We start from the raw sequence: 71180 nt of genomic DNA, 5'->3' as shown, positions 1-71180 counted from the left end.
TGTTTTTTTTTTTTGGGGGGGGTCCGATCATGGGGCCTGAACTCTGGGCCTGGGCGCTGTCCCTCAGCTCTTCAGGTCAAGGCTAACGCTCTTCCACTTGAGCCACAGTGCCACTTCCGGTTTTTTTCTTTATGTGGTGCTGAGGAATCAAACCCAGGGCCTCAGGCATGCAAGGCAAGTGCTGTACCACTGAGCCACCTTCCCAGCCCTGGTCTATAGTGTTTTTGTACATGCAGCTTGGTCTATCAAGTCTGTCTACTTGGTTTGGGTTACTGGAGATACCACATAGGAGTCTGTGGATTCTGCAGGAGTCTGTGGATTCTGCCTACATGGCTGGGTTATGTGGAGTTTGTGAGTATCTTGCCAGTGTCTGTGGAGTCCTTGTCTACATGGTCAGCCTCTGTGGGACCTCAGTATGTGGTCAGAGTTTCTGGAGTCCATATCTATGTGGTCAATGATTATAGGGCTTATGTCCATGTGGTTGGGTCTGTGGAGTCTGCATCTATGTGGCCAAGATTTGAGGAGCATTCATTTACATGGCCAGCATCTATGGAGTGTCTACATGGCTGAGTCCCTAGAGTGTGGAGCTATGTGTCCAGAGTTGTGGAGCTTGTCACTAATTGGCCAGGTTCAGAGGAGTGCCTATCTATACCACAGGGCTCTGTGGGTTCCATGTCTATATGGTCAGGGTCTGTGGAGTCCACATCTACATGGCTAGGACCCACATCTACACAGCCAAAATGTGTGGGGCCCATGTCTATGCATCTAGGGTCTGAAATATATGTATCTACACTACTGGGTTCTATGGAATCCTCACCTACTCAGCCAGGGTGAGTAGAAATCCTTTCCATGACCCAAGAATCTGTGGGACCCATAGCTATATGGCCAGGTTCTGTGGGGCCTACATGTATTTTGTTGGAGTCACTGGAGTCCTCATCTATGCAGCCAAGTGTGGTGTGGGTCTGGAGGGCAGGCACCTATGCACGGTCTGTGGTGTCTGTGCCTATACAGACAGGATCAGCAAGGCTGATGTCTACACTGCCAGAGTACTGACAGTCCATGTCTACACACTAGGATTTCATGGGACCCATACCTCTGTGGCTAGGGTGTGTGGTCTCACATCCATTCAGCTGGGGAATATGGGTTTTGTGTCTACCTGGATGCGGTCTGTGTGGTCAGTGTCTACACAGCTGTAGATGCTTTGTCTGTGGGACTCAAGTCTTCACATTCTGAGTCTTTAAGGTTTGCATTTACATGACTGAGGTGTGTGGGTCCCGTGTCTACACAGCAGGGTCTGTGAGGCTTGCATCTACTCAGCCAGGTCTTAGTCCTCATCTACAAGCCTGTGGAGTCCATAACTATGCTGCCAGGGTTTATGGAGCACACATATATAAGGCCAGGGTCTGTGGGGTCCATGTTAGGTGACTGGAGTCTGTGGAGGATAAGTTAATGCTGCCAGGATCTGTATAGTCAGCATCTACATGGCCAGAGTCTGTGTAGTCTGAGTCTAAGCACCCAGATTCTGTGGAGTACATGTCTATGCAATCAGAGTCTCTAGGGTCTGCATCTATGTGACTGAGCTCTCTGGAGTCTGCATCTATATGGACAGGGTTTTTGTCAAAGTATGTGATACTCATGTCTAGGTGGCTAGGGTCTGCCTCATTGGCATCCATAAAGCTTCGGTCTTTCCATTCTGTGACCTCATGGCCAAGGTCTGCAGAATCTGCATCTACCAGTCCAGGGCTCTGGGGCCAATGTACACCTGGTTGGAGTCTCTGGAACCCACATCTGTGACCAAGGTCTATATGTCTGTCTAGTAGTCTATGGGATCGGTGCCTATATAAGCTAGAGTTTGTGGAACCCATGTCTATGTGATCATAGTCTGTGGGGGCCATATGTATGTGGACAGGGTCTGTGGGACCCATGTCTAAGGGGCATGATCTGTGGGACCATGTTTTATTGGCAGGGATTTATGGAGTCTACAAGGCCATTGACTCTATGTCCCTCATCTATGAGACTAGGATCACATTTGCCTAAACTGATTACAAACCTACCCCCAACTCCAACCATATATCTAATCATAACAATAACAAAACACTTAATTACAACACCAACCTTACCCCTTTATCCTAACCTAAAACCTAACAATAAACCTAAATGTAACTTTACTGCTAATCCTAAACCAACTCTAATCCTAAATCAAATCCAAGTCCTAATGCTAACCATAATCGAAACATAATGCTAAACTTAACTTGAAAAGTAATTCAACCTTAAACCTATCCTTTTTTTTTTTTTTGTCAGTCGTGGCACCTGAACTCTGGGCCTGGGAACTGTCCCTCAGCTCTTCAGCTCAAGGCTAGCACTCTACCACTTGAGCTACAGTGCCACTTCCAGCTTTTTCTGCTTATGAGGAATCGAACCCAGGGCCTCATGCATACAGGCAAGCACTCTACCACTGAACTACCTTCCCAGGCCCTAAACCTATCCTTAACACTAACCTCACCCCAACCCTAATCATGACAATATCCTTAAATCTAACCCAAACTCTCACCCTAAATCCACTAATAACCTTTTTAAAAAAAAATTTATATATTTAATTTTGGTTAGAGCTTGACACAATGACTTCATTTTGAATCTGATAATTTTCAAAGCAAAAAACAAAAACAAACAAAAACCATACACTGGAATATAATTTTTCCTTCAAAAAGGAAGGAAATTCTGCTATAACATGGCTGAATCTTGAGAACATTGTGCAACATGAAAAGAGCCAGTTACAGAAAGGTAAAGATGGGCTGGGAATGTGACTTAGTAGTAGAGTGCTTGCCTAGCATGCATAAAGCACTGGGTTTGATTCCTTAGTACCACATAACAGAAAAAGGCAGAAGTGGTGCTGTGGCTCAAGTAGTAGAGTGCTAGCCTTGAGCAAAAGAAGCTCAGGGACAATGCCCAGGCCCTGAGTTCAAGCCCCGGGACTGGCAGAAAAAAGAACTGTGATTTTAGGCTTGGGGATGGCTCAAGAGTTAGACAAAGTACCTAGTGAGAAAAATGAAGACCATCTGTTCCACTTACATGAAGCACCTGGAGTCTGGGGCAAGAAGGTGGCGTGTTAGAGGTACATAGCAAGATCTTTTCGCAAAAACCAAACAAAAAACCAGAACAGAAAGAATTCTACATTTCCAGATGCTTGTGACCAATCTACCCCCCCTCATTAGGGTCACATTCTCTCATTCCTGAATCATCCTGTGGCCAGGAAAGCTATTCTATACTGATTACTTAGGCCTGGGCTCCTCACCCAACCATTGTGACAAAAAGGTTTGAGATTACCAATGTCAGCAATGCTATGTCATATGGGGAAGAGGGGGGAAAGGGGAGGAGTGAGGGGGAGGGCAGATAGATGCCTGGGGTGGGGAATGGAGATGTGAAAGGAGGGAAGGGATGTAGGGGTGGGAGCAAAGACTGTCGCCATCTTCCATTCTCCATTCTCCCTCTTCCTGGACAGACAAACAAGCCATAATTGCTAGGCTCCCGGCCTCTAGGCTTAGCCCTTAAGGAAGTGGGCCTGCCTCCCACATGCTCTTTTTGTTGTTGTCGGGTTTTTTTTTATTTTAATAAGTTTTTTTTTGTGAAAATACTGTACAGAGGGGTTACAATCACATGAGCAAAGTAATGAGTACATTTCTTATCAAGCATTGTTGCCTCCTTGTGTTCCCCCCACCATCCCTTCCCTCCCATCTCCATAACTACATGCCTCCCCCACCTAAATTGTAAAGTTCGTTTTTTTTTGACAAAGCGTCTTATACATCTTATTGTTGCAATGGGTCAACCTGTATCCCTATTTAAACAATTGCCTTCTGCTCCCCAAATTATACCAACACCAAATACAGTGAAAACAGGGGTTATACCATGGGGGAGGGACATACAAAGCAACAAAAAACACACGGTACCATATAAATACGCTAGAAACAATAGCAAGAAGAAAAAAAACACTTGTGTCCTTATCTTGGGGTTCATTTCACTTAACATCAACTTATCTGACCTTTTCTGCTTGTCTCAGATATATACTAGTTATTGCAAATAAGGGAAACCATGGGACCTGTTTCTTTGGGCCTGGCTTACTTCACTTAATAGAATTTTTCCAAGTCTTTCCATTTCCTAACAAATGGGGCAATGTCATCCTTTCTGGTGGAGGCATAGAATTCCATTGTGTATATATACATTTTCTTGATCCATTCATCTACTGAAGGGCATGTGGATTGGTTCCATATCTTAGCTATGGTAAATAATGCTGCAATAAACATAGTTGTGCTGGTAGCTTTAGTATGGTCTTGTTTGTGATCATTTGGGTAAATGCCCAAAAGTGGGATTGCTGGGTCATAGGGGAGCTCTATGTGGAGTCTTTTGAGGAACCTCCACACTACTTTCCAAAGTGGTTGAACAAGTTTACACTCCCACCAACAATGCAGTAGGGTTCCCTTCTGTCCATATCCCCTCCAGCCCAGTAATAATCTTAACAGAAGCTTAACCCTATTCCACTACTAACTCAACATAAATCTAACCCTAACCCTAACCATAAACCTACTGCTCAAATACAACGAACCTCAATGTAACTATACCCCTTAAAATCTGAATTATAACATTAACTCTAATCTTAAGTTAACATCTAAAATTAACTTAACGATAACATTTTTTGATAACATTCCTTAATCTAACCGTAACACTAACCTTAGCCCTAACAATAATCATAACTCAATTCATATTCAAAACTTTAACCTTCTCCAATACAAACTCTAGTCCTAACCTTAAACTTGAACCTGAATATAGTCCTAAACCTGTTTAAATATAATCCTAACACTAACCATAACCATGTCTCTAAATGTAAAAATATTAGGTTTTAAACTCTAAACCTAAATCTAAAAATAACCCTAATCCTAATGCTAACTGTAACCCTAAACCTTCTCTAACCCTAACCCAACAATCACTCTAATCCTAAACCTAGCCCAACCCTAATATTAATATTAAACCAAATACTAACCATATCCTTTACCCTAACCCAAACCATAACACCACAACTTTAATCTTAACTCTAACCATAGTATACCTCTAACCCTAAACTTAACCCCAACTATAACCAACATAACCCTAGCACTAATCATATCTCTAAACTTAACCCTAAAGCAACCATAACCATAACATATCCCTAAAATTAATCCTAACTCCAATACTCTTACCTTAACCATATCACTAACCCTAAAATAACCATATAACCACAACTCTAATGCTAAACATAAGCCTAACAACAAACAATCACTTAAACACTAACCATGACCATAGCAGTAATCCTAACCCAAACCTACCTCTGCTCTAAGATTATCCTGGGACTAAGTTTCCCTAAAACCTAAAACTAATCATAATGAACACCATGATCCTAAAATTAGCCCTAAATTTAACCCTAACCCAACTAATATTTTCCCTGACTGTAACCCTAGCCATACCCCTAAGACTAATCCGAAACCTAATCAAAAAAATAACCATAACTCAGGACATACTGCTAAACCTAACCTAAAACTAGTTGGAAACATAATAATCCCACCCCTAACTACACACTGGACTCTTACCCTGACTAACATCAAATTAACAAAAACTTTTGCCTAAACCTAATCACAAACCTAACCATAAAACCAAGATCTATTTCTAACATATTTGTAAGATTATGTCTTTGTTGCCTTGTATGTCCGTCCCCCATGGTACAACCCCTGCTTTCACTATATATGATGTTGGTATATGTGGAGGGGAAGGGAAAAAAACAAATTATTAAAACAGGGATACAGGAGGACCCATTGCAACAATGAGATGTACAAGTCGTTATGTCAAAAAACGAACTTTACAACTTTGGTGGGGGAAGGGGACGGGGGGGGGGGGGGGGCGGGATACAAAGGAATGGGAAGGGGAAACAAAGCAGGAGGCTACAATGCTTGATAAGAAATGTGCTCATTATCTTACCCATGTAATTGTAACCCCTCTGTACAGTATTTTCACAATAAAAATATATTTTAAAAAAATGGAATCCCTTTCAACAAGAAAAAAAACAAGATCTATTCCTCATCCTAACCCTAACCCAATTTGTAAATCTACCCTTAAACAATTCATCTAACCCTAATCATAATCCTAATACCTTTAACCCTGTTTCTTTAAATGTGACCCTAATCCTAAAATTTAACCAAAACCCTAAAACTAATCCTAAATATGACCTTAACCTAACCTTAACCATAAGGTTAACTCTAACCCAAACCAAAGCCTACTAAGCCTACTAAATGAAGCCTACCCATAAACCAAACTTTAAACCTTCCACAAAACCCCAAAGTAATGATAAAGATACTCCTTCTGGAGTATCCAAGATGGTGACAAAACAGTACAGCAAATAGAGTTCGGGTTCCACACAGTTCCCCCCAAAAGATCCACAACAGCGAAAAAGCCAACAACCAGAGAATCACAGGAACTGAAAAAGAAAAGAAAAAAAACCTCAGAACTTGCACACACACACACACACACACACACACACAGAAAATCTCAAAGACCCCTCCCACCCCTGGCCAGCAGGCAGCTCAGCACTGGTAAGCCTTGAAAGCAGCCTACGGCTGCCTGGGACTTCAGAACCACAGTGGACCGCAGAGCCCAAACGCAGACGACTCCCACCCGAGCAGGACCTGGCCAGTGCAGGGACAGAGACCAGAGGCAAGGAACTGTGAGACCCAAACCTGATGCTGCCATCGCCACCCTACTCAGTGCACAATCATCACAAAGCAGCGTGGTGCCGACCCAGCAACCAGTCAACCAGCGAGCTGCAGCAGAGATACAGAGACCTGCCACAGCACCGCTGGACAGCCCTTAACCAGTTCCAGGATCAGTGAGTACCCCACCGTGGACACCCCACACACATAGGAGGCCAGCGTTGGCGGTGACCCACAGAGCTTGATCTGGACCCCTCTCCCTCCGGCCTAAGAAGGAACACTACACTTGAAGAGGACAAAGAGGCCAGACCCCCTCCCCACTCCCCTCCCCAAACTGCTACTGCGCCCTAAGTGGAAACTACCTGGGCCACTGGTCCCACTGAAATCTGGAATTAATTGCATGCACACCCCAGCAAACAGTGGAACATGCCCCGCCGGCCTAGATCTGCCAAGAGTGTGCCCTGGGTGGGAGATCCAGCCATCTGGGCCACTACTCCCTGACAGAAGCTGCGAATCCCATGCATACTCTGGCAGCTGGTGGAGCATGCCCTGCCAGCCAGGATCTGCCAAGAGTGCGCCCTAGGCGGGAACTCCAGCCAGCGCCCGCTAGCCTCTCTGAAGCAGGGAAATGCCTGAAAGTTCTAGCTGCCCGTGGATCGTCCCCCCACCTGCGTGGAATTGCCAAGTGAGTGCACCCTAGGAACTCGAGGCACCTGGGCCACTAAATTAGCGCTGCAAATTGCATGCACGCTCCAGCAACTGGAGGAGTGTCCCCAGCCTACCGGGAACTCTCAAGCAAGTGCACTCAACCAGGAACTCAAGTTGCCTAGGCCACTAGCCCCTGACCGGAGCTGTGAAGCGCATGCATGCTCCGGCTGCTGGTTAGAGTGACCACCATCACCACCAGTGGGAACGGTCAAGCAGGTACACACATCGACCCTGTTAAGCTACACACTGGGAACCAGCCCAGGCCAAGCAAACACTCCCACCTGTTGGACACCAACAGGCAGAGCTTGAGCATGGACCTAACAATTCTATTAGTGCTGGGAAAACTGGGCAGCCACATGAAGAAAACTAAAAGTAGATCCCAGCCTGTCACCATACACTAACATCAACTCAAAATGGAGTAAAGACCTCAACATCGAGACCTGAAACTCTGAAACTATGGCAAGACAGAATAGGAGTGACACTAGAACTTATAGGCACAGGCAGGAACTTCCTGAACAGAGTCCCAGGGCACAACAAATTGGAGAGGGACTCAACAAAAAGGACAAATGTTTCCACACAGCTAAAGACATAGCTACTAAACCAGAAACACAACCCACCAATTGGGAAAAGATATTTATCAGCACCGGGCACCGGTGGCTCACGCCTGTAATCCTAGCTACTCAGGAGGCTGAGTACTGAGGATCAGTGTTCAAAGCCAGCCCTGGCAGGAAAGTCTGTGAAACTCTTATCTCCAATAAACCACCAGAAAACCAGAAGTGGCACTGTAGCTCAAGTGGTAGAGTGCTAGCCTTGAGCTGCAAAGCTGAGGGATAGTGCCTGGGCCCAGAGTTCAAGCCCCACGAAAAGATATTTATCAGCAATACGTCAAAGGCCTAATATTCATTATATACAGGGAGCTCAAGAAACTAATCCCTCCCAAATCTAATAAACCAATTACTAAATGGGCAAGGGAGCTAGAGAGAGACTTCTTGGAATAAGAGGTAAAAATGGCAAAGAAACAAATGAGGAAATGTTCATCATCCCTAGCTATAAGGAAATGCAAATAAAAACAACCCTTAGATACCACCTCATGCCAGTCAGAATGGCCACATTCTAAATTCAGACAACAAATGCTGGCGGGGATGCAGAGAAAGAGGAACCCTACTGCACTGCTGGTGGGAATGTAAACTAATAACAACTACTCTGGAAAGCAGTCTGGAGGTTCCTCAAAAAACTAAACATAGACATACCCTACCACCCAGCCATATCACTCCTAGGCATCTACCCTGAGCAACAGGAACTAGGATATGACAAGGACACTTGTACTTCCATTTTCATTGCTGTATTGTTCACAACAGCCAAGATATGGAAACAGCCCAGATGCCCCACTGTAGATAAGTGAATCCAAAATATGGGGTACTTATATACAATGGAATTTTACACAGCATTAGAAAGTATAAAATAATGGCATTCACAGGGAAATGGATGGATCTAGAACAAATCCTGCTGAATGAGGTAAGCCAAGATCAGAGAAACAAAAGGCACATGTTTTCCCTGATATGTGGAAGTTAGAATTCAAATACAATGAAATATGACAAAGTAAACAGGACTCAAGATCCCCATATACAGTAAGACCAAAAGAGGATAGTCTTAGGAGAAAAGCACCAAAATATAACACCCAAGCACTTCTTATGTATGTAAAATAATATACAGGCTGGAAAAAAATCCAGAGACAAGGAAACAAAGGACCTCTTCATAATGTGTCTTATTGTTTTTAGACGACTCTGTATTCTTTCTCATGAATGGTAGATACACATGGCACATCTGAGGGAAGGTGGGAGGAAGGCCAGAACCAGTGGAAAGCAGGTGGGAATGAAAAAGGAGGGAACAGCTGATACTAATCAAAAGGAATGAAATGTGCGTATCACACAATATATGTAAAATTAACTTTGCAGTGTATCAGCTCTAAAACAATTTTAAAAATTTCACACCTGGTGGGAATGTAAACTTGTTCAACCACTTTGGAAAGCAGTATGGAGGTTCCTCAAAAGACTTCACATAGAACTCCCCTATGACCCAGCAATCCCACTTTTGGGCATTTACCCAAATGTTTACGAACAAGACCACACTAAAGCTACTAGCACAACTATGTTTATTGCAGCATTATTTACCATAGCTAAGATATGGAACCAACCCAGATGCCCCTCAGTAGATGAATGGATCAAGAAAATGTGGTATATATACACAATGGAATTCTATGCCTCCATCAGAAAGAATGACATTGCCCCATTTGTTAGGAAATGGAAAAACTTGGAAAAAATTATATTAAGTGAAGTAAACCAGGCCCAAAGAAACATAGGTCCCATGGTTTCCCTTATTTGTAATATCTAGTATATGTATGAGTCAAGCGGAAAAGGTCAGATAATGTGATGTCAGGAAAATGAACCCTTAGATGTGTATTTTAATGTTTTTTTCTTTCATGCATGTGTTTCTAATGCATTTATAAGATTATCTCTTTGTTGCTTTGTATGTCCCTCCCCCACAGTATAACCCCTGCTTTCACTATATTTGATGTCAGTATAACTTGTGGAAGGAGATGGGGAAAAACCAGTTGTTTAAGGATACAGGTGGACCTGTTGCAACAATGAGAAGTACAAGTTGTCATGTCCAAAACGAGCTTTATAACGTCGGTGCGGGGGGGGGGGGGAAGGGGGGGAAGGAGAAGGATTGGGATTGGGGGGGAGGGGGGAGGCTGGGAAGGGATGTGAAGGGTAAACACAGGAGGAGGCTGCAATGCTTGGTAAGAAATGTATGCATTATCCTGCCCATGTAATTGTAACTCCTCTGTACAGTATGTTCACAAATAAAATTAAATTAAATTAAAAAAAATTTCACACCTGTAATCCTACTCAGGAGGCTGAGATCTGAGGATAGCAGTTCAAAGCCAGCCTGGGCAGGAAAGTCCATGAGACTCTTACCTCCAATAAACCACCAGAACACCAGACTTGCCTTGAGCTGAAGAGCTGAGAGACAGCACCCAAGCCCAGAGTTCAAGCCCCATGACTGATTAAAAAAAAAAAAAGTGAGGGCTGGGAAGGTGGCTCAGTGGTAGAGCGCTTGCCTTGCATGCCTGAGGCCCTGGGTTCAATTCCTCAGCAACACATAAAAAAAAAAAAAGCTGGAAGTGGCGCTGTGGCTCAAGTGGTAGAGCGCTAGCCTTGAGCTGAAGAGCTGAGGGACAGTGCCCAGGCCCAGAGTTCAGGCCCCACAACCGGACCCCCCCCAGAAAAAAATGGGGGCCGGGAAGGTGGCTCAGTGGTAGAGTGCTTGCCTCGCATGCACGAGGCCCTGGGTTCAATTCCTCAGCACCACATAAGCAGAAAAAGCCGGAAGTGGTGCTGTGGCTCCAGTGGTAGAGAGCTAGCCTTGAGCTGAAGAGCTAAGGGACAGCGCCCAGGCCCAGAGTTCAGGCCCCATGACTGGCAAAAAAAAAAAGAATGAAACACAGCATATCTGGGGTGTAGGTACTAGTGGGAGGGGATACAGGGAGAGGGCAAAAAAGTTGTTGACTATTGTGAAAATAAGGTACTTGTGTGAAAGTGGAACAATGAGCTTGCTGAAATTGAAATGGGAAACAAGGGAGAAGGGTGGAGAGGGTGAGTCTTATCAGATTATATGTACATTTGTACCTGTCAAAATAAAACCCCCCTACATAACTGATGCACATTAAAAAAAAAAAAAAAAAAAACAGTCTCCTGCTATTCTACTTTGTGTGGAAATCACCATGCCAAGTGAGGAATAGTGAGTGCTGATTGATCTTGACTGCTAAGTTCTAGTCACTCCATACTGTGTTGAGAAGTATAAATGGAATGCAAGATATTCTCTAGTGATCCCCTTGACAAAATTAAAGACAGAAAACCTACAGAGTCTAATTCAGCAGCATTGTTAATAGGAAGCCCTACAAGGAAGGAAGGTTGGATCATCCAATCTGTCACAACTAGCTAAAGGACTGATACTACCTCAGGTGTTTGCAGATGGCAAGGTGACTATGGACTGATTAATCAAGGCAGTGCAAAATATTTCTGACCACAGAAATACTGTTTGTGTGAGTAAATACATTTATTTTGAAATGTGTTATCACTACACTTTCATTTCCTATACTTGTTATCTAATGTATGTCAGAGCAGTAAATTTCTACCTATTTTCTCTTGTTTATCAAAGAGGGAGAAAAGTGAACATATTATCTTTGTTATAGCATACATTCTTTTCACAACCATGCATCAATAGCTTCAGAGATTTGTAGGGGTATAAAATGTTAATGAATTAGCTCAAATTGCTAACACAAATGTAAACTGAGAAGAGTAATCCATTAAAAAGAAAAAACTGCAAGAAGTATGTACTATTGAAAAGCTGAGTTTAAACAATTTGTTGCATTAGTATGTTGTCTGAGATGAAATTCTGTAAAAAGTAGCTGCAAGAACTATGATATTTTGATGTTTTCTTTTGACATTTCCACAGAATGTTTCAGGACATATTTAGTAAATTGAGGGTATGGATTTAAAAAACTACTACGGGCTAGGAAGGTGGCTCAGTGGTAGAGCGCTTGCCTTGCAATTCCTGAGGCCCTGGGTTCGATTCCTCAACACCACATAAGCAAAAAGAAAAAAGCCGGAAGTGGTGCTGTGGCTCAAGTGGTAGAGCGCTAGCCTTGAGCTGAAGAGCTGAGGGACAGCGCCCAGGCCCAGAGTTCAGACCCCACGACCGGAGCCAAAAAAATAAAAAATAAAAAATAAATAAAAAAACTACTACCACAGACTTTGTGTCCAGAAACCTAGACTAAATGCTAAAGAGTTGTGTAAATTTGGAAAATAAATTAAATTCTAAAAAACTTAATTTGCTCACCAATAAAGTGGGAGTAATGAAATACTTAAGTTACAGTAGTAGTAAAGATTAAAATAAATAATACTTAGAACAAAAATAAAGTTTCAATAAGTATCTAACAAGAAGAGATATTATTGCATTTGTTGTTATTGACATATTAGAAAAATTACAAAGTGTAATTTTACAATTAACAATGTATATAAATAAAAACAAGTGAATATATTAGAAGACAAAAAGTATCATCTACCTCTTGTAGGGAAAGAGTTTAAGAGTGTGTGGCTGTAGGATAAATTTATACAGTTAGTTGGAACATTGCTATTGGTTTCTACAATTATTTGGAGTTTCTGTGGCTCATGAAGTGAATGAGTTTTATGTTAACAAGGTTGGACTCTAATAGCTGTTTTATTTGGGGGTGGGGGTGGGGGGATCTGGTCGTGGGGCCTGAACTCTGGGCTTGGGCGCTGTCCCTCAGCTCTTCAGCTCAAGGCTAGCGCTCTACCACTTGAGCCACAGCGAAACTTCCGGCTTTTTTCTTTTTGCTTATGTGGTGCTGGGGAATCGAACCCAGGGCCTCAGGCATGCAAGGCAAGCACTCTACCACTGAGCCACCTTCCCAGCCCTCTGATAGCTTTCTTAATGGCATGTATCATCAGGCTGAACTGAGTATTTCTCACAATTGGTTACATTTATTTTTCTGGTGGGAAGGCTGAAAAGAATTATTTTGATCAATTTTCAGGTTTGGGAGTGATTGAGGCAGCTTTCCTTCTGTAGCTCTCACCTGTAAGTGTGGCTCTTCTGGCTGCGCAAGAAGAACTTAGCTCACATGTCCCTGAATCCAGGATGAACTGGACTCTCCAAACTCTCTCGTAACCTAGAGTACATAGAATGTTGGATTCTGTTTTCAGTTTATAACAATTTAAGGAACCATCAGATCTATCTTGGTCACTCCTATATAGAGTGACCTCCCAATTCTTCAGATGGCTTGTGTTAGGGACTGCTGGTTTATTAGGTATCTGAAACAAGAACCTGGATGGAAAACAAATAATAGCAACAAAGGATGGAGCACCAAGCAGGTGACAGAGGCTCAGCTGAGGGCTCAGCACCCTACAAGAAGCTTTGAAGCTGGTGGTCCATCAGGGCATCATACATTGGTGCAAAACTTTTGGGTTCATTCCTTATAAAATCATTAAAGTAAACTTCAAGAAGGATATATATCATGGGGAGTCAGTTTTCTACAAGCAACAGCATTTTTCAGTGAGCCTAATAGTGGAACCATTTTAATGCAATGGAAGCTATATGATTTCTGATATGAAGATTAGTGGAGAGTAGTGCTTACTTCAGTAAGCAGACTTACAAAGATGATTTTTTTATAGTTTTGTTCATTAAAATAATTTCAATACTAGCTTAACATGAAGTTTTTATTTTTTAATCAAATGATGTGCATATAAGTAAGTGGTAGATTATATGTATGTCCATATACAAATATATTTAGGATAACATGCACTTAGATAAATTACAGAATTCTAAAGTTAAGTTCATCCACTTGCTTGATTTCTTGTGTATATACATGTTGTTAAGTTCAAAATAAATTAGAACACAAAACTCTCAGTATAAGTTACTTAAGCTGCAGTACACAATGACATGCCCCTTTAAATTATAAGGAATTGCTTCAAGTAGGATTTATTTGTACTCTTGGTACTTTGGGGTAATTACTGAAATTTCTTTCCTTTACTATAATAAGAAAAAATAGTCACTAGTGATAAATTAGCTTCTTTTTCTGAATAAATGACCTTTTTCCACATTAGCTGTTATGGAATTGTAATGGGTCAAAATGTGTAATTATAGTGTTATAACAAATTAAAAACATCATTTGAAATTACTTGAAGAAATAAAGTTTGAAGTACATATCAAAAATTTCATACAGAAAGTGTACAAAAATGATACTTTATTATACATTTTAAAAATCTTCTAACAGAATATTTCTTGAAGCCTTGTCAGCAAATATCTACTTTGACAAAATGAAAATATAAATGTGCTGCCCTACATGTACATCATGATCACATAAAGATGAATTCTTCAAATCCAATTCTAACAGAAATATTGCATGATTTGTAATTGTGCATTACATGATTAATGTCAGCAAAATTAACCAATTCACTTACATTACAAAGTCACCAAATATAAAAAGCAATTTTACACATTAGTGGCAATTTAATCTTCAGCTCTCATGTTAACTAAAGCAAATTACTGAGGAGTATTGTCACAAGAAACTGCTTAAAATGGCAGGGTTCGAGTTTCAAATCTTTGTATTAATATAAAACAAAAATCTCATAAAATAACCAATCAATCTTGCAAACTTGCTGAAAGAAATGAAAGACATTCTTACTATAATTGTTTAAATGTTTAAATATTTAACATAATTTGAATACTAGGAGATTGTTACCAAAAATCAAGATTGTTTTTTCATTTAACTGAGATGGCAGTAAAAGCAGTCAGATGATTTTACTACACATCCTATTTTCCTTTCCCCAAGAATAAGAGAAACAACTTTATCGCCCCTCAATTTGCAGAGTCTGAGAGTTCCTTTAACATTAAACATGAAATAATTACTAAGCATTTGGCAAGCCAGAAACCAGTGGCTCAAGAATCTGAGATTTGAGGTTCATGATTCAAAGCCAGCCCCAGTAAAAAACTCTAAAACTCTTATCTCCAATTAACCAGCAAAAACCCGGAAGTAGCACTGTGGCTTGAGTAGTAGAGCACTAACTAGTCTTGAGCAAAAAAAGCTAAGGGACAATGCCCAGGCCCTGAGTTCAAGCCCCAGTACTGGAACAAATAAACAAAAAACTTGGCAAAATTGAACTTTAGGGACTCCATTCAAAGTAAAAGATTCAGCCCCTGGTTACCAAGTTTTCAAAATTCTAAAAAAAATGCAGGAATAAATTATTTCCTATCTACTAACTTAATTGCCATACTTAAAGTACTTTCATTAGTGAACACATAGGTAGCAGAATGCATAAATTAAGCAGTCTTAATTTCTTTCCTTTAAGAAAAAGTTTTGGGCCAAGCACTGGTAGTTCATGCCTATAATCCTAGCTACTCAGGAGACTGGGACCTGAACATCATGGTTTGAAGCCAGCCTGAGCAGTGCCTGTGAAATTCTCATCTCCAATAAACTACTCAGTAAAAGCAGAAAGTGGCACTGTGGCTCAACTGGTAGAATAGCCTTGGGCACAAAGAGGCTCAAGGTCAACGCCCAGGCCCTGAGTTCAAGCCCCAGGACTGGCAAAAAAAAGAAAACAAAAACGAAAAAGAAAAAAGTTTTGTTAATTTCAAAAATCTGAGTCAAGGAAAAGATAGTCTCAAATCGAATCCAATTACCATCAAAGCATTCCTGTCAGAGCTAGGATTTCAGAGGAAGGTGTAACAGAAAAAGGTCAATTTAATATTTAAGGAAAAACTCTCTGACTTGCAGCCTTCTTTAAGGAAAAGGGAAATCTTATTAAAGTTGATACTGTTATGTCTGAAGAAATGTAGTAGTTCATACAGTTTAACTGTAATAGAAGTCAGTCAGCTAAAATTGTTAACTCCATTTATGATGTCTATCTGACATCAGAATACATTTTGATCTAACCTATAGATGTAAGTATATTGTTTGGAAATTCTTATGCAATATGACTTAAAAGAACAAGTCTGTACAGCATTCCTGTCTCCCTTGACCCTAGCCTACACAATGACACTTATAAAGCACCAGCCAAATAAAACTCCTTCCTAATGATAATCACTGTCCTTGCAGGCCAATAGATTTCATTTGAACTAAATGAGATGATATATAAAGACAAGACCTACGGAAACAGAAAGCCTCTAATGTGGGGCTGGGAAGGTAGCTCAGTGGTAGAGCACTTGCCTTGCATGCCTGAGGCCCTGGGTTTGATTCCCCAGCACCACATGAGCAAAAAAAAAAGAGAAAAAGCCAGAAGTAGCACTGTGGCTCAAGTGGTAGAGCACTAGCCTTGAGCTGAAGAGCTGAGGGACAGCACCCAGGCCCAGAGTTCAGGCCCCATGACCGGACCCAAAAAAAAAAAAAAAGAAAGAAAGCAAGCCTCTAATGTCTAAGTTGACAAATGTCAACTTCAATAAAAGGAAATATTAAATAGACTACTGCAAAAACATTCCATTTCGGTAAGCACAAAATATGCTTTTAATTAGAAAGTATTTTCTAAATTTCTACTTGTTTGCTATCTGTTAACATAAGGCTTCAAAAATATTTAGTAATCATTACCCCATCTGACACATGGATAAAAATAATACAAGATCCTATATATAATTATCCCTCTCCTACAGAAAACAATATATACACAATGTTAAACAACAAAGATATATTTTGAGAACTAAAATAGATGATGTTTCTAACTCACAACTATGAAGAAAAAACTTCATATCCCTTGTAAAGTTAGTCAGTTATTAGCCTCATGGCTATTTAAAATATTTTGCTCAAAATATTTAATGTGAGTATATATACATATACACACATGTGCTCTCTTTTTCTCATATACTTTTATGTAGAACACATAAACATAATTTCTATCAGCAACATTTAAAATCTGAGTAAAAAATAATGAATCAAGCTTTTACAAACAAGATAGGCAGTAGAGAAATGACATTTTAACCTTGGCACAGGCTAATATCATTTCTTGCTCAACCTATCCTATAATGTATCAGGCATTCAATTTCATTTTACTCTTTCATGGAATTAGACCTTCTTACTCCTTTGAAAATTACATTTACAATAATTAGTGCAAATTATTCTATGCTCATAAATTAGTCATCTGCCTTGTAGATATAAAGTGGTGATTCGATACATTATTAAAACGATATTATGAAAATACTGGAATATCAATTTGAGATTTAAAGGATTACATTTTCTACACTAAACTGCAAATTTTTACCTTTAAGCAGCAAACATGTTAAATGAACTTCATTTGAAATGTCACGTGATTATCAGTAAAATTTTACACAATGCAAAAAATACAAAGTCTCATTCTGTAATGGTATCTTTACATGTCAATCCTAATCTGAACTGTATTTGAATAACAACCCAAAAATCTTTAGTGAATTCTGAAATCTTTTCAAGCCATTACTGCACTGCAGCAATAACTGAAGTCCCAACCTAAGAACTAAGAATATGGTAACAAAATGCCAAGGGCTTTTTTCCTGAAGGCTCTCATGTAGTTCATTAGAAAAATGGGTGTAAATCCAAGAAGGTACTCCGAAATCAATAGTACCACCTGTCTTAACTGAAAATGTACTAAGATTTAAAACTTACTAAAACCTCTGTTCTAATGATTTTATACAAATTCTCCTTCATATTTAATGTAGTTAAAATATCTGCAAATTTATATAATTTTTTATGAAAATGTTTTAAACTTATTGAGTTAAACACTTTCTCACTAATGAAAGGAAAACAGGGAGAAAATAGCCATAAATATCTGAACCTGATACAATCCATTCAAATGCAAGATAAAATACTCACAATTTAAAAGAAAAAATGCCTAAGTGTAATTCCTCAGCAATCTACCTCAGGGATAAAAGCATGTTTTCTGTAGACATGTTGAATTTAATGTTAATGCACAGTGTATTTCTGCAGACAAAACAATGTAAACCTAAGTTATCAAGTTCAATGTTTTTAAAACAAAGCTAAAACAAGCAAATATAAAGCTTAGTCTCCTTGAAATATCAACACAGTTGTTACCTCATGCAATTTCACCACCAAAATTGTCGAATTTGGTGGTGAATCAAAAAGCAAGAACAGGTTTACGCTTCTGACTCTTTCTTCTTTCCTTCTTCTCCCAAATCACTCTCTTCTGACTGGCTACTGCTAAGGACAATAAATTGTCCTTCAGTATTGGCTTGATTTGGTCTACTTGAAGCAGCTATCAACCGACTTTGTTCTTCCAAGTCCTAATGACAGAAAAGAAACTGTTCACTGTCTGCAGCCAAACAGAAAATTATGCAGCTAAAATCCATACTTGAGAGCAACTTTAATCATAAATATGTGTGCATAATTCTGGCAACTTGAACCAAACCAATTTTGATGAATTTGGGTATCATTCTAAAAGTCTTAGAACATTCAGACTAAAACCTTTTTCTTTTTTCCCCAGGCTGTCCTTTTCTCTCCCTATAAGTGAAAGCTTTGTAATGACCTCCAGATACTCTTTCCTATCCTTCTCCAATTCACTTTGCTACATCAGATGTCACCTTTTTTCTCAAGTCAAGCCTATAAAAGAAGCCTGACTTCAGTGTCATCTTTGCCATTTCCCTTTCTTTGTATATATATCCAACCCAATGCCAATTCTTAAAGATATACCATAGCTGTCTCCTCTTTTCTATTCATACTGTCAATATTGCCTCTCATAATCTCAGGGATCACCTAATCAACATTTGGCTCTGAAAATTGTGCAGCTGGTGGCTCACGCTTATAATCCTAGCTACTCAGGAGGCTGAAATCTGAGGATCATGGTTCAAAAAGCCAGCCTGGTCAGGAAAGTCAGTGAGACTCTTATCTCCAATAAACTACTAGAAAATCGGAAGTGGTGCTGTGGCTCAAGCAGTAGAATGCTTAGTTTGAGCTGAAGAGCTCAGGGACAGTGCCCAGGCTCAGAGATCAAGCCTCACGACTGGCCAAAAAAAATAAATAATTGCTTCCTTTTGTAGTTCTGATCTCCATACATGTATACACATATATACAGTACTTTACACTCAGGAAATTTACAAATTAAATATACTTATAAATTATTTTCCCTTTAGACATCAATATGGCTTTTGGCATTAGCAATTAAGTCTACAGAGTCTCTCAAAAGAACTACTTTGGCAAGTACAACCTTCTACAGAAAAGTTCTAGTATATTTGCTTAACAGGAAGTCACACTGTGTCAATACACCTGCCATATAATTCAGGTTTGCTATGCTACAAATCAGTTGGTTATGAAGAGGCTAAGAATGCAGAAAGAACACCTTCATTTGGAACTCAAATCTGAAAGACACAGTGAAATCCTGTCAAATACCACAAACAGAGAAGATCCAGATATTAAGGTATACATACCTTTTCAATCTGTTTTTGTTTACTGAGTTCTTTCTGTTGCTTCTCTTTTACTCTCTCTATTTCTTTTTGTTTTTCTGATGCCCTCCGATCCTAAATAATAACACTAATGAATTCATATAAAAGAACTTTACATTTTTAGTTAAAATTTTTAAATTTTTAATTAATTGTAACCTTTCAATTTTTGACACTTACACATTAAAAGGTTCACCAATAATTTTCATTCTGTGGTAGACATTCCAAGTACCCAAAGGCTGATATAACTAACCTGTAATTCTAGCTACTCAGGAAGATAAGATCTGAAGATTGTGGTTCAAAGCCAGCCTGGGCAGAGAAGCCCATGAGATACTTATCTCCAGATACTACTAAAAAGGCCAGAAGTAAAACTGTGGCTCAAGAGCGCTAGCCTTGAGGGGTTGGGGGAGAACTAGAGAACAGCACTCAGGCCCTGAATTTAAAAGCCCCAGAATCGGCACAAAAAGTTAAATGAATGAATAAAAGCTGATTAAAAAATGCTCCAATCCTAGAAACCAAGCCTCCGTGTATTTACTTCTGAGTCTGTGAACCTGCACTAGTGGGCTTCATGTGTCCTCTTCCTGATGTATAATTCCTCCATGTGCCCTCTTCTCACTATCTCAAATTCACCTCTGAAATAGTAAAGCTTGCAAAGAATGAAGGGAGCAGCTATTGATTCTAAATGCCATATTGTTAATAGCATCTATTTAATCATATATGATTAACCTTGCTTAGAAAAGTAATTTTATTTACTTGCTAATATGAGTTTATACTATTTTAGCTAACATTCTTAGAAGTTTTAAGTATCTCTTGTATTCTTACCAGTTCAGCATGCAAAGCTATCTGTTTTGCCAGTCCAACAGCATCACAAATCTACGGAAGGAAAACAGTATGAAAAACTACATCCAAAAAAAAAACTTCAAGTATCCAGTTATGTTCATAACTGAACATAATACGCTGCTTCAAATAAAAAGCTAACTTGGGGATGCTCCAATCCCAGAAACCAAGCCTCTGTGTATTTTCTTTGGAGTCTGTCGTCTACTACTCTCTCCTTTATATGCCCTATTTCTCATTGTATCATAGTCACTACTAAGATAGATAGTAAGACCTGCCAAGAGTGAAAGAAATTGCTGCTGCTGATGCTGTAAGCTAATGACACCTGAAAATAACTGATTATGGGGATATATTTTATTCCCAGGATAAATTATTCTTACTTCTCTTCACAGAAACATGCTTTGGCCAAGCAGTTCAATGGGACTAGCAGAGACTTTTTCTAGAAATATTAGTAAAATCTGTGACTACAACAATCAGAACATTTTGAAAAATGAGATACCTTTTCTCCCTCGTTGTTTGATTCAAATATATAGCAGACTGAGGACAGATTACTTTCACTCCTCCCTCCTGATGTCCGAAGGACAAATCCAAAAAGCCGCTTATTTTCCTGGTGTGTAGCATACAAAACCACGTAGGGCAATGGAAACTGCCACAAAGAATATTATAAGGTCAAAACAAGATATTCCAAATTAGTACAGTAGCACTATTATATGACATATGCTAAATTCTAAAAGTATCGCAAACAGAATTTTAAAGTCAATTTGTGTGTGTGTGTGTGCTGGTGCAGGGGCTTGAATCAGGATCTGGTCACTGTCCTAAGGTTTTTTGCTCAAGGTTAGTATTCTACCATTTGAGCCACAACTCCACTTCTAGCTTTTTGGTGGCTGAGTGGAGATAGTCTCATAAGCTGGGCGACGGTGGCTCATGCCTGTAATCCTATCTACTCAGGAGGCTGAGATCTGAGGATCTTGGTTCAAAGCCAGCCCGGCAGGAAAGGCAGGAAAGACCGTAAGACTCCTATCTCCAATAAACCACCAGAAAACTGGAAGTGGCGCTGTAGCTCAAGTTCAAGTGGTAGAGCGTTCGAGAGCTGAGGGACAGTGCCCAAGCCCAGAGTCCCCACAACCGACCAAAAAAAAAAAAAAAAAAAGAGTCTCATGAGCCGGGCGCCTCCCGCCTGTAATCCTAGCTACTCAGGAGGCTGAGAATCGCAGTTTAAAGCCAGCCCGGGCAGGAAAGTCCGTGAAACTCTTATCTCCAATGAACCACCAGAAAACCAGAAGCAGCACTGTAGCTCAAGTGGTAGAGCTCAAGCCTTGAGCTGAAGAGCTGAGGGACAGCACTCAGGCCCAGAGTTCAAGGCCCACAATCGACAAAAAAAAAGAGTCTCATGAACCTTCCTCCCACTCTGGCTTTGAATCATGATCCTCAGATCTCACCTTCCTAAGTAGCTAGGATTACAGGTGTAAACTTACCAGCACCTGGCTAAAGCCAATTTTTTTTAAGACTACAAAAACAAATAATGTAATATTTGGTTTGGATTACCAAGGAGCGTAAGAGGCTATCAAATGTTTAACTTTATTAGTCATTAACACATTAACACATTTAGAAAAATCAAATTCAGTAGCATTTTATTTAAAAATGTTATATATTAATGTAATTATTAATCACTGTAAGTAAAACTACACTTTAGTGCAAAAATGCATAATAGTAAAATAAAAACCATACTCACTTTTTAATTCTATATCTAAGGTTTATGACAAATGATCTTGAGCTAATGGATGAGTATTAAATATTATAGTAGATTGTAGTAGACTGTTAAGTTACCCAGAACATTCAGCTCAACTGGTATTTTTTTAAGTAATTTCGAACAAAAAAATGCTTCAATAGTATAAAAAATTCTTTTTACTCAGATTGAGGCATTAGTTATTAATTATTTCTATTTGAATTTGAGGCCTTAATTTTTCTATAACTTGAATATTGTAGTAAGTACGATTACAGGTGTGAGCCACCAGTGCCCAATTAACTTTTTTGAAAATAGCCATAGACTTAATAGACCAAGCATACTGATACTATCATGTGAATATACAGGATCAGGATTATTATTCTAGTTAAAAGATGTATTGATACAAAAAGGAAACTGAAATTCTCCATCATGCAACACTCACCGTGAGTCTTGTAACTTGTGTCTGTGGATCAATTAACCTACAATAATAATTAGAAATAGGCTGAAACCATGTAAACGTTTTTCTACAAGTTTCTGATGAGATGAGTTATTACTTACTTTAAACAGTCACAAGTGACTAATAAATGTGATTCTGTCATACGGAAAATGTTATGAATGGCCCGAGCAGCTAAGATCTGGCGCATCGTTTCATAAACAACATCTGGATGATCATCTGATTTCACCTCCATAGAACCAAGGAACCGAACAATAAATAACTGATGAAGAATAGAATCTATAACAGAACAAAACACAGTATGTATTTTTAAACTCCACCATTTTTTCATAGGAATATACTGCCTCCTTTTAGATATTCTACTGAAAACCCACATAAAAAGAAGTATTTAGCCAGGCACCGGTGGCTCACACCTGTTATCCTAGCTACTCTCCTGAGATCTGAGGATCACGGTTCAAAGCCAGAAAAAATTCCTTGTACTATTGTGGCATTTTTTTAAAGTTTGGAATTACTTTTAACTAAGCTGGGTGCCAGTGTCTCACGTGTATAATCCTAGTTACACAGGAGACCAACAACTGAGGATTGTGATTCAAAGCTAGCTTCAGCAGATAAATCCATGAGATTCTTATCTCTAATTAACCAATAAAAAGCCAGAAGTAAAAGGTATGGCTCAAGTGGCAGAGAACCAGCTTTGAGCAAAAAAGCTAAAGAGAAAGCACCCTGGCCCTAAGTTCAAGCTCAATATAGGCACAAAAACAAAACAAAAACACCCAACTACAAAAAACAAAGAGTATTATTCTCCAGGCAAATTGAAGCAGAAAAGTTTTAATAATTTGACTATGAATAACATTTCCAAAATAACCAGCAAAAAGCCAGGCTGGAGGCATAGCTCAAGTGGTAGAACACCACTCAAGTGCAAGGCCCTGAGTTCAAACTGGGGGGTGGGAGGGGTGGAACTTGAGCATGCAGCTGTAATGTAGCATGCAATGTAATGCAGCATGCCTGTAATCCTAGTTATGAGGAAGGCAGAGATTGGAAAAAAAAATCATCATGTAAGGTCATCCTTGGCAAAAAGTTTCTGAGACCCTACCTCAACAAATAAGCAGGGCATGGTGATATACACCTGCAATGCCAGTCACACAGGAGGATTATTCAAGGTGCAATACTGGCCCTGGGTAAAATATAAGACCTTATCCCAGAAAGTAACAAGCAAAAAAAGGGTTAGATATTTATAAGATTATGTCTTTGTTGCCTTGTATGTCCCTCCCCCATGGTACAACCCCTGCTTTCACTATATATGATGTTGGTATATGTGGAGGGGAAGGGAAAAAACAAATTGTAAAAACAGGGATACAGGAGGACCCATTGATTGCAACAATGAGATGTACAAGGCGTTATGTCGAAAACCGAACTTTACAACTTTGGTGGGGGGGGAGGGGGGGCGGGGGGAGGATATGAAGGGACGGGAAGGGGAAACAAAGCAGAAGGCTACAATGCTTGATAAGAAATGTGCTCATTATCTTACCCACGTAATTGTAAGCCCTCTGAAAAGTATTTTCACAATAAAAATGTATTAAAAAAAAAAAAAAAAAAAGGGTTAGGAGCCGGGCACCAGTGGCTCACACTTGTAATCCTAGCTACTAAGGAAGCTGAGATCTGAGGATCACAGTTAAGCCAGCCTGGGAAGAAAGGGAAGTCTATGACACTCTTACCTCCAAAAAACTACCAGAAATCCAGAAGTGGCACTATGGCTCAAGTGGCAGAGTGCTAGCCTTGAGCAGAAGAGCTGAGGGACAGTGCCCAGGCCCAGAGTTCAAGACCCATGACCAACAACAACAACAAAAAAAGGTTGAGAGTATGGCTCTAAAAAAACTGCAAAAAAAAAAAAAAATTGCAAAACTGAAAACCTGAGCATAGCAGCAGAGTAAATACAAATCTTGTGGTTTCCTGAGTAGCTCTAAAATTTAACAATATACATTTGTTATACCTTCTGTTTCAGATTTTGTATTTCCTCCAGATTCACCAAATGGATTTGTACGCCTGAAAATTTTTAGAAAAAAATAACACAAATTATCAGTTCCATGAGCCACAATGGATCTAATGATTGAAAACAGAGTTTAAAACTGAGTTACAAACTTCATAAATTCATTCCAAAAGCCATAAAATATCTTATCCTGTTAAGAAACAATACTGGGTTATAGGGCAGCTCTATGTTTAGTCTTTTGAGGAATCTCCATACCGCTTTCCAGAATAGTTGACCAAGTTTGCATTTCCACCAACAGTATAGTAGTGTTCCCTTTTGGCCACATCCCCACCAGCAGCAGTTATTGTTAGTTCTTTTGATAATGGCCATTGTAACTGGGGTAAAGTGGAATCTCAATGTTGTTTTGATTTGCATTTCTTTTATAGCCAAAGGTGTTGAAGAAATACACACAGAAGAAGTACTTCTTTTTCTGAGGATTCTTTTTTTTTGGGGGGGTCCAGTCATGGGGCCTGAACTCTGGGCCTGGGCGCTGTCCCTCAGCTCTTCAGCTCAAGGCTAGCGCTCTACCACTTGAGCCATAGTGCCACTTCTGGCTTTTTTCTTTTTGCTTATGTGGTGCTGGGGAATCGAACCCAGGGCCTCAGGCATGCAAGGCAAGCACTCTACCACTGAGCTACCTTCCCAGCCCCTTTTCTGAGGATTCTTAAGTATTCAGACCATTTGTTAACTGGGTTGTTGTTTCTTTGAGGGTTGGAAAGTAGTATGGAGGTTCCTCAAGAGACTAAGCATAGACCTTCCCTATAACCCAGCAATTCCACTCCTGGGCATTTATCCAATAAATCACAAACAAGGCCACACTAAAGCTACCAGCACAACCATAGTCACTGCAGCATTGTTTACCATAGCCAAAATAAGGGATCAACCCAGATGCTCCTCAGTAAATGAATGAATCAAGAAAATGTGGTAAATATACACAATGGAATTCTATGCTTCCATCAGAAAGAATGATATTGCACCATTTGTAAGGAAATGGAAAGACAAAAAAATTGTATTGTGAAGTAAGCTAAACCCAAAGAAACATTTCCCTCATTTGTTGCAACTAGAATGTGCCTATAAATCTACAGGTAAACACACTGGATGGTAAAAGAAAAAAAAACTACACTTAGACAGTATAAGTTATATGGAATTCTAAATATTTACACAGTGAGACCAAAGGAGGATATTCATTCAGGGCCTGGGCACTGTCCCTGAGCTTCTTTTGCTCAAGGCTAGTACTCTACCATTAAGCCACATTCTCAGCCCCCAATAGCTCTTTTAAATAGTCCTATTTTAAGAATATCCTATTCTGGAGGCTGGGAATATGGCTTATTGGTACAGTGCTTGCCTAGCATGCATGAACCCCTGGGTTCTATTCCTCAGCATCAATAAACAGAAAAAACTGGAAATGGCACTGGCTCAAGTAGTAGAGTGCTAGCCTTGAGCAAAAGAAGCTCAAGGACAATGCCCAGGCCTTGAATGCAAGCCCCAGAACTGGCCAAAAAAAAAAAAAAAAAGGCTATTGACTAAGGGTCAATAGCTATGTGCATATGATCATAAAAAATGATGTTTATCAAAATGAATCCCAAGAAATGGAAACAAGAGGCTTTCTGTTCTTTTCCATTTTTCCCTCCCTCTTTCCTTTGTTGCTGTTTTTGACTTCTGTAACCTTTTGTCTTGTATGTAAGTTTATCTGTTTTGGGAGGGTAAAATGAAGCTCAGAAACGGTGGAACAAGGAATAAACAAATGCAGCAGCAATTCTCATTAGACACTATATTGAAAATGAACTATACAATTTGTAGGGGAAGGGGGTCAGGATGGGAAAACTGGGAGAAAACAAGAGAAGAGATGGCACTGCTCAAAAAGAAAAATGCTTATTACCTGACTTATATAACTGTAATCCCTCTGTAATCACCTTTGCAATAACAATAAAAATATTTAAAGAAGCAGTACTGATGACCAAATTAGTATGATAGGAAGTCACTGTCCTTATACACTGAGTTAATATGCCAAGCCTAATGTTGATCTAGTCTATTTTATGTATTATTTATTTAGGTACTGAGGGATTCAATCAGCACCTTGAACATGCTAGGCAAATACTCTACCACTGAGCTTTATCTCAACCTAATTTGCTACATTTAAGAAGACCTGGACAGCTGGGTATTGGTGACAGGAGGGTGAGATCTGAGGATCGCGGTTCAAAGCCAGCTCAGGCAGGAAAATCTGTGAGACTCTTAGCATCAATAAACCATCAGAAAACCAGAAATTGCACTATAGTTCAAGTGGTAAAGCACCAGCCTTGAGCTGAAGAGCTGAGGGACAGCACACAGGCCCAGAATTCAAGCCCCATGAGCAACAAAAAAAAAAAAAAAGAAAAAAGAAAAAGAAAAGAAGGAGAGGAAGAAGAGGAGGAAGAAGAGCCACCCAGGCAGGAAAGCCCATGAAACTTTTATCTCCAATTAACCACCAAAAAGCCCGTAGTAGAGCCGTGGCTCAATTGATAGATCACTAACCTTGAAAAAAAGCGCCGAAGCTGTGAGTTCAAGCCCCAATACCAGCACAAAAAAATCATGTTACATTGAGAAAAGATTTTGAGGGCTGGAAAGGTGGCTTAGTGATAGAATGCTTGCCTTGCATGCAGGAGGCCCTGGGTTCAATTCCTCAGCACCACATAAGCAGAAAAAGCCAGAAGTGGCGCTGTAGCTTAAGTGGCAAAGCGCTAGCCTTGAGCAAAAGAGCTCAATGATAGTGCTCAAGCCCTGAGTTCAAGCTCCAGGACAAGTACACAAATATACACATACATACACACTGACACCAAATTAATACAAAATTTGTCCCTTTACATTATACCTAACCTATTATAGCAAATGCTAGTTATATTTCTAAAATCATACATAAATAACTGTTTCTTAGTCATAGCTATGTGTATCTTAAAAATCCTATTTCCTTTATTATTAAAGGAAAAATTTATCTGCCTTGACAAGAATAGTTCTCTTTAAGTAAATATTAATAATTCATATCCAAGATATTTTAGTAACTTCCTAAAAACTTGTATTTTCTATTAAGTTTATAGCACAAAAAAATTTAATAGCCCGGGCACCAGTGGCTCATGCCTGTAATCCTAGCTACTCAGGAGGCTGAGATCTGTGGATCATGGTTAAAAGCTAGCCCAGGCAGAAAAGTCCTCATGAGATTCTTTTTTTTTTTTTTTTTTTTTTTGGAGGGGGGGGTCCAGTCATGGGGCTTGAACTCGGCCTGGGCGCTGTCCCTCAGCTCTTCAGCTCAAGGTTAGCGCTCTATCACTTGAGCCACAGTGCCACTTCCAGCTTTTTTCTTTTTTGCTTATGTGGTGCTGAGGAATCGAACCCAGGGCCTCATTCATGCAAGGCAAGCGCTCTACCACTGAGCCAGCCCACCCTCATGAGATTCTTATCTCCAATAAACCACCAGAAAACTGGGCAGTGACCCTGTTGTTTAAGTGGTAGGGTGTTCATCTTGAGCTGAACAGGTCAGAGGCAGTGCCTAGGCCCAGAGTTCAAGCCCCATGACCAACAAAAACAAAAAATAAAAAATAAAAAAATTAATCAAACAGCCAGGTGCCTGTGGCTCACACCTAGCTACTCATGAGTCTGAGATCTGAGCATCTTGGTTCAAAGCTGGCCCAGGTAGGAAAGCTCTGAGATTCTTATCTCCAACTAGGAAAAAAAAAAAAAAAAAACAGAAGCAGAGGTATGGTGAAAGTGATAGAGTAATAGTCTGGAGGGGGAAAGCTCAGGAACAGCAAGCACCCAGGCCTCCAAATTCAAGCCACAGAACTAAACCAAAAAAAATAAAAAAATTAAAATAGTGTAAAACCTGAAGATAAAAATATCAACTTTCTTAGCCAGATATAGTGGCATGTGCCTATAAGCCTAACACTCCAAGATGAGGCAGGAAATCTTGATGCCTTCTTGGGCTACATACATAACAGCAAAGCTCTATGTCAAAAATAAAATAAAATAAAGTAACAGGGAAAAAGGAACCAGGCTCTGGTGACTCATGCCTATAATCCTAGCTACTCCAGAGGCTAGACCAGCCTTGAAGTTTGAACCAGCCTTGGTAGAAAAGTTTTGTGAGACACCATCGCCAATTAACAAGAAAGCCAAAGCTAGTGGGTTTGCTCAAGAAGTAGAGCATCAGCTCTTAGTAAGCAAGCTTAACAAGAGTGTGAAACACTGAGTTCAAGCCTAGACTCTGTTTTAAAAAAAAAAAAATTAACAACTTTCTTATGCAACTGTCAAAATTCTCAAGCAGATCTGATAAGTTATTTAGAATTAAATATTTTTGAAATTATATTATGCTAAGTCCTTTTCTGAGGCAAAAGACTGAGAAAAACCGTATTAAAATACTAATAGGTAATTAACCTAAAGAAACTATACCACACAGCTGATATACAAGACATGAAAAAGATGCCTCTCAAGTATAGATCCTTAATCTTACAAACCACAGCAAAAAGTCACCATAAATCACTCACTTGCCTCCCTGGCCAGAAGCTTTTGCTTGGCCAGGCTGATCTTCACACACAGGAGAAATTATGTCAAATTGTATTGGGGTTTCTGGGGCAACAAGAGAATCTAGTGATAAGGCAGCCAAATTCATGGATTCAGATCCTATGGATCCTGAACTGCTTGTCCGAGCTGTTGGTGGCCGAGACTGTCTATACAACAAAGGAAAACAAGAAGGCATTGGATTTAGTTTTTGAAACTGAACACTTAAACTGTGAAAAAAAAAAAAAAAACATACAAATCAGTCAATGAGACTAAAGTAAATTTCAATAAAAACACAATTCCAATCCTAACTTTATTTAATGAAAAATTTTCTTTCCAATTAAAAATATAAATCATATTTGTACAACTGGGGGAAGGTAGGAGGAGGAAAAGTGGGGAAAAAATGAGGGAGTAACAAGTTCGACATATACTCACTACCTTACTTCTGTAACTGAAACCCCTCTGTACATCACCTTCACAATAAAATTTAAAAAAAACATAAGTCATCTCAACCGAACAAGAGATATAAGGAAAAACTGAAATTATTTATTTTGTAACTTTACTGGTATCATTTTGAAATTTCATTATTTTGAAATTTTGCTTTGATGTTGTTCAGATAACTACTTAATACTAAACTAAGTACTGCTAAAATCAAAGTGCTCCTAACACTTTTAAATAGCCCATGTTGTTCTTTAAATAACTTTACAGCATGTAAACTCACCCTGCTGGCCGTAGGCTCTCATGCCTTTGCTGGAAGGATGGGGAGGGAGTGACAGCTTCCAGAGCTGACTGATTTACTCGTGCAGCAGTTTCCTATTTTGATTTTTTTTTAATGAAAAGGATTAAAATTAATTATATAAGAAATAAAAAACTGACAACTTCTGAATGGTAACCCCTCTGTACAACACTTAATATTAGCAATAAAATTATGTTTTGAAAAAACAAATACAAACTGAAGCTACTGGTGTAGCTCCAGGTTCTCTTGTCTTACTATTAAAGTACTCAATTTCATACTATAAACATTTCTTTTTGCTTCCTGTAAGTTAGGGTGAAAAAGTCTGTTTTCTACAAATATATATAATAGAAAAATGCTGGAGTTTTTCTATAAAATTTTAACTACCAGTAATTTGGGATTAAGTTTTGTATTGCTAGAGTCAGGGAGCTTGGACAGTCAATACATTTCTTGAAAAAAAGTTAAGAGCAGGAAATAGTCATACAATGTAAGAATTATTATTTTATAATTTTGTTGTTATTTTAACTTTCCAACTATGTAATATGAAACACATAAATGTTTATTTACAAAATTATGGATACTTTTAAAGCTTTCTATACAGGAATATTTTAGACTTATTGTAAAAATGGTACTTAGAAATGTTTCCATGTGTATATAGTTAACACTAGTACGCCACTTAAAATTGTTAAGAAAGGCCAGGCAATGGTGGCTCATACCTGTAATCCTATCTACTAAAGAGGCTGAGATCTGAGTATCCTGGTTGAAAGCCTGCCTGGGTAGGAAATCCCACAAGACTCTTATAAATAACCACCAAAAACCTGGAAGTGGAACTGTGGTTCAAGTGGAAGAGCACTAGCCTTGAGCAAATGATCTCAAGAACAGCACTCAGATCCTGACTCAGCCCCAGGACTGCATCCCCCTCCCCCCCAAAAAAATAGCTAAGAAGGTAAACTGTAATTTTGTGTGTGTATATGTATGTGTGTGTGACAGTACTAAGGCTTGAACTCAGGGGTTGCATGCTGTCCCTCAGTTTTTTACTCAAGGCTGGTAAGCAAAAATATATCCATAGTTCTACTTCTGACCTTTTGCCGGTTAACTCATGGACTCATGGACTTACCTGCCCGGGCTACCTTCAAACTGTAATTCTCAGATCTCAACCTCCTGAGCTGGGATTACAAGTGTAAACCATTGGCACCCAGCAAAACTTTGTAATTTTTTTTTTACCACAATAAAAAATTAGAGGGGGAAAAAAACAACACATATCACTTTTACATTTCTGTGTCTTATAACAGCAAAAATAAATGCCACAACTTGATCAAAATTGCTATCCTAATAGAAATATAATTAAGGGTAATCTTAAAATCTTAAATACAGCTCTTTTAACTAGTAGTAAAGAACTACAAGTCTTATTCAAATCTAAACATTGTATTCCCTATATGTATTACTTAGGCAATAAAATAATTTAATTTCATTTTTTTTTTGGTTGCTCACAAGTAAACTGACAAGAAAAAAAAGTTTGGCAGATCAAATTACATACTGTTAGCACTGACTTTCTAAGATTAAATTCCTAAGTTTGTTATAAAGCTATTACTGTACAAATTATGAAATTTGTTTGACTCCAACTCCTTGTGTCCTGACTGGCACCTCAAGGCCATTTTGTTAAAAATAGAATTCTTTTGCTAAATTTTTCCTCTCTTCACTTGAGTTTAAAACTTGAAAGTCATCTTTACCTTATTTGTCTCCTACAAATTTTATATGTAGCCCTCTCATCTGACATCATATCAATCAAATTTTTTTTTAATGATAGGTTAGTTTATTTATTTATTTTTGGGTTCAGTCGTGGGGCCTGAACTCTGGGCCTGGGCACTGTCCCTCAGCTTTTTAGCTCAAGGCTAGTGCTCTACCACTTGAGCCACAGTGCCACTTCCGGCTTTTTTCTTTTTGCTTATGTGGTGCTGAGGGATCGAACCCAGGGCCTCATGCATGCAAGGCAAGTGCTCTGCCACTGAGTCACCTTCCCAGCCCCATATCAATCAAATTTTAAGATTTACCTTCCTCAACTGACATCATCCCAGCCCTGGGAACTAGCCACCTAGTATAGCCAGGCCCATCAAGTGTGACAGGGTTATGATACATCCTAATCTAGAGTTACCTTTTCCCAAGTATTCTGCAGTATGAACTCATTGATTCCTTTCAGAGTCCTTGGTACTCCCAAGTAGTTAGTGTCTACAATGTTGAGTTCACCAGGTTTGAAATTCTTGCTACTCAAAGAATAATTTGTAAAACTGAGTTCAGACTACATCATCACAGACGTAATGTTTCTACCAAGAACCTCTTAAATTACTACAACTAGTTCTTTCATTTATCTTTCTTCCTCAAAACTCCAAGAAATCCTATTTCAGAACTTTCTGTAAAGCCTAAGTCCACCATTCTCAAATGGTAATAATCATTACCATTTGATTTCTCACATCCTGCTTTATATACAATGTTACTTAAACTTTTAGTTTTGTCTCACCATAATAGCAACTCTTAAAAGAGTTCAGAAGAAAGTCATGGCTTATTTTTCTTTCACATTTTCTTCCCTACTCCATTGTACCCAATACAGATCTATTGTCAAAATCTAGTGAGTATCCCTCGACTCACTAATTTCATTACTCCTCAAATTTATTGTTCTAGGAAGGTCAGATATTTGTAACATAGAGGATACATTAAAGCTACCCATTTGGCATCACATTAAAAGGTTACAGAACTATAGAAATGGCTCAATTTAACAAAAGCCATGTAAACCACAAAATTACTCTGCTAGATCTAGGAAACATAAAATAAAAATATTACCTCTGGATTTTCACTTAAGTATATTTGTTTAGATATGTTGTTTATTGTACAGATCCACTGAAAGAGGGAAAAATAGAAAAATGATTAATATTTTTCCAACATAGCTTATGTTCTAAAAAAGAATATTTAGTATTCAATTGAAACCAAAGTTCCATTAGAAAGTTTATGTTACTCAATACAGGTGACTCACATCTGTCATCCTAGCTACTCAGGAGGCTGAGATCTGAGGATTAAGGTTCAAAGCCAGACCAGACAAGAAAGTCTATGACATTCTTATCTCCAATTAACCACAAAAGTCAGAAGTGAAGCTGTGGCTCAAGAGACATAGTACTATAGCTTTGAGCAAAAAAAGTTAAAGAACAGCACCAAGCCCTCAGTTCAAGCCCCAGATACCCAGACACCACCTCCACCACACACCCCCCACACACACACAGAGTAACCTATAATCTGTCTTATTAAAAAAATCACTTGGGAGCCAGGTGTCAGTGACCTGTAATCCTAGCTACTCAAAGATGCTGACAGAAGATTGCAGTTTGAAGCCAGCCCAGCTGGAAACTCCATGAGACTCTTATCTCCCATAAAATACCTTAAAAAAAAAAAGAAGCCAGAAGTGGCACTGAGGCTCAAGTGGTAGTGAGCAAAAGAAGCTGGGGGGGGGGGGGGCCCGCCGGGGAATGGGAAGGTATAGGAAGGAGAAACAAAGGAGGAGGCAACAACGCTTGATAAGAAATATACTCATTATCTTGCCCATGTAATTGTAACTCCTCTATAAAGAAAAGGGGGGGGGGGAAGCTCAGGGACAGTACCCAGGCCCCAGAATTCAAGCCCCAGAACTGGCCAAAAAAAAAAAAATCACTTGGGGAGAGGTGTATAGTTTCAGAGGTAGAACACATCTTTGTTTAGCATGTGTAAGGCCCTGGCTTCAATCTCCAGCACCAAAACAAAAAACAAGAAAATATACTATAAACATGCATGTAAGAGATCATTCAGATTTATGACTTGAAAATCTCATTTATGTCACACAGAAAATAAAAACTATAGCAATCATGTTAAATTATGTCTTTATTTATATCTTTACATTACTTAATCCCTACCAAACAACACAGTCTGAACTCAGATACTGTAATATCAATTCAAAATATTAAGAAATAAGTACCTTCTTGATGAATGTATATTACTTACATCCTTTCTTTCCACATAAAACATGCTATCTGTTCCCTATCTTCTGATTCACTCTCAAGAATTTTAGTACCTCTTGGGCCTCACTAAACTAGTATTTTCTTTTAGTAAAGTACATAGAGAGCAGAAACATTTGTCTGTCTTCCTCAAGAGACCAAGAGCAAGTTTTAATGTTAACTCTTTTCCTTGAGAACTAAATAAAGGTAGATGACTGCATAATTTGCAACTTTCTCTTTTACCAATACAATTATAATACTATATTAAGAAGGCTCAAAATCAAGTTTGGCTTATTTTCATGGACAAATATTTCTAAAAGCATAGTTTGGGATATAAGTTCTTGGTAATGCCTTACCTTCCAAATTTTGTATACTAGAAGTAAAAACGGAGCCAAAACTAAAAGGCTGATGAGAAAGAACAGAAACTCCCAAATTTTTGTTTTTCTCTTTTCTTTCATTTCCCCAGGATTTTAAGCTTTAGTTGCTTCTTGCTATGCCACATCTGCTGCCACTACGTTCTTACTGCAGCAAATAGTGTCTCAAATGATTAGTAAGAGAGTAAGTTAAACTGTCAACTCATGATATTAAAAGCCTGCCAGAAGACAACAATCACAAGGTCATGGCTGAATTTAAGCCTTTAAAGTAGCAGGGACATGATCTCTAAGGTCTCTTCAACTTTATAATTCTGCGAGAAATGTTGCTTCAGATCCGAAAACTTTTTAATTAAGGTTTTTCCAAAATTTCTATGATGAACTTACAATAGTCTTATCCTCAGAAAAATATTTTTAAACATTGAAGAAATTAGTTAGAGGGCTGGGAAGGTGGCTCAGTGGTAGAGTGCTTGCTTTGCATGCATGAGGCCCTGGGTTCAATTCCTCAGCATCGCATAAGCAGAAAAAGCCGGAAGTGGCACTGTGGCTCAAGTGGCAGAGCACTAGCCTTGAGCTGAAGAGCTGAGGGACAGCGCCCAGGCCCAGAGCTCAGGCCCCATGACCAACAAAAAAAAAAAAAAAAAAAAGAAATTAGCTAGATAAAAATCTTACCTCCTCATGGTCCTTTTTACTTTCTGCTTGCAAAATTGAAGATCTAGAGGACAAAAAAGAATTTCAGTCTCAACTTTTAAAATGAAAAACCATAAACTAAACAAAACAAAAAAACACAACCGAAGCTGAAGACGTGGCTCTAGTGGTGGAGTGTCACTTGTCCCTCTGTAAAAAAAAAATCTACAACCAATACTATCTTAGGAAAAGGAGACCACTAGAGACATCAGGACAAAGATTTTAACAACTTAAGAGTGGCCAACTATGCCAACACATAGCAAAATAGAAACAGGAAATGGTTTTAAAAAGGTAGGCCATCGGGCTGGGAAGGTGGCTCAGTAGTAGAATGCTTGCCTTGAATGCATGAGGCCCTGGGTTCAATTCCTCAGCACCACATAAGCAGAAAAAGCTGGAAGTGGGGCTGAGGCTCAAGTGGTAGAGCACTAGGCTACAGCTGAAGAGCTCAGGGACGGCGCCCAGGCCGAGTTCAGGCCCCACAATCAACCAAAAAAAAAAGACAGACCATGAAGGTACACTTCAATTATAACAATGCATCTCAATGTTTTTATATTTATAGACAGTGATTCTACTAGAAAATACTAACTTTATCGTTGATAGTTTCTCCTTCAATAGGGTTAGATCAAAATTTCAATATATGACTCACTAAACAGATATTTGCCTTTCTATAAATGTCAATATTATTAAAGTTAGACCAAATGTCTTGCTAATTTTGTATTGCACCAGAAATAAAAATAGGAAATCATATTAAGAATTAGCAAAAACTAAAAATACAAAAATGTTAGCATTGGTATTAACAACTTGGTAATTTTGCTAAATGAACAGTGACTCAACACTTGATATGATAACTAAATATACTATACAGACATCTACTATGCTTTTAGAAGTAAAAAAAAAAAATGAAACAACCTATTTGATATAAGATAGTGAGCCATGGTATCTTTTTTAAGAGGTTAAGGTTGAATTAATTTATTTTCATCGCATCTCAATGTGCATGAATATACAAGGAAAAATGACTTTTAGGGAATCCAGAAGCTATTCCTAAACATTAATAAAGTTCCAACATCAGAATCAATAATCTAAGTGGAAGAGAAAAAAAATCACAGCTATAACCTTTATCATTAGGAAGACCTTTAAATGATACTGTATGTCTAAAAAGATTATAATGCAACCAATGAAATTGTTTTTGCTTTTTGGAGGGAGGCAGTAATGAGGTGTGAACTCAGGGCTTCACAGGTTCTGTACCTCTTAAATGATACTCTTGGTCTTTAGGTGTTAATTTTCTTGTGTTTTTGCCCAGGGACAACCTCAGACCAGGATCTTCTGCAGGGAATCAGAGGTATGTGCCACCCATGCCAGAATTACAAGACATGGTCTTACTAACTTTTAACCTACAAGAACTGGAGGAATTGTGCTTCTCCTGAGTGGCTGGGATTACAGATATGAGTAACCATGCCTGGAATTTTTTGTAGGTTCTAGGGACTGAATTTAGGACTTCAATTTTATTAGTTCTCTACTACTTGGGTCATACCTCCAGACCTTTTTCCTCTGGCTGTTTTTAAGATTGTCTTTCTCTTACTTCCCTATGCTGGCCTGGATCTTGATCCTCCTTTTCAGAAAACCTTCTATCATAGCTGCAATGACCAGAGCACACTACAGTGCCCACCTTCTGTTGATAGGGGTCTCCTGGTCTTAAACTGCAATTTGCCCAATCTCTACTTCCTAAGTAGGTGGGATTACAAGAATAAGCCCCTGGCACACAGCTGAAATTGCTTCAAATAAGTGGATGTAGATCCAAATTATAACATATCTTCAATTATTTTTAAAATGCACTAAAGCCAAATGCGTTGGCTCTTGCCTGTAATTCTCCCTGTCCCCCTTCTCCCTCCCCCCCCCCACCCCGCCACCTAGTTCTGGAGCTGAGCTCAGGTTCCTGAGCTTCTTTTGCTTAAGGCTAGCACTCTACCACACGAGCCACAGTGCGACTTCTAGCTTTGTTTATGTGGTAAAGAGGAATTATACCCAGGGCTTCATGCATGCTAGGCAAGTACTCTATCACTAAGCCACATTCTGAGCCCCATGTAATCCTAACTACATGGAGAATCTGAAGCAGAACAATCAATCACAAGTTAGAAGGTCGCCTAGACAATTTATCAAAAATTTTTTTCCTTTTTCTTTTTTTTTTTTTGTCGGTCGTGGGGCCTGAACTCTGGGCCTGGGCACTGTCCCTCAGCTCTTCAACTCAAGGCTAGCACTCTACCACTTAAGCTACAGCGCCACTTCCAGCTTTTTCTGCTTATGTGGTGCTGAGGAATTGAACCCAGGGCCTCCTGCATGCAAGGCAAGCACTCTACCACTGAGCCACCTTTCCAGCCCTCAAAATCTTTTCTCAATGTAAAATGATTTTTTTGTGCTGGTGTTGGGGCTTGAACTCACAGCCTTGGCACTTTTTCTCAAGGTTAGTGATCTACCAATTGAGCCACGGCTCTACTATGGGCTTTTTGGTGGTTAATTGGAGATAAAAGTTTCATGGGCTTTCCTGCCTGGGTTGGCTTTGGACGATGATCCCCAGATGTCAGCCTCCTGGGTATCTAGGATTACAGGCATGAGCCACTGACACATGGCCATTGAAAGGCTTTTTTTTAAGGGCTGGGGACTTAGCTCAGTGTGAGAGTACTTGCCCAGAATCCTGAATGCCAAGGCCCAGTATCACAAAAAGAGAGAAAGAGCGGAAGAGAAAAGGAGGGGAGAGAGGGAAATTAATACAGGATAAACCCTGGAAGACAATAAACAAAAAATTCATGTTGCTTCTGGTTTATAAAGTTATGAGTGGATTTTTTCATACTTTTTATATACATGCTTTTCAAAAATGGCTTCTAAGCACTACAGGTTCTCATTTAATGTAAAGATATTTGAGTTTTACAAACATTTTATATGCACTAATGGACAAAATTAAGCACAAGCATTTAACATTTAAAAATAACACTACTGTTAGTGTCTGTTATATGGCAGGCACATTGCAAATGTTAAGACTTCTATTTTAAGAAATTTACAGCTCTTCTACCTGTATTTTTTACATTTAGAAAAATGAACATGATAAGGATATGACAAAGATAAATAACTGAGCTACAGTTTGAATTTCACAGGCCCAAAGTTGACAGACTTATATTAACTTGTTTTGGCTTCCACATCTTATACAAGATTTTCAGTGGCCAGTAGTTAATGGGAGATAGAGTCTCACAGGCTTTCCTATCCAGGCTGACTCTGAACCGCAATCCTCAGATCTCAGCCTCCTGAGTAGCTAGTATTTAACAGGCAAGAGCCATTGCCACCCATGGCTTCTCATACATTTTAGTAGTTTAAATATCACAAATTTTATTATTGGTAGAAAAAAATACTAACTTTTTTCCATCAAAAGAAGTGATCTGAAAACAGTATCTCCTGTCTTCACAGTCCACAGCCATCACTGAACAGTTGTCTATGTCCATGGCAAGGCCTCCTGCCACATCTCCACGGGCTTGACTCATTAAGTTTCCACCCTGCGTGAAGTAAAACTGTCTATCCCAGGTAGATGACACCAAGCCTGTTTTACTAAATGAAGAAAGTACATTGACACTTTAATAATGACATACCTAAGATTACCTTATCATCAGCCAGACACAAGATAAAGCATGATACAAAGAACTGAGCCATGAAAAAGGCACCAAAATGCCAATAAAATGTAAACATTAAGTTTTTCAGCCTCTATGTATGTTGACTCACATCTGCAAAATGTGTATGCAGTTTCAAAAACAAAGCTGGAAATTACTGAACTACAGTTGTTTCAATAAGAACTACAAAGGAGTAAATTCAAAACAAAATAATTTAGTTTATTCCTAAGGCAAAACTGTTTTTACTGTTTGTTTTTAGACGATAATGGGGCTTGAACTCTGGGTCTGGGTGCTGTCTCTAAGCTCTTCAGCTCAAGGCCAGTACTCTACCTCTTGAGCCACAGCGCCACGTCCAGGTTCTGGAGGTTTATTGGAAATAAAGAGTTTCACAGACTATCCTGCACAGGCTGGCTTTGAACCGTGATCCTCAGATCTCAGCCTCCTTAATAACTAGGATTATAGAAGTGAACCACCAGCATCCGGCAAAACTGTTTTTATCATCAAGTAGAGGATCACGTAGCTCAGTGGTAGAGCATTTGTCCACTAGTATGCACAAAGGCCTGAATTCAATCCCCTACACCATGCAAAAGAAAAGGTAGAAGAGGAAAAAAGAGGGGGAGTAAAGAGGAGAAGCTAGACTTTCTATAAATAAAAATAAAAATTTCACTTGATATAATTACATGTATTTTAAAGTATATAAATTATATTTAATAACATTTACATGTTACATGATTTTTATATGTGTGTGCTGGTACTAGAGATTGAACTCAGGTACTTATGTTCTCTCTTGGCTTCTTCGCTCAAGGCTGGCTCTCTACTACTTGAGCCAAGTCTCCACTTCTGGCTTTGTACTAGTTAATTAGAAATGAGTCTCACAGACTTTTCTTCTGAGTTGGCTTCAAACCATGATCCTCAGATCTCAACCTCTTGAGTAGCTAGGATTATAGATGTGAGTATCTGGCTACGATAAGATTTATTTAAAGTCAAACTAGTTTTGTTATTTTATAATTCTAAATTATTCAAAAGTTATGGAAGTAGACTTTTCTTTGAAAAGTATGCACATACCTTTTCTCTCTACACATTCACATAAACAGTAACATCAACTAAAAAGGTTCAATCTTTAGTAAAATCAAAGTAATTTAGCATACAGTATCAGTTATATTTTACATGCATTTGGCATTACCTTAAACGATAAACAATATATAAAAATATCAATACTTTTCTTACTTCCTAGCATTAAGGTATCCAGCCTTTCGGGTTAAATTTCGATTAACAGGAAATTTGGTGGGGTCTGGGTCAGGCACATATAAAGGGTCACTGGCTATTTCCAAGTCCTCTATTGTTTGTTGCATGGTCTCTACATCACTGTCCATTTCCCTGCGAACACTAATATAGAGAACAGATTATTTACTACCAGTCACAATCAATGAAGAATTCCTTACCATGTTATTTGTCTTGTATATATTTTCTTAAAGAGAAAAGCTGTACTATAGGTGATTAAAATAATACAAATATATTGTAAATAACTTTAAATTTGAATGGAAAATTAACAGTTATAAAATTAAATATTTCAATATTTTAGAAATAAAAAATTTAAAAATTAATGAAACCACCCATAATAATGCCTGTATGTAGAATTTTTATACTGTGCTGAATTTTTATACTGATTCAGCCCTGGGTTCAATCCCCAGCATCACAAAAAAACATTTTTTTAATTAAAATAGAAAAACTAATCTCTCTTAGAAACAAGATTTATCAGTAGGCACCAGTGGCTCACACCTGTAATCCTAGCTACTCAGGAGGAAACTGAGATCTGAGGATCGTGGTTCAAAGCAAGCCCGGGCAAGAAAGTCTGTGAGACTCTTGTCTCCAATAAACCACCAGAAAAGGGGAAGTGGTATTATAGCTCAAGTGGTAGAGCACTAGCCTTGAGCTGAAGAGCTGAGGGACAGCACCCAAGCCCAGGGTATCAACCTCTCAAGCCACTCCCACCATTTAAGAGTTTAAGATGATTTCACTTAATTACTATTATTAGTCTGTTTTACTCAGAAATAAAAGCTAGCTCTCAATCATTACAATTGCCATAAGAGAAAATGGCAATCAAAATTTACACTAGAGGGGAAAAAAGGCAGAAATAAAACAAGAAGCAACATAAAAGAATAAGGATCACCCTCTTGATGGGAAATACTGTCTCAAGATATATAGCAGTAAATTTCTTTAAACCATAGCATTTATCTACTTCCTATCATTTCATTTTCAAGGTTAAGGAAAAAATACTTACTTCTGTACACTTGTTCCAATATTAGCTAAAAATTCTTCTAATTGTTCACTGAGATTTTCAGAACCCATCTTAAAGAAACTTATCTGGGATGGAGGAGGAATGGAAGGTTTAACAACATAAACACAAATGTACACACAAAAAATGTTTAAAGTAGAAACACTCTACGATACAAAGTTGTTGTTTTTTTAAAAAAAAAAGGTATTATTCAATTTGTGTAATGATAGGTTGCAAATCTGCACTATCTACTGGGCATGCAGCCACTGAGAAAACTAGAATTAAATTCCACTTTCCACCCTGACATATTATTTTGTTTGGCTTGCTTTCTGAGTCTTGCCATATAACCCAGGTCACCTCCAATCTGGAACTTCCTAAATGCTGGGATTACTACTGTGTGCCACCATACTTGGCCTATAAATACTCTTATACCTAAAGGAATATTCAAATTTCTCTCAACCCCAGATTTTTAAGGAACTGATATATTATCCAAAACTCAGTGTTCTGGCCTCCTTCATATGTTTCTTTTTGGTTGCTTGAATTCATCTATCTAACTATCTATAGATATACAGTTGTTGTTGTTTTGTTTGCTTGGGGTTTTTTTTGCCAGTCCTGGGGCTTGAACTCAGGACCTGAGTACTGTCCCTAAGTTTATTTTGCTCTCAAGGCTAGTACGCTACCACTTGAGCCATAGTGCCACATCTAGCTTTTTCTGTTTATGCAGTACTGAACATCGAACCCAGAGCTTCATGCATGCTAGGCAATCACTTTACCACTAAGCCACATTCACAGCCCTCATCTATATTTTAACTTATAATATACACAGGGAACATGAAACAAATTAAACTTGTTCATTCTCTTTCAGATTTATTATGAAGGAAGAATGAGCTGAGTGCTGGTGACTCATTTAATTGTAATTCTGGTTCAGGAGGCTGAGATCTGAAGGGCCTAGTTCAAAACCACACCAGACAGAAAAGTCCACAAGACTCTCCAGTTAAATAACAAAAAAAAAAGCCAGAAGTAAAGTGCATGTGGTAGAGCTCAGGCCTTCAGCAAGAAAGATAAGTATGAACACCAGGCCCTTTCTGAGTGCCAGTCCCACTCCTGTAACCCTTGCTACTCATGAAGATTTAGGTTCAAAGCCAGCCTGGATAGGAAAGTCTGTGAGATTCTTGTTTCCAATTAACTACTCCACCCCCCTAAAAAAAAAAAAAAGCAAAAACAAACAAACAAAAAAAAAAAACCTAGAAGTGGAGCTATGGCTCAAGTTGTAGAGTTCCAGCCTTGAGCAAAAAAGCTAAGGATAGCACCCAAGGCCCCAGGGCAGGCACAAAAAAAAAAAAGAGTGAAAAAGTTTCCGCAACAAATGTAGCTCTCAAAATCATTTAGCTTTCTATTGTCTATCCCCAACTATAGTAAACAAGGTCTAAATACAATGTATTTATATTTCATTTACTCTAAAACATTTGAAATTTTCATTTACAAAAGAAATCACTTTTATAAACCTTAAAATAATACAATGATAACATTTTTTAAATTACTAATTAAAACCAAGATATAAATGTTTATTGACAAGGCTGTAGTGTCTTTGCATTAACTGTAAATTCAAAGCTTACTCTAAGAGATTTATTTTAAGATGGTTTTAACTCAAAACACAGTACTTACCTGAGCTTGCATATACCCAAGTAGAGGTTCTAACAATGCTATTTTCTTCTTGTATTGAAGAGTATTTAATGCACAAAAATAATGCATCATGGTCTGGTGTTGTTTCTTTCTGGAAGTGTACACATCTTCTGTTACTTCATATTTCATCTTTGAATGAAAAAAATTTAAATACTATTAATTGTTGAATTCTAAAGTCTCTTCACCTGTAGGGAAAAGCCTCCCTAGGAAAATGCCATATCATTAATTTCTGAACATAACAGTCCTGTTTCCTGAGCTATTACAAATCCTTTATTATACTGCTTAAGCTGACTTTCCCATCTAACAACCACATCATCAACAAACTATTTACACACATAACCACAAATATAAATATCTTAACCAAGCATGGCAGAGAAAATCTAACACATGGAAGAAAGGCAAATGTTAGTCACTGGCCTCAATCAGTCCACAGTATTTTCCACTCCTGGTTCTCTTCCTACTACTCTCTCTCTTTTCTATTTACTTGTCTTCATTCACTCACATTTGAAATACTTATGCTATCCTAACTTCTTTCATTCAAACCACCAATTTTCAATGAGCAAAAAATAAGTAATATTCACTAGGCTCTTTTCTTCCTTTCTTCATAATACCTGATTAAGAACCAAGAATATGCCAATACATCAATGATTCAGTAATGCCAATTTTTTTATCTTCTGCCCCTCATTCTCACAAGTGCCATAGGAAACTGATGGGTTCTTTATGTATTTCTGTGTATATTGTGTGGATCCATCAGTCATTCAAATAATTTTGACTTGTTTTTTATTCCCCTTCTTACTATAGACTTCAATTCTTCTTACAAACTAACTGTCAAAGTATCCCTCTTTAACAATTTTTGCTGAGACTTTCAGGTATCTCTGAAAACTATTTCAGTAACTTTGCATTGGACTGTTTAAGTCTTGGTCTCTTCACATTTGCTGTTCTATAGTAAAACCATATAGTAAACTTACCTACTTGGAATCCTTTGGTGTCTGCTAATACTTTCTAATACAAATTTCAAAGTCATCAATATAGTCCCATATTAATAATTGTCATTTCTGCCTTTTACTTCAAACACAGCCTGGGCTGGCTTCAAAGGGTGATCCTCAGATCTCAGCCTCCTGAGCAGTTAGGATTAGAGGACTGAGCCATTAGTACCCAGCAAGATAATTAATTTTTTTAATGCCCAATCTCTAATCCCCAAACAGCAGTGTCTATTTATTTCAACCCAAATGTCAACTCTTAAAATTATAAGCCTTTCCAACTTACCAAAGTTCTCCCTGTACTCTTGTAATTTTAGTAAAACCTCTATGACTGAATTTAACTCAGGGTGATCTAGGCTGCTTCTTCATCCTTTGAAAATGGCCCATAGACCAGTCATATATGTTCACATAAATACCTTCAATAAATGTGGAGAGTCCATATCTTGAGGAGAAAAGCAAAGTCTACTCACTTTCCCCAAGGCCTCCTCCTATGTGATATAGTAAATGCCCGATCAAGTTTTGAAATTAAAATATCTTTCAAGCTAGGCACTGGTGGTTCACACCTATAATCCTAGCTACTGAGGAGACTAAGATCTGAGGATTGAAGTTCAAAGCAGGAAAGTCAGTGAGACCCTTACTTCCAATAAACTACTTAGAAAAAGACAAAAGTGGTGCTATGGCTCAAATGGTAGAGCACTATCCTTGAGCAAAAGACACTGAAGGAAGCTGAAGGATAGCACCCAGGCCCAGAGTTCAGGCCCCAGGACACACACACACACACGCACGCACGCACGCACGCACGCACGCACGCACGCATGCACCGCACACACCTGTCAAAAGCTAGATGCTGGTAGCTCACGCCTATAATCCTCACTACTCAGGAGGCTAAGATCTCAAAGCCAGCCCGGGCAGGAAAGTCTCTGACATTCTTAGCTCCAATTAATCACACAAAAAAAGATGGAAGTGGTGCTGTGGTTCAAATACAAATCTGTCAAAGAATTTTTTTTTAATTCTTACAACAGTCAGAAGCAAACCTAGAGCCTAAACTATTTCTATATGACAAAATAACTATTGTAAATCTTAAAATACATGGATTTTATCTATATTTGAATCACCAAATTCAACAACTAAAATCTGAACTTGTGCCAGGTGCTGGTGATTCATGTCTATACTCCTAGCTGCTCAGGAGACTGAGATTTAAGGATCAAAGTTCCAAGCCAGTCATAAGACTATCTCCAATTAACCAGCAAAAAGCTGGAAGTGGAGCTGTAACTCAAGTGATAAGAGTGCTATAACTTGAGCAAAAAAGATCAAGGACAGCACGTGGGCCCTGAGTTCAAGTCCCATGACCATAAAAAAAAAAAAACTGAACTGGAAAGATTTGTGGACTGAACTTTTTATGAGAAACATTATCGGTGTTGTCTAAGCTGGTATGGCACAGTACACCATACTCAATCACGGATTATCACAAGCAGTCATTGTATCTCCTCCAGCAGCCATAGTAGCAATAAATACCAAGTCTGAGGTAGAGATGTTCTCAATTTCAAGCATCTAGAAATGCCTACATGTTCAAACCTTAGATTAGGCATTAGAGAAAGGACTGGTCTTAACAGAAAAATTTGTCAATATTCTCTCTCATCTTTACTTAAATGCTTTCTTCTTTGTATATACAGTATACTATTTCTGAGTTTGCTGCCTTAGAATCAAAAGCAAATAGTCCCTGTAAATGAAGGCTTAATAAAGAATGTCATTAAGTTATGTGTACAACAGTTCAACTTCTTGACTACTGAGTCTCACAAGACATTTCTTAGTACTTATATAGGTCAAATAAGAACAGAACATGTGCTGTGCTATAAAAATACAAAGCAAAAGAAGCAGTGTTACTTCTGGACATCAACTACAATTTTAGGGTAGTTATGTTTAATCATAACCTATTCAATTTTGGCAGAATAAAAGTATTTTGTTTAAAGTGACCAACAATTATCAGAAAACTTCTAAACATCTAGCAGAAAAGAATTATCTAAAAGAAAAACATATAAATTAGCTTTTGGATTTATTTTTAAACAGGAAAACTAAACCACCTAATAAAATAACAATTAATTGTGATACTGAAGGAGTAGGTATGTATCACACCTTGTCATTTTCTCTTTTTTTGGACAATCGGCTATATCTGTTAATTGCAGCATCATGATCTGGAAGGCAGAAATGAGTGTTAACAATTGTAGCACTTTGCAAAACTTACAAATGCTCTTAAAGGGTTTTTACATATGCATCTTTCTGCAAATGTACAATAGAAAAGTTAGGTATTCCCTATCCTGTGATCTCTGTATTCAAATTATTCCACAGCCTAAATTATGTGTCTATTTACTCAAACTCATAAAAAGAGGGGGAAAAAAAGAAGCTGAAAAACTATAACTAATTTTTAACTTATTTTTAGTCTGCAGGCAATGATGGCTAACACCTATAACCCTAGCTACTCAGGAGGCTGAGATCTGAGAATCACCATGCAAAAGCAGAAAAGTCTATGACACCCTTGTCTCCAGTTAACCAATTAAAAGCTAGAAGTAGAGCTATGGCTCAAGTGGTAGAACATCAGTCTTGAACAGAAAAGCCAGAGAGCAAGGCCCTGAGTTAAAGCCTAAGTACTGGTAAGATATAGATAGACATATATGGTCTGTCTTTAAAAAAGCAAATGTTCATAAAAAAAAAAAAATAGGAAGGGCCGTAAGCTCGGAGGTAGATCATTTGCCTAGAATGCATTAGACCCTGAATTGAAGCCCCAGAACCACCAGAGAGAGAGAAAGGTAGAGGGAGAAGAAGAGGGAGAGAGGGGGAGGGGGAGGGAGAGAGAGAGAGAGAGAGAGAGAGAGAGAGAGAGAGAGAGAGAGAGAGAGAGAGAGAGAGGAGAGGGAGAGGGAGAGGGAGAGGGAGAGGGAGAGGGAGGGAGGGAGGGGGAGAGAGAGAGATGAAATATTTAGAAAAACAAGGTAAAATATTATAACACCTCCTTAGAAATTATGAAGATAGTAAATCATAAGACTGATATAGCTATCTTTAAATTTTTTCTTGTAAACTGCTATTCAAGTAACAACACTGATTTAAATAATATTCACTAAAACTTTTAACTAGATCCTTTTTAATAATTATTGCAAAGAATCACCAATGATGTACACTAACAAATGCATCACACATAAAAAAAAAATTAGTGTAAAGTATTCAAAGCTTACCGTTACTAGCAATCTGAAACACTTCTTTTAAAGTCAATATTTCTGAAAAAGTTCCAAAAATAATTTCAGTTTAGTGTATGTATAAAGTATCTTAAGTCTATTTATAAAGCCATCAATGTCATGTAAACAAAACTCTAAAGAACAGTTTGCACTTCTATATTCAAGGCAAAAAGTTACTGTGAAAAAAACTGTGAAAAAAACTATTCTTTCTTGACTTTAGAAATGATAGCTCTTGAAGATCATCACAATTATTAACTCCAACTTTAAACTACAATTGTCTTTATTGTATGTGTAATTTAAATACTTTAACAACTCACTTATATGCTACTTCAAGGCTTTTATACTATAGATACTGAAAAGTCTGTATGACTGAGTTTATAAATTATGAGAAATAAATCAAGTATATGAAAGTTTCATTTTATCAGCTAGTAACACCACTACATGTGCCAAAAAAATGTACAAACTGCTAAGTCATAGACTGTTAGATATACCAGTATCCCTCCCCTCCTGCCACTCTTGCTCATATTAGTGTCTCCTTGGTCACTATCCTAGTTCAAACCTTGGTAATACCTCACTGAACTCTCATAACTTCTTACACCAATCTTCTAGACATCAAACCCACCCTATTCTACCCACCAAAAGATTTTGTCTCTTTACTTCTTATAGACCTTCATTGTATTCTCTTTGAAAATAAATACAAGTCCAACATCTTTAGCTTCATTTAATATATTTCTAAATTCATGTCCTGCCTCACCCCAACATATTCAACACTGCAGCCTCACTAAATTTCTTGTAATTCCAAAAGTAAGTTATGAATCTCTACAATCCATACCTCCATGCATTCTAGTCTCCCTAACAGCTCTTTATAGTTCAATGTTCGTATCATATCTTTGGTGAAGCCTTTTTGACCTTCTAAGCCCCTACAGCACCTGCTCATTCCCTGATTATAAGACACAGTGTCAGAATTGTGTGTTGACCCATGCCCTTCTCTACCATTCCTCAAGGGAAGATCTAGTTCAGTAATGATCTATGATACTATGAATGTTGGTGACTGATTAAAAGTGGTACAGGTTATAGTCAAAATGGTTTGAACATGAATATGTGAAAGCTGATGAAAGTAAATATAAGTGTGACTTCAGTACCTTTCAGATCTCTTTCTTTAAACTGGGTAATGGGGAACATCATGGCATCAGCAAGTTGAGTTGAAAGTACTGCATGACAAGAGCTAAGCTAGTAAAAAAAAAGACCAAAAAGGTGAAATAACAGATAACTTTTGTAACAAATGTCGGTACAGAGGCATCAAACCAATGTTATATAAATTAGACAGGATCTAGCTTAAAAAGAAAACAACTATATCACTATGAATTATATAGCTGAAAATATTACACAGCCAAAAAAACCATTTAAAACTCTCAAAAGAACACAAGATGATCCCGGATGTGGCAATAATTTCTTAGATAGGATACCAAAAAAGTGCAAGAAAAAAAAAGAAAGTGTAAATTAGACCATGAAAATTAGAAATTTCTGTGCATTAAAAGACAGCAACAATAAAGTGAAAGAAAGCAGAGCATGATGTACATGCCTGTAATCCAGCACTAAAGAGGTAAAGAGGTAGGCCAGGCACCTCTGGCTCACACCTGTAATCCAAGCTGAGAGATGAGGATCGTAGTTCAAAGCCAGCCAGGGCAGGAAAGTCCATGAGACTCTTATCTCCAATAAACCAACAGAAAACTGGAAGTGGCGCTGTGGCTCAAGTGGTAGAGCACACTCCTTGAGCTGAAGAGCTGAGGGACAGCGCCCAGAAGCAGAGTTCAAGCCCCACAACCAACCAAAAACAAAACAAAACAATAGGTAAAGGCAGAAATATTCTGAGTTCAAAGATAGCCTGGGCTACATACTGAGACCTTGTCTCAAAAAAAAAAAAAAAAAAATCAAAAATTTTTAAAGGAAAAGAAAATAAAAAGATAATCTATGCAATGAGAAAATATCAATTACATGCTGATAAGAAATGTGTATCTTGGGGCTGGGAATGTGGTTTAGTGGTAGAGTGTTTGCCTAGCAATCATGAAGCCCTGGGTTTGAATCCTCAGTATCACATAAACAGGAAAAGCTGGAAGTGGTGCTGTGGTTCAAGTGGAAGAGCACTTTGCCTTGAGCAGAGAGAAGCTCCAGTGCTTAGGCCCTGAGTTCAAGCCCCAGGACCGGCAAAGAAAAAAGAAAGAAATGTGTATCTAGAATAAATCAATAATAAAAAGGTAAACTACTTAATTTAAAAATTGCAGGGCTGGGAAGGTGGCTCAGTGGTAGAGCGCTTGCCTTGCATGCATGAGGCTGTGGGTTCGTTTCTTCAGCACCACATAAACAAAAAACCAAAAAAGCGGAAGTGGCGCTGTGGCTCCAGTGGTAGAGCACTAGCCTTGAGCTGAAGAGCTGAGGGACAGTGCGCAGGCCCAGAGTTCAGGCCCCACAGCCGGACCCAAAAAAAAAAAAAATTGCAAAGGATCTGAACAGATACTTCTCCAAAAATAAACAAATGACTAATAGCCACATAGAATATCATTAGCTATCAAGGAAATGCAAATCAAAATGACAATATATCACTTCATACCTATTCAGAGGGCTTATAATAAATGAAAATACAACTGTTTGACTATTGGCAAGGAAAAGGCAGAAACATCTTACATTGCCAATAGGATACAAGACAATGCAGGCTCTGTACAATCAAAACTTTAAAACAAAATTGCCATATAACCAAGGTCCTATTCTTGGGTATATGAAAACAAAATTGCATATTAATGGTCATCTACTCATACTACCTAAAGGTGGAAACAACCCAAATACCTATAATGAATAGATAAATGTGGTATTTCCCTATAGTAAAAAGAAAATGAAGTGCTGACACATTACAATTAGGATAAACCTAAATATTAAAAGAAGCAGTCACAAAAGTCTGAAAATAGCATGGGCCCTTTACGTGAAACATTCAAAACACAGAGACAGAAGCAGATTAGTGGCTGCCAAAGACTGGGGAAAGAAGGGAAAGAAAGTAACTTTAATGGGCAGAAGTTTTCCTTTGGGATGATGAAAATGGTCTGGAACTACATCATTTGTGACAGTAGCACAACACTGTAAATGTACTAAATGTCATACATGCCAAATTTTATTTGTATTTCACCATGACTTTTAAAGGGAAACAATATCCCATCTCCTATAAATACTATCTTTTGTATTGATCTCCTAGGATATTTGTCTATAATGAGCTGTTAAAATATTTGAAAAATTAGGTCAACAGTATAGACTAGTGATAGAGAATTGCTTGCCTAGCATGCCCAAGACCCTGGGATTGCTCTCCAACATTCAAAATGTGTGTGCATGCGTATATCTTTTCCAGGTAAAAAGACAAGGAAAAAAACAACCAAAAAAAAGTTTTTACTGTAACAGTAAAGGACTCTCCACATCTTTCACAACCTTTCTTCTTTTTTTTTTTTTTTTGGGGGGGGGGAGGGGGGGGAGTCCGGTTGTGAGGCCTGAACTCTGGGCCTAGGTGCTGTCCCTCAGCTCTTCAACTCAAGGCTAGTGCTCTACCACTTGAGCCACAGCGCCACGTCCGGCTTTTTTCTTTTTGCTTATGTGGTACTGAGGAATCAAGCCCAGGGCCTCATGCATGCAAGGCAAGCACTCTACCACTGAGCCACCTTCTCAGCCCCACAACCTTTCTTCTTTAAAACTCCTAAGTAGGTTTGTTTTGATGACTGGTCTGAAAAATTAAGCATTGATTTTGGCTGTTTTGGATGGGAGGATTAATAAGGCCTAAAGAGTAACATGTTGCTAGATGGTGGTATAGGGAAAATCACAAGGAACCTAATTAAAGCTTACAGCTTCTTTTTTCCCTGAAGACACCAAGTAACATAATGACAAGACTAAATGGAGTAGTAGTATAATTAGTTTTAATCAGATAAAAAGAAGTACTGAGGGCTGGGAAGGTCACTCAATGGTAGAGCGCTTGCCTTGCATGCCTGAGGCCCTGGGTTTGATTCCTCAGCACCACAAAAGCAGGAAAAAAAAAAAGCTGGAAGTGGCGCGGTGGCTCAAGTGGTAGAGTGCTAGCCTTGAGGTGAAGAGCTGAGGGACATCGCCCAGGCCCAGAGTTCAGGCCCCACGACTGGACCAAAAAAAAAAGTACTGGAAAAAAAAAAAAAAAAGTACTGCTTATGTGACAGCCACTAAGATATGTAAATAAATTCTTTCGTAATCTTTGTAACATAGCCATAGTCATATAATTATCATAATAAAAATTCCAGTCATGGGCTGGAAATGTGGCTTAGTGGTAGAGTATTTGCCTAATGTGCATGAAGCCCTGGGTTCAATTCCTCAGTACCACATAAACAGAAAAAGCCAGAAGTGGCACTGTGACTCAAGTGGTAGAGTGCTAGCCTTGAGCAAAAGCAGCTCAGGGATAGTGCCCAGGCAGAAAAAAAAAAAAAAAATTCCAATCAGGCACCAGTAATCCTAGCTACTTAGGAGGCTGAGATCTGAGGATTACAGTTCAAAGCCAGCCCAGGCAAGAAAGTCCATGAGACTTATCCCCAATTAACTACCAGAAAACCAGAAACAGAGCTGTAGCTCAAATTGGTAAAGCGCTAGCCTTAAGAAAAAGAGCTCAGGGACATTGCCAGGTTCTGAGCTCAAGTCCCACAGCCAACAACAACAATAAAAAAAACAACAGTTTAATTACAAAACCACTTATTCAGCTGCTAGTGACTCATAACTATAATCCTAGCTACTCAGGAGGTTGAGATTGTGGTTCAAAGCCAGCCCAAACAAACAAAATCTGAGAGACTTATCTCCAATCAATCAGAAAAAGCCAGAAGTAGAGATGTAGCTCAAGTGGTAGAGTGCCAGCACTAAAATAAAATAGTTAAATAAAATAAATAAACCTTATTCAAGCAAAATAAGCACTTACTTCATCTATAACTTTTGAAAACTGTTGTAAAGTAGATGTCATAACTTCATCATCACCTCCCAATGGAAAACGCTGAAAAGTGTAAAACAGAGATAAGGTAAAGGTTCAATACTATACATTCCTATGTGTGTGAAGGACATCAATTTGTATTTTTAAGTAATTTTAGAGAACTTCTACAATTCTAAATAAGCTCCAAAAAAGCCATTTTCAGAGTAACTTTCATATTTCCTAAGTAAACAATTAACATAATATGCTAGAATGTACAACTGAACATTCAGTTATGAAGTCCTTTTAACTACTAACCTATAACCTTAAGCAAGACTCAGTTTTTCATTTGTAAAAAGAAAAACTATATAAGCTCTGTATCTAGTTAATATACCAAACATTAAATCACTAACTAAAATTATCTCAAACTAAGGGCTATAGTGGAATTGCAAAGATATATTCTATGAATTCAAGAAAGTTTAGCTGGACGCACAAACCCATGCCTATAACCTCAACTACTTGGGAGGTAAGACTGTGGTTCAAGCACAAACCAAGCAAAAAGTTAGCAAGGCCTCATCACCACCAACAAGCCAGAAATGGTAATATGTGCCTGTAATACCTGGAAGACCATAGATAGAAGATTATAGTTCAAGGCTACCCAAGACAAAAAATAAAACTAAAAATTAAAAAAAAAAAAATGCAGCCAAAAGAAAAAAGGGCTAGAAATGTGGCTCAAGTGGTAGAAAACAAGCACAAGGCCCTAAGTTCAAATTCACCCAATACCATACAAAAAAAAAAAAAGGACAAGTGTGGCAGCAACATGCTAATAATCCTAACTCTCAGGGGGGCGATAAAATCAAGGCCTACAGCAAGGCCCTGCCTCAAAAAAGCAAAAGAAAGTTTAAGGATTCCTGGAAATTCTCTAATAACAATGGATGCTGGAGGGGATGTGGACAGAAAGGAACCTTACTGCATTGTTGATGGGACTGTAAACTTGTTCAACCACTGTGGAAAGTATTATGGAGGTTCCTCAAAAGACTCCACATAGAGCTCCCCTATGACCCAGCAATCCCACTTTTGGGCATTTACCAAATGATCACAAACAAGACCATACTAAAGCTACCAGCACAACTATGTTTATTGCAGCATTATTTACCATAGCTAAGATATGGAACCAACCCAGATGCCCCTCAGTAGATGAATGGACCAAGAAAATGTGGTATATCTACACAATGGAATTCTATGCCTCCATCAGAAAGAATGACATTGGGGCTGGGAAGGTGGCTCAGTGGTAGAGTGCTTGCCTTGCATGCCTGAGGCCCTGGGTTCGATTCCTCAGCACCACATAAGCAAAGAGAAAAAAGCCGGAAGTGGCGCTGTGGCTCAAGTGGTAGAGCGCTAGCCTTGAGCTGAAGAGCTGAGGGACAGCGCCCAGGCCCAGAGTTCAGGCCCCACAACCGGACCCAAAAAAAAAAAAAAAGAAAGAATGACATTGCCCCATTTGTTAGGAAATGGAAAGACTTGGAAAAAATTCTATTAAGTGAAGTAAGCCAGGCCCAAAGAAACATAGGTCCCATGGTTTCCCTTATTTGCAATAACTAGTATATAACTGAGACAAGCAAGAAAGGTCAGATAAGATGATGGTAAGCAAAATAAACCCCAAGATAAGGACACAAGTGGTTTTTTCTTTCTTGCTATTATTTCTAACATATTTATAAGGCACCACGTGATTTTTTGTTGTTGTTTTGTATGTCCCTTCCCCACGCCTTAACCTCTGTTTTCACTGTATTTGATGTTGGTATAATTTGAGGAGGGGAAGGAAAAAAACAAATTGTTTAAATAGGAACACAGGTTGACCCACTGCAACAATAAGATGTACAAGATGCTACATTGAAAAATGAACTTTACAATTTAGGCAGGGGGGTGGCGGGGGATGTAGTTGTGGAGATGGGAGAGAAGGGACGGTAGGGGGAAAACAAAGGAGGAGGCAACAATGCTTGATAGAAATGTACTCATCACCTTGCTCATGTGATTGTAACCCCTCTGTACAGTATTTTCACAATCAAAAACTTACTTTAAAAAAAAAATCTATCACCTTCTTTTCTTTCTTTTTTTGCCTGTCCTGAGGCTTGAACTTAGGGCCTGGGCACTGTCCCTGAGCTTCTTTTGCTCAAGGCTAGCACTCTACCAGTTAAGCCACAGCACCACTTCTGATCTTTTCTATTTATGTGCTACTGAGGAATTGAACCCAGGACTTCATGCATGCTAGACAAGCATTCTACCAATAAGCCACATTTCCAGCCAAATCTGTAACTTTCTATAACACCATGTTAAATTGTGCTTTTAAAACTTTGATATACAATACCTGTTTTTCATATTCTTTTAAAAGTTTTGAAGTCAGATGTGTTGCTGCACTTAACTCATTCTAAAAAAAAAACATAGCAATCAAATTAGCATAATATTACTGATTAGGAAAAGAGTCTTAGTTGAAGATACCTAGGCTACTTTTACTTACTAGCACTTAACATAAATGTTGAACAAATTTTTGAAAACTCTCATTAAAAAAGAACTGAAACCCAAAGACTATCAAGAAATCCAACAGCTTTAGGTATGTGCTCTTTCCTTGTCTCTTTTGACTAATAAAAAGCAATCATTAGCTAGGCACCTGTGACTCACACCTATAATTCTAGCTACACAGGAGGCTGAGATCTAAGGAAACTAATTCCAAGCCAGCCCAGGGAGAGACTGTATTGTAAGATGATGATTGTAAGAGAAATTCTTTTTTTTTTTTTTGTCCGTCATGGGGCTTGAACTCTGGGCCTGGGCGCTGTCCCTCAGCTCTTCAGCTCAAGGCGAGCGCTCTACCACTTGAGCTACAGTGCCACTTCCGGTTTTCTGGTGGTTTATTGGAGATAGGAGTCTCACAGTCTCTCCTGCCCGGGCTGGCTTTGAACCGCGATACTCAGATCTCAGCCTTCTGAGTAGCTAGGATTACAGGCCTGAGCCACCAGCGCCCGGCTGTAAGAGAAATTCTTTTTTTTTTTTTTTTTTTTTTTTTGTTGGTAGTGGGGCTTGAACTCTGGGCCTGGGCGTTGTCCCTCAGCTCTTCAGCTCAAGGCGAGTGCTCTACCACTTGAGCTACAGCGCCACTTCCGGTTTTCTGGTGGTTTATTGGAGATAGGAGTCTCACGGTCTTTCTTGCCCGGGCTGGCTTTGAACCGCGATCCTCAGATCTCAGCCTCCTGAGTAGCTAGGATTACAGGCGTGAGCCACCAGCGCCCGGCGTTGTAAGAGAAATTCTTATCTCCAATAAATTACCAAAAAGCAAACAGAAAAAAAAAAAAAAGTGAAGCTGTGGCTCAAGTGGTAGAGAGCTAGCTTTTAGCAAAAAAAAACTTGGGAACAGCACCAAGGCCCTAAGTTTAAGCCCCAGCACAGGCACCAAAAAAAAAAAAGCTGGAGCTGTACATAATTGTATATAACCTTAACAAAATCTTGAGAGACTCTACATTCATGACCCATTATTGTCTCTAGGAGTTAATACCAGATTATAAGAATTCAGTATCAAGGCTGGGAAGATGGCTCAGTGGTAGAGTGCTTGCCTTGCATGCATGAGGCCCTGGGTTCAATTCCTCAATACCACATAAGCAGAATAAGTTGGAAGCAGCGCTGTGACTCAAGTGGTAGAGCACTAGCCTTGAGTTGAAGAGCTGAGGAGCAGTGCCCAGGCCCAGAATTCAGGCCCCACAACCAACAACAACAAAAAAAGAATTTAGTATCAGATATAACTAAAATTTTTTTTAAAAATTTTTAAAGGGCTGGGAAGGTGGCTCAGTGGTAGAGTGCTTGCCTTACATGCATGAGGCCCTGGGTTCCATTCCTCAGCACCACATAGGCAGAAAAAGCCAGAAGTGGCGCTGCGGCTCAAGTGGTAGAGCGCTAGCTAGCCTTGAGCTGAAGAGCTGAGGGACAGCGCAGAGGCCCAGAGTTCAGGCCCCATAACCGGCAAAAAAAAAAAAAAAGAAAAAGAAAACTGCTACTTACTAACTGAATATTTGTGTTCAGAAATCAAATGCTGAGAGACCTATCACAGAAGGGGGGAAAAAGTTATAGCAACTTTCATATAGGTATGAAAATGTAACTAAGGAAGAGAATGGGGGGAAAAAAGAAAATGTGTATACTTAATCCCAGAGTAAATACATCACAGAATTCAAATTGCTGTTAAAGCTTAAGTTATACAAGGCTAGGCATGGTAAGGCATGCCTGAAATTCCAGTTTAATGGGAGGCATAGGTAGCAAGATCATAGTCTAAGTCTAAGGGCAGCTCTGGGAAAACAATTAGTCACTATCTGAAAATAACCTAAAAAAAAAAGAAGTAGAAGCATGATTCAAATGGCTGACAGCTTGCCTCACAAACTCAAGACCCTGAGTTCAAACTCCAGTTGTAACTCAAATTGTATTTTCTCTATCCTATAACAAAATCTAGTCTTAAGGCCTTCTTAAATTCATCTGTGTACCTCAGAGCTATATCTAATTTTTATGTCTAATAACTAGACAGAAATCCTCTATTCAAGAAGGAGACGGCCTTATCCCACTGTAATCCTGGAAGCTGAGATGTGAGGATTCCAGTCATGGGGCTTGAACTCTGGGCCTGGGGCACTGTCCCTGAGCTCTTCACCTCAAGGCTAATGCTGTACCACTCGAGCCACAGTGCCACTTCCAGTTTTCTGGTGGTTAATTGGAGATAAGAGTGCCATGGACTTTCCTGCCCCGGCTGGCTTTGAACTGTGATCCCCAGATCTCAGCCTCCTAAGTAGCTAGGATCACAGGCGTGAGCCCCAGCACCCGGCTGGGATTTCTTTTTTTTTTTTAAGTAAGAAAGCCCTTTCTGTATTTGGATAGAAGGGATGGATATTCAATCCTATCCTTTTCATAGTGCTACAAACTGTACATCAGTAATTTAATATAAGCTTTGTAGTACAATATACTTAATATTCATTGACCTTTTCAACAAAAACACTATGAGCCCAGGACAGAGATAGGCACCAGTAAATTAGGTAAGACATTATCTCAGTCCTCAAGTCCTTAAAGACTCATTATTTAAATAACATTTATTAGCTCAGCATCCATGGCGTAACTAGTAACTAGTAACTCAGGAGTCTGAGATCTGAGTATTGTAGTTCAACGCTAGCTGGAATATAAAAAGCATGTGTGACTCTTATCTCCAACCACCAAAACCCCAAAGTTAAGCTGTGGCTCAAGTGGTGAGCACCACCCTTGAGAGAAAAAAACTAAGGTACAGTGGCCTGAATTGAAGCCTGAGTACTATCCATAAATAAAGAAAGGCCTTGACATTTTACCTGTGCATCATAAATCCGATGCATAGCTTGATACAATTGGTTCATATAGTTGGAAATGGCTGTGGCATCTTCTTCAAATACACCCAGTAAAGATCTTGTCTGTATAAAATGAGTAAGTTCATGTTAATCATTACATAAATCAGATGAAAAACTTTCATAAAGGAAGTTAAAATCCCAAGATAATAGAACTCTAGTAATTCTGACTCTACACCTTTTTTTTAATTCGTTATTATAAAGGTGATATACAGAAGTATAACAGTAAATCAGATAAAGAGTACATTTCCTTTTTTTTTTTTTCTTTTTTTTTTTGGTCCGGTCATGGGGCCTGAACTCTGGACCTGGGCGCTGTCCCTCAGCTCTTCAGCTCAAGGCTAGCACTCTACCACTTGAGCCAGAGCGCCACTTCTGGCGTTTTTCTTTTTGCTTATGTGGTGCTGAGGAATTGAACCCAGGGCCTCAGGCATGCAAGGCAAGCGCTCTACCACTGAGCCACCTTCCCAGCCCTAAAGAGTATATTTCTTTTTGGACAATGTCACCCCTTCCCTAGCTCTCCCCTAGTTTCTCCCTCCCATCCCCACCCACAAGTTGTATAGTTCATTTCAACATAGTGTCACTGCTGTATTTTAAACCTATTTTTTACATTAATGTCAAAAAATCAGGGTTTTTTGTTCTCAGTTTCACTTCATCCAAGAACTATTTTCCAAAAATCATAGTAAGTAAGCCAGACCCAAAGAAATACTACAGGTCCCATGGTTTCCCTTATTTGCAATAAATAGGATACTCTTATCAGATGCACAGAAAAGCTTAAAAGCTATGTACATATGACCATATAAGATGACACTAAGTAAAATGAACCCCAAGATATGGACACAGGAGGTTTTTCTTTGATGCTGTTTTTAATGTACTATATGATTTTCTTTTGTTTCTTTTGTATGTTCTTCCCCCTATGGTATATCCCCTGTTGTCGTTGTATTTGATTTTGGTACCCTGCATCTTGTATAAACATTTATCTAATTTGGGCAGGGGAAGGGGAATAACAAAATGCTGAAACAAGGACACCGGTTGACAATGGAATAGAAGATCCAGAAGTAAAACCACATGCCTACAGTCAGCTGATATTTGACAAAGGAGCCAAAGACATACAGTGGAAGAAGCACAGCCTCTTCAACTACTGGTGCTGGGAAAACTGGGAGGCCACATGCAGAAAACTAAAAGTGGACCCCAGCCTATCACCATGCACCAACATCAACTCAAAACGGATTAAAGACCTTAACATCAAAACTGAATCTCTGAAAATACTGCAGGACAGAGTAGGAGAGACATTTGAACTTATAGGCACAGGCAGGAACTTCCTGAACAGAGTCCCAGGGTCACAACAAATTGGAGAGAGACTTGACAAATGGGACTACCTTAAAATAAAAAGTTTCTGCACAGCTAAAGCTATAGCAACCAAGCTAGAAAGACAACCAACTAACTGGGAAAAAATATTTACCAGCAATATATGAGACAAGGGGTTAATATCCAGTATATACAGGGAATTCAAGAAACTAATCCCTCCCAAACCTAACAAACCAATTACTAAATGGGCAAGGGAACTAAAGAGAGACTTCTCAGAAGAGATAAAAATGGCAAAGAAACACATGAGGAAATGTTCACCAACCCTGGTTGTGAAGGAAATGCAAATAAAGACAACCTTGAGATACCACCTTACCCCAGTCAGAATGGCCCACATCCTAAAGTCAGCCAAGGACAAATGCTGAAGGGGATGTGGAGAAAGAGGAACCCTATTACACTGCTGGTGGGAATGTACACTTATACAACCACTTTGGAAAGCAGTCTGGAGGATCCTCAGAAAGCTAAATATTGACCTCCCTTCCGACCCAGTCATACCACTTTTAGTCATCTATCCTGAACAACAGGAACCAATACACAAGGACACATGTACCTCCATGTTTATTGCAGCACTGTTCACAATAGCCAGGACATGGAACAAACCCAGATGTCCCACCACAGATGAATGGATCCAAAAATTGTAGTATCTATACACAATGGAATATTATGCAGCCATTAGAAATGACAAAAATAATGGCATTTGCAGGGAAATGGATGGACCTAGAAGAAATCATGTTGAGCGAAGTAAGCCAAGAGCAAAGAGACAAAGGTACATGGTCTCCCTGATAAGTGGATGTTAAATCCAAAATGTAAGGTGATACGACAAAATTAACAAGACTTAAGAAACAAAGGACTTCCTATCATCTGGTCAAATCACTACTAAATAACCCCATGCTGCTGATCACATATATTGTATATATGTGCACATTAGAGGGAAACCAGGAGGACAACACAGAACTAGAGGAATCAGGGAAAAACATATAGCAGTGGGACCCATCAGCTGCACTGGACATTGACCAAAATGAAATAAGTAACTCAAAGGCAGCGATGGGAACAAGTGGGAAAGAGGGAACAGCTGATGCTATGCAAAACAAAAGAAATGTACATATCACCCAACGTGGAAGAAATAACTGTATTGCAAAGCTCATAGAACTCATAAATGTTATAGACCATAATAGACAATTTGCCCCATGAAAGTTAGAATGTGTCTGTGACTTTAAGCATCACTATCCCACAATACTGTGAAACTGGGGAAATTATGTAATCATTTAATCACAATAAAGAATATGAAAAAAAAGGACACAGGTTGACCCATTGCAACAATGATATTCACAAGACACTGTTGGAAATGAAATTCATAACTTGTAGGTAGGGGGAAGAAGTGGGGGAGGGAAGGGATAGTAGGAGAAAAACGAAGAGGGGGTAACAATGCTTGACAAGAAATGTACTCATTACCTTACTCTTATAACTGTAACCCCTCTGTACAGCATCTTTACAATATAAGAAACAACAAAGATGTATTTGTATGAATTAGAAATTCTGAATTAAATTTAAAACAAACCAGAACAGTCAAAACTTAGGGTTTAATCCTCAGCATTGAAGGGGGGGGTAGATAAAATTAAAATAGTATTCTATGTATAGATATTTAAATACCTTATTTCAGAGTAACTCAGTATGGTTATTTTTCTTGTTCTGTGATTTCTTCTACTAGTACCAAATCTCTTCCTATCTTAATCTAAAATAATGCCACAGTACAACTCCCCAACATGTGACTTATCAGTCTATAAAATGCTAACTAGGTTTCTCCAAATAAAGAATCTGGGTTCTTTTTTATATATTTCTATACTGGTTATATTCTTTTTTTTTCCACAATGAACATATAAAAACTGATCCATAAGACATAAAAAAATTGTACCTGGTAAGGATGTCAACAGAAAGTATCCAAGATAACAAAACACATTATCAAAAGCAAGGTGTGCTCACCATTTTATATTCCAAAGGCAGATAAGAACTAAGGTATCAACAAACAATGAGAGCTGGCGCCAGTGGCTCACACTATCCTAGCTACTCAGGAGGCTGAGAATTGAGGATTGCAGTTCAAAGACAGCCCAAGCAAGGAAAGTATGTGAGACTCTTATCTCAAATACACCACCAGAAAACTGGAAGTGGCACTGTGGCTCAACTGGTAGAGCACTCACATTGAATTAAAGAGCTCAACGACAGTGCCCAGGCTGAGTTCAAGCCTATTGACCAACCAAAAAAAAAAAAAAAAAGCAATGAGATAATTGAAGCTTAAAATCTAAAGAATAACCTCTTTTTATTTTTTCCCTAGCATCCTGTGCTCAGTAGAGGAAACTACATCAAAATAGTATAAAGAGGAGAAAATGACACAAGATAATTATGCTATTAATGAAGTCCACATTCTCAGTCCACTACTTAAATATCTGAGATTTGGAAGCTTTTTTTTTTTTTTTGGTCAGCAGTGGGGCTTCAACTCTGGGCCCGGGCGCTGTCCCTCAGCTCTTCAGCTCAAGGTGAGCCCTCTACCACTTGAGCCACAGCACCACTAATCTCTGAGATTTGGAATTGATAATCAAAACGAACTGAACAAACAAAAAAGAAAGCCTTTTTTGGGGGGAAGGGGAGATATGTTGTTATGGTGCTCAGACTTGGATTCCACCTCCTGAAACCAAGCTCAATCATGCTATCTCAGCAAGTAGCTAAGACTACAGGGATGCCACACCTGGCTTAATTTGATGTTTCCATTCTAATACTTCACTTCCACTTCCCAGAGTATTATTTTAAATGTTTTAAAAAAAAAGCATCAGGAATCTACTTTGGCAATTGCCATTCTAAAGAAAAACTTGCCACTTGGATGCATTCTTTTTCTCCAAAAACAGGCAATTCAATTCCAATTCAAGGATATACATGTTGTGTATTTAAGCTAAAAAGTTCTTATCTTCAAAACAGGGCTGACATAAGTCTCTTTTTTTTGTTGTTAGTTTGTGGTTCTGAGGATTGAACTTGCACATAGTAGTCAAATGTTCTACCACAAAGCACACCCACAGTCTAGGTTCTGCACTTAAAGCAAATGAATATCAAATTCAATATTGCATAATTTCTGTTTATTTGCAGCTAATGAAAGGAGAATCAATATGGTACAAATTTTTTTTTTTTTTTTTTTTTTTTTTGTCGGTCGTGGGGCTTGAACTCTGGGCCTGGGCGCTGTCCCACAGCTCTTCAGCTCAAAGCGAGCGCTCTACCACTTGAGCTACAGCGCCACTTCCGGTTTTCTGGTGGTTTATTGGAGATAGGAGTCTCACAGTCTCTCCTGCCCGGGCTGGCTTTGAACCGCGATCCTCAGATCTCAGCCTCCTGAGTAGCTAGGATTACAGGCGTGAGCCACCAGCGCCCAGCATGGTACAAATTTATTAAATCTTTGATAATAACCTTTACCAGACATACCATTTTTCTATACTACTAAAACAAAATAACCCTGGCAATTAAGCGATGACTTAAGGTTTTCTTATGTCTCAATATTTGATTTTACAGACAGACCTTCCAGTAGAATTTTATTATATATGGCTCTGACATAAACATAAAAAGAATATATAAGTAGTACAAACATACACCTAAAACTTCTTCACATTAAAGGGTTCAACTCATGAATCTTTCCAATTCAGTTGTCAGTAACAATTTTTTCCTCATACATTATTAGACTCTATACCATGGGAAGTTGACAAGGCTTTCTCAAACTATTTTATTTTAGACTCTACTAATTTTCTTCCAAAGCTTGGACATTTGCTCATCAAGTTCTGATGGTAGTATGTGCTTTCAGAGTAGAAAAAAGAAGATTTTCAAGCAAATGACACTTTGTAAAGAATTTTGTTGGCTTAACAGAAAGGTTTCATTTAGCCACTTCCAAGTAGAAAAAACAACCAAGTGTACACACTGTAGAAAGTATTGTACATTTGCAGGCAATGTCAAGCACATTACAACCACCACTTGCTCATAGCATTTTTTATCATAGTAACTCAAGTTACATGTGGCTGTACATGCTTATAGTTCTAGCTATTTGGAAGACTAGGCAGAAGGATCCCTTGAGCAACATGACATGCATGAGCAACATAGCAAAATCCTGTCTCAAAAACCAAAGAAAACATGACTATTTTTTAAAGGTCATGGGGCTGGGATGGTGGCTCAGTGGTAGAGCACTTGCCTTGCATGCATGAGGCCCTGGGTTCAATTCCTCAGCACTATATAAGCAAAAAAAGCCAGAAGTGGCACTATGCCTCAAGCAGTAGGGTGCTAGCCTTGAGCTGAAGAGCTGAGGGACAGGGCCTAGGCCCAGAATTCAGGTCCCATGACCGGTAAAAAATAAAATAAAATAAAGGTCATAATTGTTCTTGGTAATTAACAAACTTCATTTAGATTCTAATTTTTCAAAACAATCTATAAACACAAAGCATTTTGTTTTGTTTAGTTTTTTGGTCCGGTCATGGAGCCTGGACACTATCCCTCAGCTCTTCAGCTCAAGGCTAGCGCTTTACCACTTGAGCCACAGCGCCACATCCAATTTTTTCTTTTTTGCTTATGTGGTGCTGAGGAATCAAACCCACGGCCTCAGGCATGCAAGGCAAGCGCTCTACCACTGAGCCACCTTCCCAGCCCAACTCAAAGCATTTATTGCAGGCCGAAGACTCTGTTTCACTAGATACTTTGTAGAAAGGTATGACTAGACAAGGTAACTCTAAAGGTGTTTCTTCTGTTTAATCAGCAGGATTTGGATTCTGCAAATTTCTTTTATGTAAATGCTTAGTTACTGTAAATCAAACTGTAAAAGGGAACTAAAGCTGGATGATGGTGGCTCACACCTGTAATCCTAGCTGCTCAGGAGGGTGAGATCTGAAGATATGGTTCAAAGCCAATCCAGGCAGGAAAAGTCTGGGAGAAAAGTCTTAGGCAGGAAAGTCTTGTCTCCAATTAACCACCAAAAAACCGGAAGTGATGCCGACGCTCAAAGTGGTAAGAGTGTTATCTTTGAGCAAAAGAGCTCAGGGAGGAAGTGGCACCAAGGTGCAAGTGGTAGAGTGCTTCCCTTTAGCTGAAGAGCTCAGGGACAGCTCCTGGGCGCAGAGTTCAAGCTCCACGACCGACAAAAACTAAAAAAATAAATATATAAATAAGAGAGCTCAGGGACAGCACCCAGGCCCTGAGTTAAAACTCCATCGCCAGGGCTGGGAAGGTGGCTCAGTGGTAGAGCGCTTGCCTTGCATGCATGAGGCCCTGGGTTCGATTCCTCAGCACCACATAAGCAAAAAGAAAAAAAAAGCCGGAAGTGGCGTTGTGGCTCAAGTGGTAGAGCGCTAGCCTTGAGCTGAAGAGCTGAGGGACAGCACCCACGCCCAGAGTTCAGGCCCCATGACCGGACCCAAAAGAAAAAAAACAAAACAAAAAAAAAACTCCATCGCCAACAAGAAAATAAATAACTAAAATAAAAATAAAAGGGAACTGAGGGTGTAGTGTAGTGTTGAGTGCTTAGTGTACATCTCTAGGTTCAATCCTCAGACCCATCTCCTCCCCCTTCCAAGAAAAAGTATAAAAGGCCAAATACTAATCAGGATAGTTCCTGTGATGCCTAAATTCTGGCAGGCCATTCTGTTATTTCAGTCTTCTATATAGCCCTGACTGTCCTCCAGTTCATGACCCTCCTGCCTCAGTTCAGGGATTACAGGCGTAAACTCTACCACACCCTCAAAATGAATGCAGTAATAAGGATCAAACCTGGGATTTAGTGCATGCTAGGCAAGCAAGCACTCTACCACTACACTATATCTCTGGCCCAACACAACACTTTTTATTACAATCAAATGATCTAATGGGGGGGGGGGGGAACTAAGTATTTAAGGAGCTTTAAAAAGTTTTCACAGTAGACTCTTATCTCCAATTGTCCAGCAAAAAGCTGGAAGAGGCCGGGCACTGGTGGCTCTCGCCTGTAATCCTAGCTACTCAGGAGGCTGAGATCTGAGGATCGCCGTTCAAAGCCAGCCCGGGCAGGAGAGACTGTGAGACTCCTATCTCCAATAAACCACCAGAAAACCGGAAGTGGCGCTGTAGCTCAAGTAGTAGAGCACTCGCCTTGAGCTGAAGAGCTGAGGGACAGTGCCCAAGCCCAGAGTTCAAGCCCCACAACAGACAAAAAAAAAAGCTGGAAGAGATGTGGTTCAAGTGGTACAGCACCTGCTTTCAACAAAAAAAAGCCCCAATACCAGAATGTACGCATGCACACAAGGTTTCAGTGTTCTTCACTACTTTACTTGGACTATATAACTGAGGGAAAAAAAGTTATGGCCAAATATTTACATCAGCCATACTTCTAAAAGCTGAACTTTGGAAAACTGACAACAATGATAGCTATGTGAAATGTCACCACCTGTAGTTCCCAACTACTCAGGATACAGAGATCTCTCCAAGGAGCATGAGCAGCACAGCTAGACTTCCCCCCAAAAAAAGAAAAATAATTCTGTTGAGTCAACTAAGGAAATGTGCAAGTCAGACACTGGTGGCTCACACCTATAATACTAGCTACTCAGGAGACTGAGAGCTGAGCATTGCAGCTAAAAAGCCAGCCTAGGAAAAAAGTCCAGAAGACTTTTATTTGCAATTAACCAGCAAGTAGTTGGAAGTGTGGATGTGGTTCAGTTGGTAGATTGTCAGCTTTGGAGGGAACTGGAGATATAGAAAGCCCAATGAGTGTGAGGCCCTGAATTCAAGTTCCAGGACCAGCACCAAAAAAAAAAAAAAAAAAAAAAAAAGGCAGGTATCTGTAGCTCATGCCTGTAACCCTAGCTACTTTCAAAAGACTAAGATCTGAGGATAATAATTCAAAGCCAGCCCTAGCAGGAAAGTCCATGAACCTCTTAGTTCCAATTAACCACCAAAAAAGCTAGCAGTGGAGCACTGACTTTGAATAATAAAGTTCAGGCAGCAGGCCTGGGGGGAGAGGGAGGAGGAGGAAGAGAGAAAGAGAGGGAGAGAAGGAGAGGAAAGAAGGAGAGAGGGACAGAAGGAGGGAGTGGAAGAGGGAGACAGATAGAGGGAGAGGGGAGAAGGGGAGGGAGGGAGGAAATTTAAGGAAATACAAATTAAGCTATATTTAGTTAAAAGACAAAAATTGTATGTACAAATATTCTCAACTACATTAAAATATGCATAAAACACTAGAAGAGGGGCTGGGAAGGTGGCTCAGTGGTAGAGAGCTTGCCTTGCATGCATGAGGCCCTGGGTTCGATTCCTCAGCACCATAAGCAGAAAAAAAAAAGCTGGAAGTGGCATTGTGGCTCAAGAGGTAGAGCGCTAGCCTTGAGCTGAAGAGCTGAGGGACAGAGCCCAGGCCCAGAGTTCAGGCCCAGGACCAGACTCAAAAAAAAAATACTAGAAGAAAGCCAACTATTAACAGAGTACACTCTTGTACTTGTGTGTAATCCTATTTTGTATCTTCCATATTTTCTGAAACAAGTTATTGTTATAATCAATTTTAAAATCTTAACAGTCTCTACATTAACTGATGCTTAAAGAAGTTGAGTGACTTGACTTAAAAGTAAAAGGTACTGGGGGGGGGGGGGGAGTAAAAGGTACTATGTGTGACAGTGAAGACTAAAAACCCTTTTCTCCTCAATCCTAGTTCCAAGTCTTTTCATCCTGCCTGCAGGTTCTCCATAAGAATTACCAATTGTCCTCCCTTTCTAAATCTCAGTTGTCCCAACTATTTTCTCAAGTATTACCTCATTCAAATTCTACTGAAACCTGTGAGGACATCAATGTGCTAATTAATTTTAAAATACTATAAAATGAGTAGAAATGTGAGTCATGCTTGTTAAACCTTAATCTTCAAATTGTAAACTAATTATATGAAAACTTCGATATTATCTCTGACTCAAAGGTCTTATCTCTCAAAAGTCACTGAGCAAGCCATTCCTAGCTGTTTTCATACAAGACAAGAGAAAGTAAACCAACTTGTTAAGTTTGTTGCTGCTTTTTTTTTTTTAAGTTTTAGTGCAGATTTTAGCATAACAGGTTAAGGGAAAAAGAAAGAGAAACATTTCCTGCTTCCCACGCAGGAAAGGGAGTTAAGTCTACTAAACCAATACAACCCCACTAAAACGGCTGCAAATTCTCTGAAACAAATTTTAGATTACAACTTTACACTGAGGAAGTCACTAAGAAATATTGTATTTGGCTATAATGTGTACTCCTCTTTGTTGAATGTACGCTGATAAGAGTACATTACCAGCAAGCAACTGGCTTGTGTAGATAACTTTCTGACTGAAAAAGAACAAATCAGTTCTATAATCAGAGCCCGATTTCAACTTGGCAATTAAAATTGGCACCGAACGCAGAGCCAAAAAAGCCATCCAAGAAAGAAGGAGGTAGCCCTCCCCTCCCTTTCTTTTTTTCAGGGCCATATTAAACTAAAAATAAATTACGTGCAGTTGTATTTCTAATTAAGCAATAACTAAGAAAATGATCGCTCTAAGTGGTATGGGTGCAACATCGCTTCACGTCGCTCGCTGTACGAAAGCGGAATGTAGGCATCCAAATAGGCATCCATCCCCATTCCCAACGCATACAGAACGCGGACTCTTATTTTGATGAGTCTATCAGGGCCAAGTCTGCAGCGCGAGGAGGCTCCCGCAGCCCCGGTGCCGCGAAAAGCGTCGTCCGTCACGCATCACCCGGCTCCGGTGACAGCGACCGAGCCTGGCCGCGACAGCGGCACACGCGGCCGGAGAGCGGGCGCAGGCGCGGACGCCCGTCAGGGACGCGTCCGCGGTTCCTCCAGGCACCTCCCGAAAAGACCCAGCCATTTCCTTCCCCGGCGCGCCGAGCCGCCGAGCCACTCACCACCACCACCTCCACCTCCTCCCGCATTTCCTCGGAACATCGCCGACCGGCGCTCAGCGTTTCCCACCACCGCGACAAAAAGAGAAAAAACAAAAGCAAACTTCGGTCTGATTAAAGAGAGCGCCGGGCGCCACAGGAGGCGGCGGCCCGGTCCCGCGCGCGGGCCTCGGGCCGGTCACCCGAGCGCTCGCGAGCCTCGGGGCCCGGCCTCCTCCGGGCCCGGCCTCCTCGGGGCGCGGCCGCGGCTGGCTGGGGCACCTGAGCGGCCGCGAGCGAGGCGGCGGCGGCGGCGGCAACCAGGCCTGCGGCCCGCATCTCCCCCGTCGCGCCGCCGCCGCCCGCACCTCACCTGAGGGCTGTCCTCCAGTGTCTCTTCGATGGGCAGCTTGTCGATCCCCGGCATGGTGACGAAGGGAAGGCGGCGGCAGCGAGAGACGCGGCAGACGCCCACGGATCAGAGCGCCGGCCCGCCCGCAGCAGCTCACCCCAGCCCACCCTCTCAGGCGCAGCCTCCGCCCGCGCCAGGCTGCCAGCCGCGGTGAGGCCGCGAGGGAAATCCCGCCCTCCACACGTCAGGCCCCGCCTCCAGGTCGCTCATTGGTCGGAGGTGACTTCCATCAGCGCTGCGGGGCTGACTTGGAGGTTCCTTCGAGGCGCCGGGTTCTACTGCTAGGGCTGTAGGATTCATGAAGGTGTGGCGGTGCTTAGAGCGCCTTCCTTGCGAGCGCTTTTGTAAGTCTTGGTGGACAGTCGTGGTCGCGGCTAGAAAATAACTTGAGCCTCGAGTTGGGCCGCCCCAGGGGATTTGCGTCAGCCTTAGCTCCTCTGTACCTGATTTCCTGAGCGACTTTGGGCGGGTGGGGAGAGGAGTTTCCTGAACTCACAGCCCTTCCAGCCCTTGCTTCGGGCAAGTCTGCAGCCACGCGGTGCTGGTTAACTAACTCACAAGTCTAGAATCTGCAGCTCTCTGGTGATCTGTGGGCAGTAAGCACAAAACCAGCTTTCTAGGCACTTGGATAGAACTTGGTTAAAAGCCCGTGCCTGTGTTGACAATGCTTTAACTCTTCCCGGGCTGCCCAGGCTTCCATACTTTCTTGTTAACTTTTTTGTTCTCTCTTTTTGAACATCTGGTTTTGTGCTTGTTAGGCAAAAGTTACGCCTTACTCCTAGCCTCAGAAGACAGTTAAAGTTGCTTTTTTTTAACTTATTTTTATTTTATTTATTTATTTTGCTGGTCCTGGGGCTAGAACCTCTAGTGCTGTCCCTGAGCAACTTTTTGCTCCAGGCAAGTGCTGTACCACTTAAGCCACAGCACCATTTCCAGCTTTTTCTGTGATTTATTGGAGGTAAGAGTCTCATGGACTTCACTGCCCTAGCTTCAGACTGTGATAGTCAGATCTCAGCCTCCTGAGAAGCGCCCGTTTTTGTTTATTTTTGTTGTTTTTGTTTTGTTTTGTCTTGCCAGTCCTGGGGCTCGAAGGGCCTGGGCACTGTCCCCGAGCTGCTTTTGCTCAAGGCTAGCAACTCTACCACCTGAGCAACACGTTTATGTTTATGTGGTACTGAGGAATCGAACCCAGGGCTTCAGGCATGCTAGTCAGGCACGCTACCCCTAAGCTAGATTCCTAGTCCCCCTTCCAAACTTCTTTTATATCACAAAGGAAAACATCTTGGTTGTTTTGTTGTTGTTGCTTTTTATCTAGATACACTTGTCAAAACCCAAAATGTTGGGCACCAGTGGCTCATGCCTGTCATCCTAGCCTGTCACCCAAGCAGGAAAGTCTGTGAGACTCCACCTCACTCAGATTGAGTAACTGAGTTTTTGTGGGTTGTTTTTTTTTGTGTGTGTGCTGCTACTGGAGCTTGAACTCAGTGCCTGGGTGCTGTCCCTTAGTTTTTTCGTTTTTTTGTTTTTTGCTCAAATATGATTCTTTATCACTAGAACCACGGCTCCATTTGTGACTTTTTGCTAGTTTATTAGAGAAAGAGTCTCAGCAACTTTTCTTTTCCTGGCTAGCTTCAAATCACAATCCTTAGATCTGAACCTCCTGAATCTAGGGGCCTGATATGCAAATAAGCTTTTCTAGTCATCAAAAAAGTTTTGGAAGAGTCTTTTAATAGTTTCTTAGGCTTCCCATCATATGATAAAAAAAAATGAAGCTCAAGGAAGTTTGGGGATTTTGCCAAGTGAGGGCTAGAACTCCTTCCTTCATCCATCTTCCCCAACGTCACACTACTTCCTTTATTTCTCTTGAGTTGTTGGAAGCTCCAGTCAAAGAAAACGACAAAGTTAACTAGTTCTTCCAAAAATCTAGCCATTAATCTCACAAACCTATTCCATTTTCAAAAAGTAGATGCTGAGTAAAGATTATAACCTGCCTGATTGAACACATACATTGGATCAAATCCAGAAACTGTGGGCATATCTGAATATGATCAGAAATGAAGTTACATATTTTAAACTGAAATACTAGATTTTCTCATGATCATGTTTTTAAAGTTTTATGGGTGCCAGTAGTTCACACCTGGAAGATGAAAGATCAGATCATGTTTTTAAAGTTTTATGGGAGCTGAGTGCCAGTAGTTCACACCTATAATCCTAGCTACTCAGGAGGCTGAGATCTGTCCAGTCTGGACAGGAAAGATAATCTCCAATTTACCACCAAAAAACCCACAAAAGAAACTGTGGCTCCAATGGTAGAGCACCAGTCTTGAGCAAATAAAGCTTAGGGACAGTACCCCAGCCCAGAGTTCAACCCCAGTACTAACACAGAAGAAAAGTAAGCCTATTACTAGCAGATCATGCATGTGATCCTAGCAGCTTGGGAGGCTGAAATCTGAAGGACTGATAGTTCAAGGCCAGTGAGGGCAGAAAAGTTCTAAAATAACCAGCAACATGTTGGGCACCATGGCTCATGCCTGTCATCCTAGCTATACAGGTAGGTTCAGAGCCCACCCAAGCAGGAAAGTCTGTGAGACTCCACTTAACCACCAGAAAGCCAGTAATATAGCTGTAGCTCAAGTGGTAGAGCACTAGCCTTGAGCCAAAGAGGCTCAGAAACAGTGCCTAGCCCCTGAGTTCAAGCCTTAGGTCTGGCACATTCAAAAATAGGATAATAATAATAATAATAAATAGGACTGGAAGCATGGCTCAAGTAATAGCAAATAAATACAAAGTTGGAAATGGTGCTGTGGCTCAAACTGGCAGAATACTACCTTGTGTGCAAAAGCTCAAGGATAGTACCCATGCCCTGAGTACAAGACCAAAAAAAAAAAAAAAAAAACTGAAAATAAAAAAATATAAAGCTCTGAATTCAAACCCCAGAAAGAGGTAGGGAGTAATACACAAAAGTATAAGAAAAAAAGAGTAGTTATGTGACATACCAAAGGAGAGCTACCCAGTGAAAATTTCTATTTAATGTCTGAATTTATCTGGGCTGTGGTATTAACATCAAGCTAAATAATTTCCTTCTGTGAATACAGACTGTTCAAAGTATTTTCTTTTTTTTTTTTTTTTTTGGTCGGTCGTGGGGCTTGAACTCTCGGCCTGCTCAGCTCTTCAGCTCAAGGCGAGCGCTCTACCACTTGAGCTACAGCACCACTTCCGGTTTTCTGGTGGTTTATTGGAGATAAGAGTCTCACAGTCTTTCCTACCTGGGCTGGCTTTGAACCGCGATCCTCAGATCTCAGCCTCCTGAGTAGCTAGGATTACAGGCGTGAGCCACCAGCGCCCAGCTCAAAGTATTTTCAAGAAGCTATTGCCTTATCAGAGAGGAGGCAAGGAATTTTTGCTAAGATCAGCTAGTTTACAAACAGAGTTTAGCTGGGTGCCTGTGGCCCTTGCCTGTAATCCTAGCTAGGAGGCTGAGATCTGAGAATCTCAGTCTGAAGCCAGCCCAGACAATAGTCGGTGACTCTTATTTCGAATAAACTTCTCAGAAAAAGCCAGGAAGTGATTCTGTGGCTCTC

General features: G+C 39.6%; 1 protein-coding gene across 2 annotated transcripts; it reads right to left on the bottom strand.

The window, feature by feature from the left end:
* Positions 1–13045: 13045 nt before the first annotated feature.
* Appl1 (adaptor protein, phosphotyrosine interacting with PH domain and leucine zipper 1) lies at positions 13046–67691 on the bottom strand. Of its 2 annotated transcripts, XR_011371141.1 has the most exons (23): positions 67561–67691; positions 56916–57014; positions 53921–53980; positions 51571–51642; positions 47750–47837; positions 46608–46649; positions 45514–45572; positions 42383–42529; positions 40724–40806; positions 39670–39828; positions 38195–38383; positions 34778–34820; positions 32560–32616; positions 29713–29804; positions 28979–29161; positions 24432–24484; positions 22549–22723; positions 22433–22469; positions 20764–20910; positions 20253–20303; positions 19419–19508; positions 18070–18278; positions 13046–13188 (listed from the first exon to the last, which is right to left on the bottom strand). XR_011371141.1 is itself a non-coding variant. In XM_070018478.1 (22 exons), exons 1-22 carry the CDS (start codon positions 67612–67614, stop codon positions 18132–18134), a joined length of 2127 nt encoding a protein of 708 aa, XP_069874579.1. In that variant the 5' UTR covers positions 67615–67691; the 3' UTR covers positions 13748–18131. The 2 variants fall into 2 exon arrangements, 1 of the variants encoding a protein (XP_069874579.1); XM_070018478.1 differs by lacking the exon at positions 13046–13188 and having other exon boundaries at positions 13748–18278.
* Between the last annotated feature and the right edge of the window lie 3489 nt (positions 67692–71180).

Source organism: Dipodomys merriami, unplaced genomic scaffold (assembly GCF_024711535.1).
Source record: "Dipodomys merriami isolate MVZ:Mamm:240054 unplaced genomic scaffold, mDipMer1.0.p SCAF_13, whole genome shotgun sequence".
Taxonomy (NCBI): domain Eukaryota; kingdom Metazoa; phylum Chordata; class Mammalia; order Rodentia; family Heteromyidae; genus Dipodomys; species Dipodomys merriami.
Note: the sequence above shows the minus strand (reverse complement) of the source record. Positions and strands in the feature narration are given on the sequence as shown.

Excerpts from the sequence above, each read along its gene's own strand:
- Appl1 (XM_070018478.1), bottom strand. The coding sequence starts at position 67,614 with ATGCCGGGGATCGACAAGCTGCCCATCGAAGAGACACTGGAGGACAGC. Across the intron at positions 34,821-38,194 it reads ACTTCTTTTGATGGAAAAAA|ATCTTCAATTTTGCAAGCAG; the intron begins GTTAGTATTTTT and ends TTTGTCCTCTAG. Across the intron at positions 20,911-22,432 it reads CACAAGTTACAAGACTCACG|TTTCCATTGCCCTACGTGGT; the intron begins GTGAGTGTTGCA and ends TCTTTGTGGCAG.